Consider the following 72,089-nt stretch of genomic DNA (forward strand, 5'->3'; position numbering starts at 1 on the left):
TATAGATATTCCACTTCTCTTTGATCGTTTTACGCTTTGCACTGGTCTCAAAACCCATCTCAACTGAACCAATTGAATTGAGTCGTCAATTTTCTATTCTCGACCGTGTCCACTTTTCTAGTTTGCCATGTCCACAATTCTCTACTAGAGGAGAGCTGTCACGGCTTTGTTGTCATACCCATCCGTGAGTTCTCGGTTTTCATTGTTTAGTTGCTGGGGCCATTTGTTTTGGACTTTGTTTAATAAGATAATATTGATCTTGATAACAACAAACATTACGTTATTAATTGGATATAATGACAATACTAAGATAATAATGATTACGTGATTCGCCTCCTTAATTGATAGCGTTATGATGGCGTCATTAATTGATAATATTTCGATCATGATAATAATGGATCCATTTTGCGAGATATTATCGTAAGTTAGAATGCAAACATTAAGTTATTAAAGCTGGTTGGCCCCAGAGTTACTTTTATCTAATCTGTATTCTTATTTAATCCGAAGTTGGCATCCAGTTTTAGTCGCTAAAGTCTTCACCTTCGAATCCAATTCGTATTTAACTTCCTTTTATTACTATTATTACTAAACTGTCCTACGTTTAATTTTCAACGGTATAATCCAAGTATCGCTATTCCGTTAGCACGCATCGTCGAATTCAAATTTCGTACTATTACGTGACGCGTTCAGTACAGTTTTCAGCAATCAATTTCGTTCGAAAATTTTTACTGTGCATTTTTCAGCCATTTTTTAACTACAATACGTCCCGTATACGTTAGTTTGACATTATTTCGTTTCCGATAATTCACGACATTTTTTTTTTCGATCCAATTTTTTCAATTATTTCTTTTCGCATCTACACTTCGTTATACATTCCGCTCATTTTTTCTTTCTTCTTTGCCATATGAACTTTGTTCGCATGCCAAAGAGGGGCGTGTTCGACCCCCCACCCTACGTGGGCAAACGCCCATTGGTAGGAGTCTCCACTTTATTCGTTTAATCGACAAGGCTAAAGCCCAATTCGCAATATCATGGATAAATGTACAGGCCCATTAACTCATATGGCTAAGGTTCAACCTTAGCCACATGACTTGCCACTAATGTACGTTGATTTATGTCCAGATTCGTTTCTTATCAAAGAGATAATTATCAGTTGAAAGTTATAGTATATCACAATTACTCAAGCTACAAGATTACTTGAGCTACAAGGACTTTCTACTCTACCTATATAAATACCAAACTATTTTTCATTCAGAACTACGTTCTTGAGACTTGATCCCATCGATAATTTGGGTACGTAGGCAACTGCAAGGTACAGTCTCATCATTCCCCCGATCACCATCATTTTTCCAATTACTTTTCTACGTTCTTCGTCTCTTTTATCAACACTTAGTGTTTTGATCATATTTGGTCGAAACATAATTCTCGACCCCCACCTACGTGGCAAATGTCCATTGGTAGGAGTCTCTATTTTATTCATTTAATCAACAAGGCTAAAGCCCAATTTGCAATACCATAGATCAATGTACAGGCCCATTAACTCATGTGTCTAAGGCTGAACCTTAGCCACATGGCTTGCCACTAATGTACATTGATTTATGTCCAGATTCATTTCTTATCAAAGAGATAATTATCAGTTGAAAGTTATAGTCTATCACAATTACTCAAGCTACAAAATTACTTAAGCTACAAGGACTCTCTACTCTACTTATATAAATACCAAACTATTTTTCATACAGAACTACGTTCTTGAGACTTGATCTCATTGATAATTTGGGTATGTAGGCAACCGCAAAGGTACAAATTCTCATCATTCCCCGATCACCATCATTTTTCTAAATTACTTTTCTACGCTCTTTAGCCTCTTTTTATCAACACTTGATGTTTTGATCATATCCGTCGAAACATAATCGGCGTCTCATGGTTCTTATGCAAAACCGACGATCACGCTCTACAAAAGTTATGACGAATACTTTCGACGAGCCTAAGTTCTCGATGCACTTATCGACGATCATCGCTAATGCGGTTCCAGTCAACTGGCGGTATCGAACTACTCCCTCCTATTCCTTTTCAACATCCGATTGATACTAATTCCCGCTACCGCTCCACCGATCGCCAAATTATTCAAAGACGGTTATCGCCTCGACGATTCTTTCATCATCCGTTATGGATAATGTCCGTCATATGTCTCGAGGCATTCTTGTATTGAAAATATTACACCGGCCTTGTTTCATGTCGTCGGGACGCCTTAAGCTTATTTCAAAGAAGGAATAGTCGGTTTATACTTGTCGAATATCCGCCGCATAGTTGTTTCGCAACGCCTACGGATCGAGTCGCGAGAATAGAAAAGTTACCTTAAGCGTTTAAACATTGTCTCGACACTCATATAATTAAACAGAGACAAACTTTGGTTTCGCTAATGACTGATTTTCTTATTGATGATATTCCTATGTTGAAAGCATTACTCGATGAGGAAAACGTCGATCTCTAATTGTCATTACCTCCCGGGGGCGATGACTTGAAATATTTATCAGATATATCAGCTACTTCCTATATTTACACTGATAGTTCGCATAATAAGTCTGCCTCCGGTCTTGTTTGTGTCATCTTGAAGCTGAATGAAGACATAATTGAGAGGTCTCTACATTGGGGATTTGACGCGTCAAATAATATGGCCGAGTCCGAAACTGTCATTTGTGGTATACGCATAACTCTTCAGCTGGGGGCGACTAAGTTACGATTAATTATTCTAAGCTAGTCGTTAGCCAATTTGAATGATAATATGCGGCTCGCAATGATAGAATGGACGTTTATTTAGACTTCGTTCAACGAATTGCATGTAATTTTACATCTATCATTACTAGTTTACTACAGTATCCGCGTTATGATATAAAACATCTTGATTCTATCGCATACTTATCTGTGGAAAATCAAGTCGTCACTGTTATGACAACACTGGATTAACCACTTATGTTGTAAGATGATTCCAACGAGCTTGGCACTGATAATGTCTCGGTATCTACCAACGACGATCATGCAGCTGACGATGCTCAGGTATTCCTAATGACTAAAAAACTCTATCACAGCAGCAGAAGTCTCAATCCTATCCTTCGTTGTTTGGGCAAAACGAACAATTTACTAGGCCTCGAAGGACTTCATTCAGGACTATGTGAACACCACTCCCGGGGGCGAAGTCTCGCTCACATAGCAATAACCCAATGGTATTGGTGGCCATACATGCCAAAGGATGTTAAGCGTTTGTCCGAGAAGTGTGTGCCTTATCAAACACATGATATATGATATGGGTCAACTTCCCGCGACGAAGCGTTATCCAATCCATAAACCTTGGCCATTTGCGAAATGGGGCCTTGACATTGTTGGTTTATTTCTGACAGCCCCTGACAGTGTTCGTTTCTGGCTCGTCGCAACAAATTATTTTACTAAATGAGCGGACAAAATTAACAAGTTGAACGAAAAACCTGAGTTCTAATGTTATAATTTTGTTTCCATCGCAACGTTACTATCACTCCGACAAAATCTGACGAAATTACCACGTTTAATTTCGCCAGTCTAAGTTGAACGCTTTTACGCTCGCTTAGTCGTTACTATCGCTCCGACAAAATCTGACGAAATTACCACGCGTTTAATTTACATTCGGTCCTAAGTTGAACGCTTTTACGCTCGCTTAGTCGTTACTATCGCTACAACAAAATCTGGCAAAATTATCACGTTTAATTTCGTCAGTCTAAGTTGAACCCTTTTATGCTCGCTTAGTCATTACTATCACTACAACAAAATCTGGCGAAATTACCACGTTTAATTTCATTAGTCTAAGTTGAACGCTTTTACGCTCGTTTAGTCGTTACTATAGCTCCGACAAAATCTGACGAAATTACCACGTTTAATTTCTTCAGTCTAAGTTGAACACTTTTACGCTCGCTTAGTCGTTACTATCACTACAACAAAATCTGGCGAAATTACCACGTTTAATTTTGATGGGTCTAAGAACGCTTTTATTTTCTCGTTTAGTCGTTACTATAGCTCGGGAAAAATCGGCCGAAATTACCACGTTTAATTTCTTCTAAGTTGAACACTTTTACGCCGCTTAGTCGCTTACTATCACTACAACAAAATCCGCGAAATTACCACGTTTAATTTCGTCGAGTCCTAAGTTGAACGCTTTTACGCTTAGTTTAGTCGTTACTATCACTCCGACAAAATCGGCGAAATTACCACGTTTAATTTCACGGTCCTAAGTTGAACGCTTTTACGCTTCGTTTAGTCGTTACTATCGATCCGACAAAATCGGACGAAATTACCACGCTTAATTTTCGGCCTCTAAATGAACGCTTTTACGCCATTAGTCGTTACTATCGCTCGACAAAATCCGGAAAAATTACCACGCTTAATTTCGTCTGTCTGTTGAACGCTTTTTCGCCGCTTAGTCGTTACTATCGCTATAAAAAATCCGGCGAAATTACCACGTTTAATTTCGCCGCCTAAGTTGAACGCTTTTTTTCGCTTAGTCGCATTATCGCTATAACAAAATCCGCGAAATTACCACGCGAATTTCGCCGGGTCTAAGTTGAACGCTTTTACGCCGCTTAGTCGTTACTATCGCTACAATAAAATCGCCGAAATTACCACGCTTAATTTTGGCGGTCTGGTTAAACGCTGTTACGCCGCGCTAGTCAGATCATCGTTACGACAAAATCAATTTAACTTACCACATTTAATTTCATGGATCCTAAATTGAACGATTTTACGCTCGCTTAGTCGGTTACTAGCGCTATGTCAACATCTGATGAAGTTATCCCGTTTCGTTTCGTCAATTCTGCGTCGGAGCATTTTTTCGCTCAATCTAATTTTGCAAGCTTAAAGTTAGTATTGGGGGCATTTCATTCTATTTCGTGTCATCTATATAAATCAACAACATTGTCAGTTTTACACAGGTATGTTATCAGACATCGCAACTATATTCAATTGCCAAAACATATTTTATTTTTATTTTTCATCAAAAGAAGTTTTAGCTCTATGGTATTACATTCACACAATTACCTAATCAATTGTCTTACGATTGTTCGATTAAATCTTCATTTTCTTCTTCGAAATCTGTATTCGCTTCGCTTAGCGCTTTCGGTTAACTATTTTCCGCAGTCATTCTTTTTTCCAAGGAATTATGCCGATCTTTTTACGAAAAAATTTCCGAGCGAAAATTTTCATCAGCGTCATTATTTTTTCTAAGGCATTCTGCCGATCTTTCTACGAGAAATTTTTCGAGCAAACAATTTCAACAGCTTCATGCCGATTTTTCTGAGCGAATCTTTCCGAGCGAATTGAACATTTCCAACAGTTTCATTATTTTTTCTAAGGCATTGGGCCGATTTTTTCGGGGGAATCCTTCCGAGTTAAACTTTCCGACAGCGCTATAAGACATTAAGCTGCTCTTTCTCAACGAAACTTCTTTCATTCTTCTACGACATTAATTGACATCTTGTTACGCAAAACTTTTCTCCGTCGACTCTTTGTGAATATATTTTGCTCGTACTATCGCCGTTTCTCCGTGCGACAAAAGATTCGCATTACGTTAACTTTCCGAGCGGATTGAAAATTATCTTCACCTTATTTATTTTTTTCAAGGCATTGAGATCATGCGGAGCGAAACTTTTATTCGCGGTCTTTTCGTAAATTTCTTTCTCCGTCATACCGCCGTTTCTACCTGCGACGACAAGAATAAACTTTTCGTCAGTTTTTTAGACTTAACCAAAATTTTACGATAACTGATAGAAAAATACTAACATATCTGTTTCCGACACCGCTTTGTCATATTCTCCGCACTTTTCTCCATTTTCTTCGTCTTCTTCGACAGGCCAAATTTAATTTTGATCAAAACCAAACAATTTGAGCTTAAATAGCCTCGCAGATCCAATTTGAAACTGATCGATCCTGAGCTTGATTATGTCGGTCAATCTTTAGCTTCCTATCCAATTCAAAATTACCGCCATCTCGTAATAGAGTGAGATTCCAGTATAGACTTAATTGTACAACCACGCTTTGTTTCATCTGCGTGGTTAAATCGATCACTAAATTCATCTTTTTCGATCTCAACCTTCTTGCATCGTCTTATTCTTCATAAATCCACTTGATTTCAAGTCCTTACTCTTGATTGTAGGAACCAAGTACCATGAGCTAGTGATCCAAATGTATAGTTACACATAACAATATCAATGAAGGGAAAAACGAAGTTAAAAGAAGAGATAAAACCGTAGTCCAGCAGTGATGTCGTCTTCTCCCAATTTGGTTTGCCCAAGCTTCAATTCCGCCGGTGCTAACTCGAGTTTCTGCCTCCCCCAAGATCTGTTTTTCTGCTTTTCTGTCTTAAATTCCAGGATGTCATCCCATTCACTTGTTTCTTTTCTGTACTTCGTGTATTGTTCGGTAACTTTCTCGCAACTTCCTTCCTAATTGGTTTTTTTATTTTTTGTTTCGCTCATGTTTTGTGGTTCAGGATGCGTTTTGGAACTTATTCAAATAAGTTCCTATTCTGTCTATCGAATTCCTATTAGTAGTCCAAGACTCCAAGTCAAACCTTGTTGTGGAGGTGTACTTGTTTTAGACTTTTAGTTGACGTGCATGTGCTCACCGATATTGTTAAGTTCAATTTCAATTCATACTTTCATTCCTTTGTATCTTTGTTGACTTTTCTTTCACCAATTACGTCCAAGTCCTTTTATTACACTATTTGCTATTTGCTTGTTAGCAATAGCAGCTCCCTTATCTAAAGCGGCCATAAATAACAATCAAGTCGACACAAAATACCATCCAATTCTTAAGAGTCCTCGGTTATTTCCAACTCCCATTATTCCCAAGCAAGTACAATTCATTTTAAATTTCTAATACCTCTTAATTTAGTGTACATGCACGGTTCTCTACGCCATTTTTCTTTTCCATTTCTACATATCAATACACTTTCTTTTATCATTATCCTATCGCTGCAATAATTCATCTGATTCACGCATATTTATCGATATTACATTTTTACATATAATTATTCGTTTAAAGTCACACACTTCCTGGTTATTCATCCCGCTTATTCTTTTCTCATTATTTTTCCTCATTGATTTTCTTTTACCTTCTTTGCCATATGAACTTCGTTCACATGCCACAGAGGGGGCGGTGTTTCGACCCCCACCTACATGTCAAATGTCCATTGGTAGGAGTCTCTATTTTATTCATTTAATCGACAGGGCTAAAGCCCAATTTGCAATACCATGGATCAATGAACCTTAGCCACATGGCTGCCACTAATGTACATTGATTTATGTCCAGATTCATTTTTTATCAAAGAGATAATTATTAGTTGAAAGTTATAGTCTATTACAATTACTCAAGCTACAAGATTACTTGAGCTACAAGGACTCTCTACTCTACCTATATAAATACCAAACTATTTTTCATACAGAACTACGTTCTTGAGACTTGATCTCATTGATAATTTGGGTATGTAGGCAACCGCAAGGTACAGTCTCATCATTCCCCCGATCACCATCATTTTTCTAAATTACTTTTCTACGTTCTTCGCCTCTTTTATCAACACTTGATGTTTTGATCATATCTGGTCGAAACATCTAGCAAGTAGTTGATATATCTGATAAATATTTCAAGTCATCGCCCCCGGGAGGTAATGACAATTAGAGATCGACGTTTTCCTCATCGAGTAATGCTTTCGACATAGGAATATCATCAATAAGAAAATCAGTCATTAGCGAAACCAAAGTTTGTCTCTCGTTTAATTGTATGAGTGTCGAGACAATGTTGTAAACGCTTAAGGTAACTTTTCCATTCTCGCGACTCGATCCATAGGCGTTCGAAAAACTTGCGCAATGGATATTCGATAAGTATAAACCGCGTGCCTATTCCTTCTTTGAAATAAGCTTAAGACGCCCCGACAAAGATGAAACAAGGCCGATTGTAATATTTTCAATACAAGAATGCCTCGAGACATATGACGGACATTATCCGCGGATGATGACGAAGAATCGCCGAAAATAACCGTCTTTGAATAATTTGGCGCATCGGTGGAACGGTAGCCGGGTCATATGCAATTGGATGTTAAAAAGGAATAGGAGGAAGTAGTTCAATACCGCCAGGTTGACCTGGAACCGCACATTCGCGATGATCGTCAATAAGTGCATCGAGAACTTAGGCTCGTCGAGTATTCGTCATAACTTTTGTAGAACGTGATCGTCGGTTTTGCATAAGAACCGCAGACGGCGCCAATTATGTTTCGACCAGATATGATCAAAACATCAAATGTTGATAAAAGAGACGAAAAACGTAGAAAAGTAATTTAGAAAAATGATGGTGATCGGGGGTAAGATGAGATTGTACCTTGCGGTTGCCTACGTACCCAAATTATCAATGGGATCAAGTCTCAAGAACGTAGTTCTGTATGAAAAATAGTTTGGTATTTATATAGGTAGAGTAGAGAGTCCTTGTAGCCCAAGTAATCTTGTAGCTTGAGTAATTGTGATAGACTATAACTTTCAACTAATAATTATCTCTTTGATAAAAAAATGAATCTGGACATAAATCAATGTACATTAGTGGCAAAATGTGTTAAGGTTCAAATTTTTGCACACATGAGTTAATGGGCACAATCGTTGATCCATGGTATTGCAAATTGGGCTTTAGCCCTATCGATTAAATGAATAAAATAGAGACTCCTACCAATGGACATTTGCCACGTAGGTGGGGGTCGAAACACCCTCCACTTTCAAAACTCACAAGTTCTTAACAAGAACTTAATTTTCTCTTCATATCTCAATCAATCCCCTAAAATGATAGAGAACTAAGTATATGGTAGGCGTAATTTGAATAGGAGATGATCACTTCTTCGGTTCTTCCAATAAAAATCACTCCTCAAAACAAAACTGAGCATGAACAATTTTACCCCATTAAATTGTGCTTATACCTCATTGTTGCCGGTTCCAAATAACAACAACGTTAACACCCTAATAAATTCGTAGCAACATCGAATGATTAACAACTTCAAACTTCTTTTCATGAGCAATCAAAACTGCAATAGTTGCATGAGTTATCGCTTGAATTATCTAAAATTGCTGAGTCATTTCAAATTATTTTGAATACCCCTGGGTCGAATGGATACCCCTATCATGACATTGCACTGCCACGCCAAAACCAAGCAAATGAAATTGGGTGGCACACTTGTACACTATAAGAAAGTTATGAGGAATGTGGCAAATTGTTTCTTCTGAATTGTGTTGGGCGGACCCGACCCAACTAGGCCCAATTTGGGGTCTGTATTTATGTTGGCATTATGGAAATCATCTGTTTTCCCTGACAAACTTAACGTTTATATGCTTGCTATAGTGGGTAGACCAATGCAAATCATACCTACTCGAGTCGAAGTGGTTTCACACTGGATATAAGGCCACCCTTGCGGGGTATCTAGACAATGGGTGTATTTCAGTTGCGGGGACACTATTGGACTTTCATGTATACGTATCCATGACTCCCAGAATCACCAAGGAAGCGTTAGACTACTTACAGGGTTATCCAGATCTTATCCGTTGGGCCTCTATGGCATTCCGAATAGTTGATGATTTCGGAACTTCTGAGGTAAGGAACCCGTATAATAGATATCCCTAGTTATCAAGTTATGTATAATCTTCTTTTGGTTCACTCCCTAAATCCTAAACAAGTTATGTACCTTCGTTTCTTGAGATAAAGAACTTTCTTGCATCAAAACCAACCGTGACACGTAAGGCAGAGAATATTTGTGCACACTGAGTGGTAGTTCTCCTATAAGTAATGACTTGTTGCATGTGATATAGGATGAGCTAGGAAGAGGGGATGTTCCAAAAGCAATCCAATGTTACATGCATGATACTGGTGTTTCTTTTCAAGTTGCTCGAGAACAGTTGAGGCATTTGGCTAATGAGGCATGGAAGAAGCAGAATAGAGAGCAGTGGGTTGCTAAATCCCCTTTACCAGAATCTTATGTAAATGCGGTAACGGACTTGACTAGGAGAGCAGAAATATTTTACCAATATGAAGATGGGTTTGGCATCCCAGACAATGAGACTGAGAACCGAATTCGATCATTAATGGTCGATCCAATTCCTTTATAGTTTGTAGTTTGTACTAGGTCGTAATCGAACTTCGAACCACAAAAAAGGCAAGGTTGACTCTCCTTTGGTTCAAACTTCAAAGATGCCTCTCCTTTAAGAACTTTTATCGGTGCTCCGTTTGATTATCTGTCTGTGTACTATTCTGTTTGGTAATATCTGTGTAGCATTCGAATGGCCATGAAATTTCTGCTCCTACTACAATTTCGAATGCCTTCACCTCCATAAAAGGGTTTATTGTACTTACGTAAAGCAGAACAGGTGATAAACATGTTGATCATTGTCAAACATCAATTTCATCAATTTCTCCGGTTTCAAGGAGTGATTTTTTGCTCCCAGCTTTGGTTCCTCCAAGCGCTCCAAGGAGATTTTGAGTCCCACACGTCTCATCTTTTCCACAAAAAAAGAAGTTATGCACAAACTAGTTTGTCCCTTATAAAGGAAATAAAAATAAGAAATAAAGAAAATGTAAAGTGAAATAAACCAACAAACGTGTGTATTTCTTTTTCATCTTCTTCCTGCAAAAATGTGTTAATAATAATAATATCATCTTCTTGTTAGTTTGTTCTTAATGCATCCATAGTGTTTTTCATATTTTGATTCCTATTTTTTGTTTTGTTTCCTTTTCTTTTTTTATTTCCTTTTTAATTATTAGTTATGACTTATGAAGGACAAACTAGTGAAATTGAAAATTTTGAGGATTTTGTGCGAGGTGTGTGTGGCTAATAATTCCCTTGGAGCACTTGGAAGAACCAATGTTGGGAGCAAAAAGTCACTCGATTTCAACGACCTGTGTTCCATGATTAATTACCATAAAAAAAGGCTTTGGCTACTGGCCCACCTTTTTGTTTTCGTGTTGGGCATACTCCAAAACACCAATTAGAATAAACAATTATTCTGAAGTTTGTCATTTTTGCTAAAAACATATTTTGTGTTGTGCACCCTCTCAACTACATCAAAGTAATCTGATGCAACCTTCTATTACCCTTCACTCTCGAATACCCTCCACTTTCAAAACTCACAAGTTCTTAACAAGAACTTAATTTTCTCTTCATATCTCAATCAAGCCCCTAAAATGATAGAGAACTAAGTATATGGTAGACGTAATTTGAATAGGAGATGATCACTTCTTCGGTTCTTCCAATAAAAATCACTCCTCAAAACAAAACTGAGCATGAACAATTTTACCCCATTAAATTGTGCTTATACCTCATTGTTGCCGGTTCCAAATAACAACAACGTTAACACCCTAATAAATTCGTAGCAACATCGGATGATTAACAACTTCAAACTTCTTTTCATGAGCAATCAAAACTGCAATAGTTGGATGAGTTATCGCTTGAATTATCTAAAATTGCTGAGTCATTTCAAATTATTTCGAATGGCACCCTTGAGTCGAATGGATACCCCTATCATGACATTGCACTGCCGCGCCAAAACCAAGCAAATGAAAGTGGGTGGCACACTTGTACACTATAAGAAAGTTATGAGGAAAGTGGCAAATTGTTTCTTCTGAATTGTGTTGGGCAGACCCGACCCAACTAGGCCCAATTTGGGGTCTGTATTTATGTTGGCACTACACAAGGTCCCGTACCCCCTCCCCCCGCCCCCACCCCCTACACACCCAATTCACCAAAAATTGAGAAACGTACTAGAATTAACCAGTTTCAACTGTCTTTCTTATCTCTTCGACCCCTCTCTAACCGCATTCACCAAATTATCACCAAATTAGTATATAGAAATCGAAATAGAATAGAATAATTTAGGTTGTGTTTGTTTAGTGACAAATCTCTAGTAGGAAAATATTAGATTTGCCAATATATTCCCACTAGAACTTTGCCAAGCTAATTTGTGTGGGAAATTTTCAATTTACTAGTATTTGTTTGCAAAAATTTATAGTGGGAAAATATGGGATTTGCCAGTGTTGTTTACATGGTTTTTTTCCTATGGCAAATAATATTTCAATTTTTTGAAAATATATTTTTTTGGTTTTCAAACTCAATGGAGTCTAAAAAAAAACTAAAAATTAAATACAAAATAAAAAAAAATTAAAGACAATACAACTCAACATTAATCTCTACTACTAGTGTATCTATAATGATCGTGGCCTCTTAAATTCATCTGGGTCTTTTTCTGACGCATAATACCCTTGATGAATAATAAAAGTAGATGCCTAACTATTTATTAATGAGGACTACTTTGTCTTTTTATGTGTTTATAAATTTTCAGTACCGATATTGTCCTTAAATAAAACAATTGCTTAACACCTTTAAATAGGGCCAATCAGTCTTTTCATGTGGGAGTATATTAGAAAACCAAATCCACGCCATTCTCATTTATATGCATTACTATTAATGTCATTTAATTAGCAATAATTGCATTATTTAATAAGATATTTAATAAGAGGTTCAGAAATGGAAAAGTCTAATTAGAGAATAAGAATAAGAACCGATTCTTTTCCATCTTTGAAGCATAGGAGATTGAATGTCCTTTGGTAATTGCTGGTTCTTCTTCCTCTAAATCACTCGATCTCTTATATGAACCCTCTGAATCTCCATCTCCCAACTTCTTTCTGCCATGGCCATCGAAAAAGAATTTTCAAACGCCTTGCAGCGTTGTTCATAGAACTTGGCAGTTTACTACTAGAGGAGGCATATTTGCTATTTATGGAGTCGAGTGACTCATGTCGCCGAGCATGAACTCAACTCGCACTTCCTTGATCACCACATGCTTTGTCTCCGATACCAAATACAAGAATATTTCGAAGTCGGGGATCCCCAAAGGAAGTCCTGGGACTGCTTCAATCCCTGCATTTTAAGATGAGAAACAAGAGCACTCCTCGCCATATATTCTTGACAATTGGAGATTCCTCCACCTTGAAATGATTTGTTTAATCGAAATTTCTGATGAAAATGGTCGTGGCGGCGGAGGAGATCAAGTGGTGTAAGGCCATTAATATCACGGATGTTGGATCAATAGATGGAACGGGTCATGAGGAGCTCCACCCGGATTAGAGAAATATTCCCCGAAACGCGCCATATGAAGAAGCGTTCGCTTCATTGTTCCTAACATTGATGACATTTTGCATGTTCACAATCTTTCCACGAGCAACTACTTCATGAGCTCAATTTGTCGATCCAACTGCGGAAGCGGATGTTGAAACCAGCCACGATTTGCATATGGAGGAAAGTGTCCCTGTTTGTTAGAAGCAAAAAAGATGAGGGTAAAAGCAACAATCTTTACTAATTGGACATGAGGATTTTGATCTTTTGCACTTTTCAGTGTTTTTAGAAGTTGACTTACTACCGTTTGTTAAGCGTGCTAAAACTTCAATAATTCCTTACTCAAAATCCAAAATTTTTTTTTTTTTTTTCTTTGAGAATGTCGAGTCCTAGTTCGAGTAGGGATTTCGTTCCAACTTCTAAGACAAAGAATTTAACGATCATAACCGAATCTACACTTTGGAGAACTAAGTGAAATGATTTTATAGATAGATTTTTTTTTTTACAAGTTATCTAAAATTTGTAAGTTTGTTTATAGTTAAATGAAAGAGAGAGGATAGGGAAGGATTAATCATACTCATGCAAGGCCTAGCTACAAGTCTTTTAGAAACAGGTCACTACCATCTCAAATCCCTAACATAATATACCTATCTCTAAACATATCATGCTAGCATGTAGAATTGAAATGATATTTCATCTCTGAAATATCATTCCAACTCCTAGTTCTACTTTACAACAATTGATCGGATAATTGTCAATCTGCATCATTTTGGGACGGGATGAAAAATAGAACCTAAGTCTTTTTAAGTAGTGATTTTGGAATCCTAAATTTGTAGCATGATCCTCACATGAGCATCATTAACCTCCCTTGGGAGAGTTTTAGCTCATGATCCTAGGATTGAATTAAACTACAAGAAGATATGTGAAATGAAAAGAAAGAGAATGAAACAAGAAAACTACAACTGTTTACCTAAATGAAGAAGAGTTTATTAAAAACTAGAGAGAGTTCCCCATTAACAAGTTACAAGCTTTTCTTTAAAAACTAAGAACTAAAAAAACAAAATTAAAGACATGGATGTAAATGAAAAGTAAAAGTCAAGGAAGTAAAAGCTTCCAACTCCCAAAATCAGCCCCCCTTTACATAAGAGAGCCTTTTCTCTTCTCCCATTGAAACACTCTCCTCTCATTTATTTTTCACTTATCCACAACTAACTCCCATTTGACACATTTCATTTTTTAGATAATCATCACCTAAATCCAACTAACTCATTAACTTCATGCAAGGTGTCAAAATTGCACCAATTATTTGCACCTTTGTCTTGACTTGCATGATGACTCATCAAATCTTATGGGCCCGCCCTAGTGGGTCCGCGTCTGATGTCGAAAGCATCCGGTCTTTTGGCATTTTTACAACTTCCCGCCTATTTGTAGAGTTCATCGACTTTGATCGTCGGGCAGCTCACTCGTCGCATTCGAGTCCCAGTTAAAGAGATATGAGCCCGAAGTTTGATGCTTACGTGCATGTAATCCCGTTCGATTGGATTATGTACTATTTGAGTCTTTGGGCTTTAGTCCGAATTTGTTTGGCTTCACATGGGCTTGATCGGAAGGCATGTGTATACTCCCTATTCCGTTTTTAAATGCGGCTTTATCATAATGTTTACATTAGTTGCTCCAACCTACAAAAAATATACGAAGATCGCGATTATTTCATGATTATTAAGCACAAAATTGACCCGAAATGTTATGTCTCTGTGTTTTATAATACTGAGTTTGGGTGCTTATCAACTGGGTATATTCGTCAATGGCAACCTCCATCCGGTTTATCTGATAGGGAGTAATGTCTATCAACCTTATTCAATCTTATCTGCTTCTATGGATAAGACCATGATGATTTGGCAACCTGAAAAACCACAAGTATCCGGATGAATGTGGTTTCGTTGGTGAATTGAGCCATTGTGCTTTAGGGTTTTATGGTGGCCATTGGAGCCACGGTGGAGATTCAATTCTAGCTCATGTGTATGGTGGATCTTTCCATCTTTGGAGAAATGTCGAGTAGACTTTGACAATTGGCAACCACAAAAGGTTCCTTGAGTCATTATGGTTTGCAAATGAAAGACGAGATATTACTTGGTCTCAAATTATGTGATTATGTGCTATCGGTCGATCATGACCGGGTAAAATATACTCTATTTATCTTTGCTTTCGGAATCATCAACATGTTATTTGAATAAATGTTTACGTTATTGGTCAATCCTTCATTTGTTCTATAATTGGCTTGGTTGAAAATGGTTCTTGTGGAAAAATGAAAATTTGTTCAATCAAATGAGTTTACTTGTAATAATTTATTGAAGCTATCAAAACATACCGCTTTGAACCGGTTTTGGAATTGTCTAACACCTGGATATTTCTGATATGTATGCTTAAACCGAAGTTCATTAATCATGCTTTATTCCGACATTCTTAACAAATATTATGTTGTAATTTAGACTTCCGAATATTTGCTCCATGGAAAGATGAAGTCCGCTCTAGAGATAAATATTTTTTTCGACTTAAGTGTGCATAAGCCCTTTTGTAAAAAGTTTGAAGGTTTCCATGCAAACTTCGGAAACAAAACAAAATTAAGGTAATCTGAGTTTGGATTGAACATATCTTCCCTTTTTAAAGCTTATATTGGTGTCGAACGCGATAAGATTCTTTAAATTGAATCTTTGGAGCTAAACTTCCATCGATCGGGTTAGGCACATGGCAAAGTGAACACAGTGTCGTTAGTAACGCCGTCCATCCCTTTACCATCAAGGTATCATTTTTTTTTTTATATTTTTGTTGCGCGTGGTCGATGTAACTTAGCTTGAAAAGACTGTTTTTTTCTCTTTCAAAGCGGTGGCTATCGACATATAGGTGCTCAAGCTTATAACAATGAGAAGGAGGTAATGATTTAAACTCTTCACATTACGAATTTTATACTCTCTCAAGTCGATAGGTTTTCCAATATATCTACCTTACTTTCTTACCTATATAAACATATGCTACTCCAAAACAAAAGCCAAGACTTGGTCACATTATATTTGTGATAATTGTAAAGTGGAATTGATGTTCCTTCAGTTCCTTCAGGTCCATAGTTTGCTAGGAAGGGGTATTTTTCGATATAATCTTTTGCTGGTCTTTAATTTCCCCTTTAAATCGAAAGACCTGCCTTTATCTCCTTCATATTATATTAGCAAAAGTCCACATTGTCAAACATTTCTATTGGGTGGCCTGATGTGGTTTTTCTTTGGAATTTCCCCGCTTTTTGTACTCATAGCCAAACTTGCCTTATGAATATGGTTTTGTTTCTGAATTTGGTGTTTTCTTATTATTACAACTATGCAGTCGATACAAACTCTGAAGAAGACATCCCAAGAATACTCAACTACCTGTTTACGAGCAGTAGCACTTATGGCTATGCTGTCTTATCTTGACTTCTTCTCTATTGGTGTTTAGGTAATTGTAAAGATTATAGCACATAGCTTGGTTAATTAATTGTATTATGTGGTAAGGCTAATTTGCCTCTCTTTTGTTTGTTCTTTATTAATATCTCACTATTTTCATTGTCGTATTTCAACGAATATCATTATCTATTGCTGCAAATTTGTTATAGAAACTCTATTCAGCTGCAGCTGATTTTGTTATGGAATTTGCACCTTTACTTACAAACTTTCTTCAGTATCATGACTCAAAGGCAATGTTGCCTATATCCAAGCTTCAAAGTTCAAGTCATCATTTTTTATTCTTTGTCTTATGATGTGTAACATTTTGCAGGTGCTGGAGCATGCTTCTGTTTGTTTGGCTCAAATAACTGAGGCACTTGCATCATCACCTGAGAAATTAGATGAACTCTGCAATCTCGGTCTGGTTGAGCAAGCTGCCTATTTGGTTTACAATCACTAATTCAGGAGGTGGTCAGGCATCTCTCAGCAGCCCTACATACACGGTATATGCAAATTCAAATATTTGTATTAATTACTCAATTAGTAGACATTGTGCGACGCTCTTCGGTCTATAGTTGCCGAAATAGTTAGACGCTTAATTTCATATATATTTTCTAGGTTTTGTCACTCACGTACAACTGTTTAAAGAATAACATACTTATCTTGGGTTCATGACAATATTGGTTGATTTTTCATTTTGCTACTTTTGAATGCACGCATTTTCTTACGTGAAATTTGTCACCGTTGTAGAATCAAGATTCAATTACTTTGTATAAATATCTTTAATGGATGGGTCACAAGTTCTCCTTGAAGTGACATGAACACTTTCAAGGATATATGTATATAACCTACTGACGATTAAGAAGAGAAGTGGTGGTGAAGGGTATATTATCATTGGTTCCCTTAACTCCTTGATTTATTGCTCAAGTTGTGGCTACGATAGAAAATTAGATAAGAGTATGACTATATATCTTCCCAGCTCTATAAATCATATCATTTTCGACCAACTATAGTTGTAACTTATTATTTACGTTGATATCAAAGTTGGTGGAATTGTTTTATCTATAGGTGTCAATGTTTGACATAGCACACCGGTTTTGCATGCCTGGCCCTGTGAGAAGGATAGTATTTCGCAAACCATTGAGAGTAGCAAGGTTATTATTGAATGCTATTTCCGTTATTAGGATTCTATTTCGGTTTTTTGCAAGACTATTATTATTGAATATGACATGGGGAATGTTCTAAACACAAAAGATCCAACTTTACGAGATCTTAACATGCTAAAAGAACTCCCTGGTTTGGCCATTGTTGGTGCACTTAGTAGCGTCAATAATTTTGCTCCACGAGTAGTATGTTCATTAGTTATCATTGTAATTTGGAAATTTGTTGAGGTTTGAACAACATATCAAGAACTTAAAATTTTAAGATTTGGAACCTAATAAAGGAATAAAATCAGTGACGGAGTGCAGCATATGTTCTTTCTTGCTATCTATGTTTAGGTATATATTTCACGTGCCATTTGGTCAATTTTTCTTTAGCTTTTCTTCTCTTTCAATCATGTTTTCGATTCATGCATTTTTTGTCTCGCAGCCACACGAGCGCAACGTGTGCCCATTGTACCTAAGCATGCCTGCCTGTGCATAATGACTTGCCCCCATTGGTTGAACCATTTCCAAATATTTGGAAAGATATCGTTGACGCCCATTCAAAGGTTAAGCTCCTTTCTGTCACTTACATTTATCGTCGCTTAATTACATTACATTTGTAGCTGCTCAAGCTTTATAATATTTCATGCAGATCACTATGTCAAGCCTATAATGCGACGATGCCCCTCTTTTCTATTTATTCAAAAATCAATATCGATGATGTTGTTATCACTGATCCTACAAAAATGTATCCAAAATGTGCTTCTTAGAAATGCTTATGAAAAGTTTTTGACTTCTTATTTGTTACTGATCTTCCTTTCCATATTTCATATACTTATATGACCTTAGATCTTTGATCTTGATAACAAATGAATTGTCTTTTTCTAATTTCTACCGTGCTAGGCTTAAAATTAATAATCAACAGTATTCAGATTCTTACTTTTGCAAGGTTCGTTTTTTTCTTGGGTAATAACCAATAACCAATATAAAGTATGTGTGGATTCTATTGATTAATTTATCCTGAAGTGCATGGTGGCAAATTCCATATCCTATATTTGGTTGTCTATTACTTTTTTTTTTTTTGGGCGAAGTCAACAATTTTAATTTTATAAATAAAAGGGGTGGGGGACTGTGAAGTACCAAGTCTGGGGAATTGACGTGCTTTATACCATAGCACTTTTAAGTGTTCAAAACCTCAAAACATTGCCAAACTAATAGACACTACAACAATGATCTTAGTCAATAAAATTAAAGTAGTTAGTATCAAGTGATTCCCACTTTCTAATGGTCTTCCTTCAACTGAATCAACCGTCATAGTTGGTGCACTACCCCCATACATAGCTACTCCATTTGCTGCCATGTTATTGATGTCGTTTAGCTTTGTCTTCTTCCATCTATTACAACCACTTGCTTATGACACTGATTTCTCTATTTATATTTTCTTTCCTCACCAACTTTGGAACATTTCTCACCAACTTTGGAACGTGTACTGTTCTCTCATCGAGTTAAGGCTACATAGAAATGATTGGATATGATTGGTATAAACATCAATGCTCCATTGGTACTACTGTAGGAATGGTGTCAACGCTTCATTTATAATATAATGCATAATTGTTTACAGGATGAAGAGATGTATTACAGGAATGTTCAAAATGAATGAAGAACCAATTTTAAAATTACACTATCAAATCTTTTATCCTCGCTGTTGGTCCATGCTAAAGTGTGGAGAACTTGACTAAAAGGGTTGATCTGCATAGCTTTGGTGAATGAAAGATCAAAGATGGTTTTGAACACATCAGTTGCTGAAACTTCTAATTCTTATTTCGAACACAAATGGATGGCGAGATGGAGCCGTTCTTTTTCTCTTTTGTTCTCAGTGCATATGAAGATACAAATTATTGTCTTCTACGTTGACATACTTTCTAATTAATCGATGTGACTTTTTATTATTTTTGCCGAGGTGTTCAGACTTCAGAGAAACATAGATGTTATTGAAATATATTCAAATTGAAAAAGCACTGCTATATTCTGTTTTATTGATTGTTTTCTAATACCTTATCCCGATTTCTCACTCCATTTTCTCCAAGTTTAACCAATTTTATTTATCAAGTGCATATTTTAGCACATCTTGGCAAGTGAAGACGTGCATGCACGTACACTTTTGCTAGTAGTAGTAGTGTGTCTTTTGAAACAACCATAAAATAAAGTGAAAGTGCAATATACCTTAACAACCATCGCTATCCAAACACATATAAAATGTCATTGTGCATTAGATAAATTCAATTTTATATTTTTCCATACTCGGATCACGTGCTATGGCTACAGTTACTGAAGTATACAAGATTTTGTTTTTGGGAAAGAGAAAGATAAATTCTCTTACAGAATGATACCCGCAATTCAAGAACTCTGCTATGTTCCATTCACCGTGCACATGTTAATCATAGGTAATAAGGCAAAGTCATGTTCCATGTATCAAAATTGTATTAGCAATAGGGTTAACCAATATTACCCCCCACTAGATGAGCCAATTAGGATTCCCCACTAGATGGGAAATTAGGATTTCCCTCTAAATACACAAAAAAAAAGTCAAATTGGCTTAACCCAATTTTTTTTGTGTGTATTAAGAGGGACCCTAATTTCCCATCTAGTGTGGAGAAATCCTAATTAGCTCATCTAGTTGGGGTAACACTAGTTCACCCTTAGCAATAATAACATTTGTAAATTATCAACCTCAATCAGAAGTCAATCAAATTTTCACTCGAGGTGATGTTTACATCTCAATCATTACAGCTGATTTGCAACTCTACTTAGGGAATATACCAGTAAATCAAAAATAAAAATTACATTGAAAAATAGCGAAGGTTCTCAACTCTAGGAGTCTGGATGATTGTGGTTGCCCTTTCCACCCATGGGTTTCAGCACTAGTTGAAGTGCTACCGCAATATTCATATTATTCTTTTCTTTCTCGCTACTACATATGGTATCAATACCTAATTACTTATGCAGCACTTTCTCCCCAACGCACCTAAATAACTTCCAGTACCGAACTGATCTGTCCATCCCACAGGAAATAAAAGTCGCCTCAGTTGGCGAGTGTTCTAACCACCTTGGCGCACCAATGTGGTTGGATGGGAACCTTGCCACTTTCTCCGAAGTTAGTGCACCCCAAATAACAATCTGCAACTCATTATATCAGCGACACCTAACTAATGGACTGACATAGTACAGTCAGTCAACAACAAAAGCAACTAGAAAATGAACTAACCTCATTGTTTGGTTCGACTATTGACAGCACAAATTCTTCTGTTTTATTAAAAACAGCCTGCAAACAGATATTAATTCGCCAATGACTCTTATGCTGAAAGCCACTAAGACCATTCTACTAGGAATTTCACTAGAACTGCTAAACACAAAAATACAAAGGATGCCCCATGCTTTGACTCGCTATGAAGAAGTTATCACAAGCCATGTACAAACCTGGCAACGTAATTGTGTGTGTGTAACTCCTAGATATTGCTTGACCAGTCTTCCATTACGAACTTCCCAGAGCTTCACTGTGGAATCCTTCCCAGATGATAAAATAAACCTAGTGGTTCAAGACAAGGAAACAGATCAAACCTAGTGACAGCGGCTTAACAAAATGGATGAAATACAGTTACCAAAATTGGATGCTAAAGGTAGTAGTTGTGTTACTGAACCACTAAACCAGCTAAAGTAAGAGGATGATGTTTTGTATATGCACTCAAGGTCAGTAGCGGAGCCAGGATTTTTCTTGAATAGCAGCTTGCCAGTATAGCATAGCTTAGTCGGCAAAGCCAGGACTTGTTTTAATTAAATAAATTTACTAATTCTTATCTTTGTTTATTTTATAACAAAAGTGTGAGTAAATGCCTATTTGTAGCCGGGTGATATCAGTTCTAAACATATCATATCTCATTAAATCATTAAAATCGGACGATTATCACTGACATATTCCAATATACTAAATTTCTCCCACTGACTGAATCATTTATTCAACTAAACTAAAAGGATTGTACAGCAAAAATCAACAAACCCTGAACAATGTGTTGCCAACAGATGGTATCTATTATTTCACAGGCCATTCGACCAAGGAGTAAAGTGAACCAAATAACGTTCACTCACAGTTGTAATCACATAGCAAAGTCCAACAGACAAGTTTTCCAACAAATATTTTCCAGATCTCAACACTTCAGTAGTAACTTGTCAGTTCTTTTTCCAGCTCAGGAATTCTATGTGCGCCAGTTTAATTATTTTTGCCAATCATTATTGATTGTGCGTTTCAACTATCGGCTATCAGTACCGTTAAGCATACTCTTCAAAGGGGACTTGTGATCAGCATATGTCAGTATGCATATATATCGTGCTAGAGAGTGCGGATCATTTTCTGTTTCCTACCTTTCCATTATAGTTATGATTTATGTCAACAGGCATCTAAGCAAAGTCAAGGTGCAGTTCATAGACTCTAGGGCAATTAAGGGCAAATAACATGTCTTTCAAGTCTCAACCAAGTGAAAAGTCGATAATACCTTTGGTCTTTGGTAAAACTTGCACTGGTACCCCAACAATAGAGTGCACACACTGAGCAGTTACTCCATCCCATACTCGAATACGTACATACCACCTATAGATGAATACCTTACCTGTATTCCATATACATGCCAGTTAACTGACTTGATTGGAGCAATGAACCTTGATGCAGTTCCACTTATGCTGACTCTTAAGTCTTAAGTACAAAATTCATGAGATGACGTACCTGATTGATTACACCATTTACTCCTATCTCTGGGTCATTTGCTGTTAGGTAACATTGGAGAGTATTTATATCTTACAAATGTGCTATATGATGATCCGTTCCTGTAAATGTGGAACATCAACATCAGTAATCATGATATATTTAAAATAGGTATCATGCATATGTTTTGTGATGGAACTTGGTTACATATTGGATGCATATTATACAGAAAGTGTATAACTTGGGATTCAAACTCATATGTAATTTACTCGCACAACTCCGTCCATGGACAAATGAGCGAACATCAATGTGCATCAAAGTTACAGAACATAACTATACTCCTTAACTTATACATCTAGAGTCAAATTACTATAGATAATATAACACCACAGAGTAGATAAATAAATCAACAAAACTATTGATTTTGACTTATACATGATGCATTATTATGTCCCATGTTCACTCATTTCTCTCTCTCTGTGTGTCTCTCGCCAATGAAGCAATGATCAACCTTGATCAGTTTCTTCCCTCATGCATGATAGTCCCTCTTACTAACCATTACTAATGAACCAAACACAAAAACTCAAGAAGAATTTCAAAAATCAAATTGAATCAGTCAACCAAACACAAGCAATCCACCATTTCTACTAAAAAATGCATACCTCAAGTGTCGAATTCCAGCAAATCCTCTAAAATCAGCTATATGTAAACTGAAAATAACGAGAGAAAAAAAAACGTAAAGGAGAGATAAAGAACGACCGAGAGAAGTGAGAGAGGAGAGGAGATGAGAGGAGAGCGATTACCTCTTGATTGAGAGCGATCTTGAGAGAGTTGAGAGCGTCTGTGAATGAGAGCGAGAGATGATAGTGGCAAATGGTGCATCTAGTGGGAAAATATGGTTTGCCACCCCCATTTGCTAGTAAACACACACGCCCTTAGGGTTAAACTTGGTTTGTAATAGAGGAGTAGTTCGGGTCAAAATTGATAGGGTTATATACTAAAAGCATTACTTTTGTATTAACTTTAATTCTTTATATTTTAAATGAGAATCATATGGACAAATGTTATGCATATATGTTATTAGTATATTCATGCGTCTAATACTTTATGTTGTAGATGATATAGTGTGTGGTGACACATAGGAGATCATATCATCAGTTCCTTATAAAGTATAAGTAAACGTTCACAACCTAGATAGATTTGGACAAACCATTGGTACGGTTGTAGTATAATCTGGTATTAGTCTATCTTGACTAAAGGATTACACTAGTACACTTTGTGTGTATTGAACAAGACCAAGTGAGATTGTTTCTTTTTATACTGACTATATAAGAGAACAAACACATATGTTATTATGGATAATTGTCCTCTTAATCCGGATATAATAACGGGCACTTACGTGCATTGTACATTGCTTTAAATCATCAATAAGTGAGATTCATTTGTGAATCAACAAACTCGATGGATTGGGTAATGACATTGTATGTAAGGTGTGTTGATTATAGAAAGAATCCGTGACCCGCAGGAAGTCGGGTTGATGATGTTGAGGAGCTCATAAGAATTGTCATGTAAACCCTGCAGGTGGATTTTAATCCGACATGACAATAAGGTTGAGTGGTACTACTCAAGGACATAAGAAGTTGATTAATGTAGTTGTCAGTAACTTGACTTAATCAACGGGCATTCGATATCTTAAACACAGGAAGATCAACAAGCATATAATATAAAGCCTATAAACGTAACACGTAATTTGGGATTAGGGCGATAGTGCAACAATGGCCTTTAGTGGAATAAGTCATTTGTTGACGGACTTGGCCGTGTGTTCTGGGCGTTCTTGGCGAACATGGAAAGCCCAAGCCCGTCAGGAGACCTAACCCTGATTTCTCCTCATGGTCCCTGTTGTAGCCTATAAATAGAAACCCTCTTTCTTTGGCCCTTTTTTACCAAGGTTTTGCTCAAGAAAAGTGAGATCCAAATTCGGTTCCAACTTTGTGAGTGAGAGAGGCCAAGAGAGAAAGAAGAGGCTGGAAGATTGTTGCCCACACAACGTCCACTCTAAGGATAGGAATACAACAGAAGATCAAGAGGTTGCTGATTCGTAGAGCTTGGATTCTCAGAGTTATCGCAGCTGATCTAAAGGTATGATTTCTATCCAAAATCGTGAGAACCCTTTATTCCGCTGCGCATGGGTTTTCACGGTTTGTAATCATTCGTTGCAACCATAAGGGTTCCGACAAAAATAGAGGAAGAGGAACAAACACGTCGGCATCCCTCCGTAGAGGGGATCGTCATGTTCTAAAAATTAAGTTAGGGTCTTCCATTTTATTGTTTTGATTAAGTTGTTTAGGACTTAGGGTATAGTTTTTAAAGATTAGGGTTTATGACTAGTTTAGTTAGGACTCGTGAATTTTAAATGTGGAGAATAAAAGTGGTGGGAGAAGGGCTATAAGAGGTTGCCAACAAGTTAACTTGATGTATTGGGGGGGGGAGTAACACAAAACATGTTTTTTAGGTCAATGACAAACTTGTAAGAAATCTTTTTTGGGGGGTCTGCTCAACACGAAATATAAGGTGCCCGTAGCGAAAGCCTAAAAAAAGAGTTCCATGATTAACCAAGTGGCTGCTGCCATTAGGTATGAGCACATTTAACTCGTGCAAACAGAAAATTCCCTTTCAATTAGAGAATGAGTAAATAATGGAATGGTCATGAGTCAAGACTAATGCATACCATATAAGACCGAAAAAAAGAGATATACATGAAGTGAGGAAATAGTTAGTTGGCAATGTTATGATTACCATTGAACATAGGCAAGAAATATTCGGTTGAAACATGGTGTCCTAATGCAGCCAATGCCTCGTCAAGCTCAATTTGGTGTCCTACTAATTGGTTGAAATATAATGACATCCTTGTCATAGTTGAAGCACTTGTCATAGTTGAGCATTTTCAACTAGTCGATACTTTTGATAGGTTTGGACCTTGCCTAGCCCTTGTACAGTATTTTGAAAGAGCACTGCTACGCAGACCTATTTTTTCGATTTGGGATGCCTAAGATCATACTTCCAGGAACAAGAGATCCACACATAAACTAAGCTCCTCAATGGCTTTGACAAAGACAGCTGACCTTCTAATCTTTGTCGTAGATGTAGAAGCCATATCTTTCATTTTGATACAACTAACTATTTCCTCACAACGTTCTATACCTGCATATTGTTTAGAAATAGTTCACAAGAGTAGTAGACTACAACTTATCTTATGGCATAAGCAAGACCTTCATGCCAATTGTTTGTTTCGCAAATACAAATCCACCACAATAATAAAGCCATTTGACAGATCCCCTCCCCCCCCTAAAAAAAAAAAAAAACGCACACACGCACACCAAATAAGAACATATAAATGTCCAGATGCACGCACGGCGAAAAGTATACTTACGCAGTCACACATTGATTAGAGGGTTATCTGCAGAAAATAGAAAAGATACCCACACAATTTCTGCTGCCAGTTAAAGATCTTGGACCTTACTGGTCTTAATCAGTTGGACACCTACATGTTTATGTATGCGTCTGTCGTTTCCATTTTCAAGTTAAGCAAAAAACGGAAAAATTATCTATTTAAGTACATGCATGACATGGAAAACAATAGTCTTTGATCAGCACAGAATGTTTTTGCTATCACTTTACAAACGGCACATTCAGAGCCAACGTAATTTCTACCAGTACCGGTAATAAGTTGATGCAAGAAATCAATATGAAAAGTAGATAACATCAAAAGGCTTCCCAAAACAAAACATATAATGATCATACGTTCGAGAAAAACCTATATAAGATTCCATCAGTACAATGACTTTAATGAAACAAATGCAAATCAAACACAAAAAGCTTCAAGAAGTGTATTAATTATGTAAAATGGTACAGAGGTACCCTTTCGAGACGAAACTTTTTTCTTTAAAGAAAAACAAAATCAGAAAGAGAATCACTATTTAGCTTCTCGAAAGGGGGGGGGGATTGTCTTTTCAATGTGTAGCTCCTTAACATCTCTGTTTTGCATGTTCGATTTGGACAAAAACAGTGTCATCCTCAAAGTTCCATTCAAGAGATTTGAAAAGCAACTTAACATTCATTAGCCACACAAAGGTAGGCAAAGGAGCATTAAGATCATAATCATCATAGTATCATACCAGGTCATCCTTATGGAACTGAATCGTTGCGTATGTTGTCAATCTTTCCAACAGCCTCTAAAATCGATGAGTAAGTAATAAGATCATAATCAAATCCGTTTGAACTCATCTCTTTCATCAGCCTCACAGCCTCCTCAAACATGCCAGCATGACTAAGACAGCCCAGAACTGTGTTGTAGGATACAGAGTCTGGTTTAATGTTTGCATTTTTCATCTTCATAAACATCTCCATTGCTCGATTGGGACTGCCTGACCTTGCCAACCCATACAAAATGATATTGTGTGAGTTTATATCTGGAACAGAACCCTCTTCTTCCATTGTTTGAAGCAAAGAATGGGCTTCATCTATCATGCCACCTCTAACCATTCCAGACATAAGGGAATTGTAAGCATACACATCAGGACTGCATCCAAGTTTCCTCATTTCATTAAAAAGATCTATAGCATCACCCAGGCGTCCACATTTTCCAAAGTGTTTGATCATTACAGCATATACCCGAGAGCTTGAAGAGCCACAGTTCTCTTTTAATTCCTGAAACAACTCATTTGCGGCTTCGTATCGTTTTGCTTTCCCAAGAGCATCAATAAGACTGCAATAGGCAGATGGACAAGGAGGAAACCCCTTCTCATCCATTTCCTCAAGCAGTAACAAAGCCTTTTCTACTCTATTTGTCTTGCAAAACCCATCAATAAGAATTGAATATGTAAAATCACTAGGCGTGATTCCATTCTCTTTCATCTTCTCAAGCCATGATGCTACTTCAGATACTGGAGCCTTAGACTCAAATAAAGCTTTAATCATAGTGTTGTATGTCACGACATTAGGTGAGCACTGGAAGGATCTCATGTCCTCAAACACCTTCATAGCATCCCCCAAACGACCTGCCCTGCCAAAGACGTTGATTACGTTGTTCATTAGCACCACATCTGGTCTACACCCATCTTCTCGCATACTGAGAAACATACCATATGCCTCTTCAATCCTTCCTGCCGTCCCAAGCCCCCTTATCAACTCTGTGTATGTGAACACAGTTCGGGTGCAATGCTTCTCTTTCATTTCGCGAAACAAACCCAAAGCTTTCTCGTCCTTACCCATCTTGAAATATATGCTTATAAGAGTAGTATAAATCTTTGCCGTTGGCTGCAATCCATTCTCTTTCATTTCATCAAACAATCTTACAGCAGAATCTTCACGACCCAATTTCCCAAACGTTGATATAAGTGCATTATAAGTTACAGTATCAGGCAAACAATTGCCCTCATTACACATTTCAATGTACAGCTCATGGATCTTATTGTGATGACCCTCTTGCATTAACATCAAAATCATACTGTTGTATGCCATTGATGTCGGTCTACACTTGCGAGCTTTAATCTGGTAAAATATTGAAAGTGCCTTGTTCACCATCTTCGCCTTTCCCAAAATCCTAACAATCTCACACAATTCAGCAGGACCTATAATACAACTACTCCTAACCATATCCTGAACCGTCTTCCATAACTCCCCCACCCTTCCACATTCATCCAAACTATGAACCAATGCCATATACGTACTCGAATCATGTTCAAAGTTTTTCCTCTTCCCAGCCCACTTAAAAAGTGTAGTTTAACAGTAATTTCAACATTTATCTTCATAACCTCGCGAACAAGTCTATGATCAAGTTTCAACATTAACACTTCTAACGCCTTCTCGGAGTCTGGTCCCCATTTAAATATCTTCAAAATCCTAATAAACCTTTCATCCAACAAACGTACCGGCCCTCGGTTGTTGTTTGTTCTAGAGTGTTTTGGATTGTGCTGCTGAGGATCGTTCATGGGTGTTGGTAATTGAAACATTTTAACAATTTCATTATCTACACAGTCAAAAAAAAAAAAGTGAAAACTTATCATAACTGTAATGTAATAAATGGAACATTTGAATTGTGTCAATAGTGCTATCTTAATTAATAAGTTATAAATGAAGTTAAAATATATTACCAGTTTGTTTAATTCTCTGATATAGCTGTGGCGTAGTGGAGATGCCTCGCTTTGAAATCATAATTGAAGTTGAAAACATTTTTCCTTGCTTGGGCTGGTTAACAGTGGGCCATCAATAAACTAGAAACCTTTCCTCTTTCTAGAATCTACAGTTTGTACATCCGCTCATTTTGCTACCTTTCTTATGTTTTGTTTTGAATCTCGCCCGCTAGGGCTGGTTATAAGTTGAGTAACTCGCGAGCAATAACATGGCATTTTATATGGTTATTTTAACACTGAAGTAGGATAATTGTTTATGTTAGTGTGTTGGATTATAGGAGCTCAACAAATATGGTTGTAATTATATTGTGTACACGAATTTGAATTTGTAGTCTAGAAAAATAAATATCTAAACTCATTAAGCTACTCGAATATTTGACTAGTCAAGCACGAAATAAAGATTGAACAAAATTTGAACTCGACTCCAGAGAAACATGAGCCAAACTTGAGCACTCTAAAACTCGACTTGAGTAGCTCGATGACCAGCCCTATCGCCCATTCTTCCATGGGGCAGACTCGACATATATACACACAAGTACTATACCTAGGAGTGCAGCTCATCCGTAAACAGATTGACGCGTGTCTCCCATACAAAATTTTCTGGGACCTACGATAATTTGACCTAATGTTTTCACCATTCAGCTGAAAAGAGAGCATGTTGAATCATAGTAAATCGTTGAGTGACAAAATCATATCAATATGCTTGAGTATTTCTAGAATTGTGTACAACTGCCCTAGCAAGAAAGTCTACTCAATCTGTCTTTCCCTTCTGATAAAAGCTTTTCAGCTCAAGATACAGGCAAAGGAATGTATCACATGCATCTTCATCCAAACTCCTTCCTCCTTTCTTTGCAAAACCCAGTAGAGTTTTTAGCCACCCTTCATGGAGAGTAGAAAACTCTGATCTCTGCTCACTTGACCTGAAATTTTTTCCAATGGAATCCTTCATCATTTGACCAGCTTTTGATGCAACTTCAACCAGCTTTTTTGGGATCCCAGCCATGAGCGCCACTTGCAATCCATAGCTCTCTGGGCATGCTCCTGAAGCAAGCCGGTACAGAAAAACAAGTTCCCTGTCTCCGCTGAAGGTACTTTCGTTGGGCTTAAAAGCGCATGCCATGTGTTGCAGTGTAACATTAGGATGAGAAGCAAACTCTTTTGTCAGGGAGTGGTAATGGGTAGCAAACAGTAACCGGCAGTTCACCTTTTCAACCAGATGTCGAAATACCTTGGACAATAATAAACAAATAAACTTTTACAACTTATTCAACTATAGCAGCCTGGTTATGCAGAAAATTGAGCTTAACTATCATTGACTAATGACAAAACATATGCAACTTCCTAACAAATGCTAATCAAGTAATGAGCCGGGAACTGACATAACACTAACATACTGATCCGTAGCTCTTCAAATCTCACAAAAATAATAACAAGAAGTCCAGGTGCAGTTAGTTATCTCTTCAAATTCAAAGGTGTCTCTCACTGAGAGAATCACTTCGTTCAATCATACACTCAGTTTAATCTGAACAGATCTACAGTTCATGATATTTCCACAGTTCATTATTAGCTACGCATCTATACCAAGTCCTGCCACTAAGAGAACATGCAGCACATAAATGATATGATTCCTAAAGTTGGAGAAACCGATAGAGGTGGATATCGTCCATTGGGATGAAAAGTAGAAAAGCATACTAAGACCACAGTAGGTTAAACAAAATACTCACAGCATATGCGATTGCATATCCATCAAATGTGCTTGTTCCACGTCCAAGCTCATCAAGAATAACTAGAGAATCATGAGTTGCATTTTGTAAAACTGATGCTGTTTCTGTGCATTCAATAAGAAATGTACCTGCAAAATAGGGACAGGCAGGTCAACTCAGAAGATCATTTTAGTACATGTGTAACATCCTTGACGATCATCTAGAGAAATATACAATCAAATTTGTTTTCGCGAGGATTTGCCAACAGAAGCTCATGTGTGTGTGTGTGAGTATTGTGGGGAAAAGAGGGGGGTGTTGTAGATCAAGTCATAGAACAAAACGTGACATCTCAATTACATGCCAAGATTTTAGGAATCAGTATCAAAGTTTTTAGTGTAGATACTTTTAGAGGCAAAATTATCAGCAGTGTATGACTCACCCAAGCGAAGAAAATGCAATTTGCCAAAATAGTGATCAAAATATCAAGGACAAAATCCAAATTTAAGGGGTCAATTTTGAAGATATCAGCACTTTGTTCTATGTACTTGACTGCTCCAATGCAGGACACCGAAGCTTATGCATCAACTGAAACTAACTTGATGATCCTAAGTCCAAAGATCATGATCTGATCTCGTTGATGGCATGAGGGATAGTCCCAGAAGGTTTCTGACGATTAATCAAGTGAGACCCAGCACACAGTGGTCAAAAATATAAAAAAGAATAGTGGTCAACCATATGCTAAAAGATTATACATATAAAGGATGTCAAGTACGGATTCATAGATTCCAACATCAAAGGCTTAAGAACTAACAAAATCTAATCCAAGTCCTCTGGGCTGATCTCCTCCTTGATGGCCAGAGGAAAAGTTTCCGTGTATATTTGGACACTCCAAATAGATGAATTCTATCTATAAACAAAGTGAGACAGAATGCATTTTGGCCTTATAAGCATGTCAGGCTAAATGAACACCCATTTATATTGCCCCTTAAGTCTGTCAATCAGTTTAAATGGCATACCTATCCAGAGGCTGATAGGTCATTCAGATTATAGAACGTAGACTCCATTCAGTGCCCACGGTAATTTTGTTAAAAACCAGCCAGCCACACCAAACAATCATAAATATTCAAAAACGGCAAAAAAAGGTATAAAGGGAAAAATCAGCAAACATAAATAAACCATTTATTTCATATACACCTACTTTCTCCAGTCATGATACGATCAGTTGCACCAAGCCGAGTGAAGATAATGTCTACAGGTGACAGCACACATGTCTCACAAGGCACATAGCATCCCAGCTGAAACGCATATAAAGAAAACGAAGATCAATACTATTTACGCTTCTACTGCCCTGAAGCTTAGGCTAGTTAGCAGTTCTAGCATAGATACTTCTGATTCTGTACAAGCATCACAAACCTGGGCTAGAACAACAGCTAGACATGTGGCACGAAGCAGGGTTGATTTCCCACCCATATTTGGTCCAGTCAATAGTAAAGTATGCGGACAATATCCAGAAGTGTCGTCACCAAGATATACATCATTTGGGACAATAGTATCCCAACTTGCTCCAAGTGCCGCATAAGGATGCCATAGCCCTTTCATCTTCAGTACAGGCCCCCCAGTCTCCTGGCATGAAATAGTGGATCTGGAACCAGCAGACAAGAAAGTAGGTCTGCACATAAACCCAGATGAAGAACTTGCGGTAACTGCGAAGGACCGTAACACATCAAGACAGTTGAGGGCATGTATGACGTGAGACCAACGAGTAGCATTTTCAGCAAAGAGCTCAATCAGAACAGATAACATCTGCACATCCGAACTGGCCAAAACATGGTCCTATACCAGGTACAAGTCAATAATGTGCTAAAACGTAGCTATGCAACTTGCATAAAGACTAATTTTAAGGGATAGAACTATGAAAACTAAAGGTCAAAAGTCACAACAATTTGCAAAAGCAAGAATATCTGAAGATAATTAAGCGAAAGCAATGAAGATAATGAAAATTGTTGAAATTTTCATACTAAAAAGATGCTGTTTCACACTTCCAGTTATACAGTATAATCATTCAGAAGAGAATACAAGCAGCTGAGCTTCAAATGTCAAGTGTCTCAATTATGCAAGTGCATGCTATCCTCATGACAAAGATGACAGGCACAAGGGACAGGGAAATGAGGAATTAATTTTTTATCTCAATTCCTAAAGCCTCCACGCATTCCAAGAAAAGGATTACCACCATGCAACAAATTATCCATGAGGGAGATAAAAATCCCAGAAACTAGGTGCTCAGGCTGCCCTTTTGATAAGAGCATGCATTGAGAAAAAATTATGCCATTCATCAGGAAGCCTGTTGCAGGAGAAGCAAATCACTTCCGTGTGCTCCTTCAAGAAACACACTTGTGTCTCCAACGCAAAAGGGACCAAGCTAAAAGAGCCATTTACGTTTGATTTTCACTCAACTATGTGATATGAACACTACACAATGATAAGGAAAGGAGATTTTTCGACTTTTCCCCAACTGCTGAGTGGGATTTTGACATACCAAGAAATATCCACGAGCCACAACATATCCACTAATCCATACACATTCCATACTTCTTAATGTCAGGTATTTCTTACTTAGTAGCTCAGTGTGTTATGTTTGACTCATGTGAAGAGCCTAGAAAATGAGTAGAAGAGTGATGAAGAAAAAAATTGCTCCACCTCCAATCATTTCAGATAGATGAATACCATTCATCTGAAAGAAGTGCTGCTTTTCTTATACTGTATACTTTTGAAAGAATGATATTATCAATTTGGTGTTCCTCTCTTTACAATCTACTCATCATTTCACTTTCGTGTTCTACTTTTACAAAATTACTCTTGATTGTCCAGGAACCTTATTTTTATAAATCAAATGCAGCCTAAGTTCTTAAAACTGGTTTAACACTCTATAGGCAAATGGACCAATAAAGTTCACCAAACTCTCACTGGATCCCATTGCCAACTCTTCATGAAGCAAAGGCTGAGCTAATTGCACAAAAACAAAGGAACTTAGATTATTTCGTTGACCGGCGTTGGGAATTCTCTTGCAATAAGGGGGGCAAATAACAACTTGGGTGTCCGTCACCAAATACATAACTGTCACACCTCCTAATCTTTCTCCTCCCTCTCATTCTCTCTTCTCCATCTTTCCTTTCCGCCCAAGTCGACTATGCAAAACTCCCCAATCCTATCCCTCTCTCATCCCCAAATCATTAGTCTGTGGTGTACAAAAGAACAACCATTACAATTTCCCTCCATCATCTTATTCTTATCCATCTCGCCATTGTTGCACGTGCTCGACCTAGCGTCAGCCGTCAGTCTCCACCACTGTGAGATTTCTAGTTATTGTTCACTTACTCGTCAGAGGCGATTCCACGATGGCATATCAAAATCTCCTAAAATATAATTCAAAACAAAGCCATTTTGGTCAAAAACAATAGCAAAATTTTTGGTAGTCAACTTCCAGTGTTGCAATCCCCACTTGAGTGCCTCTCAAACCGAAAGGAAGCAACAACAAGAATAAAATGCCTTGCGGAAAACCATATAGCAAATGCATTTTCATAAATAACTATTCATAGATTAAGCCACGTTAGTTGACCACCTATATTTGATGAAAATATATGTAAATATGATAAAATACCACAATCTCTTCACACAAAAGCCAACCATTGTGCCAAGTGCCCAAGTGAGCTTCATCATATAATTTTGACACATTTATACCCCCATTCAACTATCTTTTAGGAAATTGAAATTTCAAAGAATCACAATCAGTACTTTTTTTGTTTCAAACAAACGTCTTTACATGTGTCAAAAATTACAGCGCAGCACACTGCATCCAATAAGCTCTAAAGAAAGACACATAATGCACTCACAAAAAGGGTAGGAAACAAACACAGATTCTAGTAGTATACATTTACGAGCCTATGATGCAATAATATGAATGCAATTACACCTATTAAGATTCTGCAAAGTAAGTTGATTCAAAATTATAATATAGAAGAACAACAAAAATCACACAGAAAAGAACATTTTGTGGGGTATGAAAATTGTTATGAATCATACTTGATATTTATGGAAATCACTCTCCACAGTTGCTTCAAATTGAGTAATGAGTTCATCAAGCCTGGTGGTACCACTTCGTAATGGAATGTCCAATATTTTAGATAGCGAAAAGATTTCCTGCTCCTTTTCCTGTAAAAGCATAAGAAGATCTATTCCAACCCGCATTCCTTTGACCAGAGTCCCATATAATTTCACCTATATGGCCACGACAAAGTTAGTACACTGATGGTCAGAAAGAAGGGTGCCATTCATTTAGTGTTATACTAAGTATAAGATGATAAAGCGAAATTTCTAGATGCCAAAAAAGAATTTAATAGTATTGCCCGATGAAAAATTGTATACAAGATATTAAAGAAATTTCGTATTATGTAATTCAAGTATATAAATCCAACAGGTAGATCTGCAACTAACAAACACGGACCTACAGAAAACCAAACAACACAAATTCCCTTCCCAAGCAGGCAAGCACTGTTCCAAAACTCCGTCAAATTAGTCTCAAGTGAAAAAAAAAATGGACTCACAACAAATGGGGCCTACTTGGTTAATGAACAACCTATAGTGCAAGTTTTCTTTGTGGGAAGACAGGTTATACAAAACATGGCTTAATATACAAAGAAACCCCTAAAATGGGTACGGGTACGATGTTTGGAAAAGCAAAAAATGGATATAGGTACAATGTTTGGAAAAGCAGATGGATAGTGAAAAGTTGTCTTCTGTGTATCATATGAAGCACAAACAACAAAACAAGGGAGTGTGACAACCTAAACAGTAGTTAAAAAAGAAGCTAACAGTATAAGCGAGCAAATCTAAGCACTTCGAAAACAAGATTCACACTTACTCGTTGTTTCAATACTTTTTCTCCAACTAACGGCAATAAAAGTGTAGCAGATGATCCAACACTAGCCTTGACCCGTCCAAGCAGCCTCTCAATATCAGGAATTCTGGGCAGATATTGAGCCAAAATGAGTGATATTTCTGGATGTTCTATTAATCCCTTCACCACATTGAGCCGATCATTGATTTCTCCAACATCCTTAAGTGGATGACAAATCCAACTCCTTAAAAGGCGTTTACCAGATGCAGTTAAACAGTTATCAAGATATTTGTATAGGGTACCTGAAAATTAAGGAAACATACCTTGTTAGGAAAAAACCAATATATCCAACTTATTAATTGATAAAGCTCGTGAAACAGTACTTATTACTTGCCTGCTGTACCCCCATCAACACTATTACCAAAAATCTCAAGATTTACAAGTGACTGGCCATCCAACCTAAGACAGCCCCTGTAAACTAGGTAAGGCAATATGTCTCCATTGCATAAAACATCATCCAACTGTTTTAAAATGGAGAGAAATGTCAAAAAAAATTAAAATGGAGAAGATATAAGAAAGAGACAAAGAAATTATCTTACCATCAACCTCGATAAGTGATTAACCAGTCCACCAAGGGCACAGACAGCAAGTTCATGATGCATGCCACCATCTAATGCAACATCCAAAGTATTACATGAACCCTTAAAGTATCTCTTGGACTCAATCAGTTCCTTAACTCCAGAAGCATCCAAAAAATCCATGGCCGATAGCACTGAAGTCAATGTGGTGGGACCTGCAAGATCAACCAAACGTAAGCGCCTAGGTCCTGCTCTCTTACAATTAAGACATTCCCAGGAGTTTGTTCACTCAACCTCAACATAAAAGGAAACATTTAATAAGTCATTGAGCCGGAAAGAAAGAAAGAAATCAATTGTATCAAGAACTTCAGGAAAGCTAGGTGAATCTACTCTTGATATTAGACTATGTATGGATTACTTGATAGAAATCAAAGCTCAAAATCATTAACCTTAGTTTCATACTGTTTAATGTATAAAAAAACCTCACTAAAACAAGAGCACAATATCAAAACTCAGTGGGACCTATACTTATGTGTCGGCGACTAGACATTTTATCAATAAAAAAAGACAGCAAAGAACTCATAACATATTAGAAAAACTAACTGCCTACATATAGGTGTTTCTGAAAGACCCATCTCTGCCATACCAAACATATTCTTCAATGAACTAAAAGAGATGAGATACAATCTGATGCTCTTCTAATCATTTATGCAGAACTTTTCATTAAGAGTTTGATTCAAAGAAATGACAAACATGCCAATGGCTAAGAACTAGAATAGGGAAACAAAAAAGGAATGGGAAACACAACAGGTGCGTGACCAACATATTGGTCATAATTCATGAGATATCCAAAACCACATGAAAGAAGAAAAAACTGCGTCAAATACTTATGTCAAGGACAAACATTAGACCTCTGTTTTCCTATTTAACCCAGGGGTTTTTCATACAGTACTCTCAGCCAAAATGCCCCTCCCCCCATCCCATCATTGCCACAATTATTTCTGGTTAATCCCTCAGCATAGACCCATCAGTACTTCTGTTTCTTGACATATATATAAGATTAGAGCATTAAGCAATATCATAATGATGTTTATGTTAGAAGATTAGAAGCATATACACTACATTGAGTCTGGTATCATAAGTTAAGTTTTTAGACAGCAAAGCTTTAGGATGATTTAGCTTATTCTTGAAAAAAGAAGTAAAAATTGGTTACATATGTTTACTGCTAAAATCGTACAAAATAAAATCACACGTTTCAAAACTAAACTATAAACATTGCACAATATCAACATAAAGAAAACCTGCATCTTGCAAAGATAGGATTGAACAAGATTTCTAATACAGATTCAAAAATTACGAAGAGGGTTCTTGCATTACCTGTTGATGAATACTTCTTGAGTGCTTTATGAGCTTCTCTTGACAATCCTGTAACAGAATAGAAGGAAAACAAAATGCAAGCTATTAACCAGAATTTTAAGGGGAAATTCAAAACAGGAATGTGGTAAAAAAAAGAAACTTACCTCTACTTTTGTATATAACCTCCTTCGGTGAAACCTGAGAACCATAATCCAAAAGGAAATAATAATCGGTATACCAGCAAAAGAATGTCCATTTTCAACCTTGAAAACAAGAGTATGGAAAAGAAAGAGCTCACTTGCATCAACAAAGCACCCAAAGCCGCACAAGAAGCATCATCTTTTACTGAACCAACCCAAAATCGTAGAGCAGCACAATCAACAAAAGCAAATCCATACACAGTAGAACCATTCTCCAATTTACAGTTGCCCTACAAATGAAACACCAATTTAAATACAAACCAACAAACACAAGTGGAGAAAAAGGACAGATAAATATTCATAATAAAAGAAGCAGGAAGTAGGAATCTCAATTTAGATATGTCGGACATGTAATACAAGCAATAAAATCCTTAGCACGTTAATAAATTTAAAACAAAATTAATGAATTAATAACACAAACCTCTTTAATAGAGAGAAGATGAACAGCATCGGGCCCGATATTGCCATCTGTTATCGTTGATGGAGTGATTACATTAACTAATTTCCTTTGAATCACCTGAAAGTTGACACTATGGGTTATACAAACCTGACATAAATTTTTTAGGGATCAGCAAAACAACATTTTATTAATAATTTCATTGTGCAAGACCATCACTGACTGCTGACACTTCTATAAGTCAGCTGGGAATATATTAACCATGTTCTTAGCAATTTCACTATCACAGTAAATCATTCAGGCCTACCCACCTCAGGGCTTGGGTTGTTCTCGCATACTGGTAAACCGTATTAGTTCTTGAAAGTCAGGGTTTTCTCTCCTAGCTAGAGTCAATCAGTTATGGCTGGAGCTTGGAAAGGAGCAACAGACGTTTGAAAACAAGATTATCACAATTATCTCCAACAAAAGTTGGTTTCTGTGATTGAAGATACAACCCACCATTTGAGTGCTATAAGTTTAGTGTGAAACAGATTGGAGGAGGAAATTTAAAAATAATGACAAACAGAGAAGTCAAGAGAATCCCATGATCTCTTCCCCTTCAAGGTACAGGGAACAGAAACACTTGCAAAATTTCCTGGGTTAACTACAAAACTAAACTATGATTCCATCAGAGTACAAGTTCTATTAGGGCCATCTCGAAGTACAAGAAATATTTACCGTAGCTCCACCTCTAGATTTTGCTTGATCAGATGTCTCTATCTGCTCCATTCGTCCTACTTTATATCTTCACAAATAAATAAAATAACAGATCAATCATCAGAAAGTGTAAGTTTTTATGCATGCTACGTTGCTACATTATGATGCACTCTCATACAAAATGTATAGCCTAAATTACCCATTAAAAACATTGCACCAATAAAAGAATTAGTGATTATTGTATGCAACAATAAGTTATTAGATAAAAAACAACTATGTCAAACTATCCTAGTGAGGGTAAAAAATCCATCAAACTGTATTTTGGCTCTGATGGTAATAACAATACGTCGAAGGTCAGTAAGGCAAATCGACGGTAAGAAATCCCCTATTCTTCTCTTGAGGGAGATTGTGTAACTAAGAGTTGAGCTTTCAACAGTTAATTACAAGGGAAAAGAAAAGGAAAAAGAAAAATATGTACAGGTATTCTACTTACCCACGAGCAACTAGCTTCTGAACAGCATCTTCAATTCCACTTTCTGAAATACCAACCTGAAAAGCAGATAATATCAGATAGGAATCAGTTAGTGTGTAGCCATGTAATAGCAAGAAAGACATTTGTAACACATGGATCATGAAGTTTAAGCTTACCTGTCTACATTTGCCCACACCGCTGAATGTCATTTTCCAGTCAAGCTCTTTATGGCCAATCTCTGCATCTATCTCATAGAGCTCATAGAACTTACCCTGTTTCTCAATATACACATAAGTAAGTAACAATCAAAATTGTGGATTGATTAAGAAAATGCAAATTATTGGTAAGAAAATGAAACTTTGAGGCGCAGAATATACTTTGACAAGTTGAGAAAGACATATAAAGCAAGAAACAAAGAGATAGATCAACAATGTTTCTCTCCTGACAAATAAGACTATCAGTCTGTTGCTCTCTTTTTTCTTTGTCCGGTACAAACTTTAAATAGACATCCAATACCTTGAAGGAAAGTTTGTTTTCTTCAAGGATTGTACCTAGACAAACTAAGACTGGATCTCTCCCCCCCTCTTTATGTACGAAAGCTTGGGCCCCATCTTAAGTAGACAGATGGTACTCAAGCTTACGACACTCCAAATTTATTCACTCTTTAAAAATTACCACAGTATATGTAGCCCTTAACAAGAGAAACAATCCAGCATGAGTTTTCCACGGCTTCTATCTTTGCACTTAATAATAATGATAACAATTTTTAAACAGGTGCCAACTAGCAAAGTTGACAAGACCTTTGGGTGATGATACCAGAGGTCTAGAAACCATCCACATCAACGAGTTACTGATCTCATTTAAAACAGGCTTGCCAACCTAAAAAAAATTATAATAACAATAATTTTCAAGTTTTTCTAGAGAATTTAATAGTGATCATAGGTATCATCCCCAAGGTGTTTCAAATGATTTATGATATACAAACTTGACCAAAAACAGCCTTGTGGACCAAGCATTACAAAGTACTCCCAATTTATGTGGAAAATCCAAGCTTACGACAATCCCATTTAGCCTCTACCTCGCACTTTAACATGTATGTCTATCCCTAATACAAGCATGTATTTGGCATGGGCATGAGTCCACCCATAGAAGTAGTAGTAGTACGAATAGGAGTGGTGGTAGTATTAGAAAGGGCACAAATATAGAAAAGCAGTACAAGTTCTCTTGCAGAGGTAACAACAAAATAAGGGGTGAACATAGTTGATATGTTTCTTTAAAGCAGTGACTTCGCAGAGGTAACAACAAACTATGACATGTGTAAGAAGATTTCCTTCAGAGTTCAGACACACACATATATGCACTCTTTTGTTTGTACACGTCATTTTGCTACTTGTTTAGTTGATAACATTTACCCCCGCATCCTTGCATATTGATCATAAGGGATGTGAATTTTGTATATCAATAAAATTTAAACTAAGATTATCAACCATAGGTGAAGCAACATTGGTCGTTCTCAATTATTAAAAAGCATGTCATTTGACTACTAACAATTCAACATCTAGAATATCAACTTCCCTCTCAAAATTGAAGAGTGTACACAAGTAGTTCAATTGTAATGCAATGATACATCCAGAGCAATCAGTATAACACCTTCCAGAAATAATGACAGTAATGCGCTAAGTCTAAAAGAAGTATGAAAACTTAGAGACACGCAGCAATAAAAAAACTGTGAGAACAGGCTAAACGGGAGCAAGTTAAATGGTAAATGAAGCTAACCACTTTGAAGAAGAGCACAACATCCATATACCGACATTTCACACTCCAATACTGTTTCTGAGACGCAGTCAATTTCTGCATCACGTCCGGTGCTATGTAAAGTGTCTTCTTATCATACAAAGGATCTCCAGGCCTCCTTCCATTACCATCTCTAATAGAGCCTGGATTAAGCCATTCGAACTTACTACTAGCTGTTTCCGACACTTTGTTAAACTTGTCCTTATTATCCAAATCTTGAATTAACTTTAGTCTTTTACTAGAATCAATAGAATCATCCTCGTTATTTCTCTTGAAACGTGACACTAGTGGTTTCTTTTGTGTAAGTGGTGTTATAGGTCCTAATATATCACTAAAGTCCGAAACCTCCTCCTCGACATGTCCTAATTTTGACCATCCTTGACCAATGCCAAATGTATCTTCTTCTTGGTTCCTGCTATAACAGAAAGAAATATATTTGTAAAAAATCAACCACGACATTTAAAGTTCAAGTTACTAGTTACCTCTCATTTGGAATTTGTGTGTCAGCAACCTTAGCAAATTTATGCAGTATACTCGAAAACAATGAAGGTCTAGTATTGTTATTATTGTCCCCATTAGTAGTAGAGGGGAGAATCTGACGTGGCAACTTCTCTGGGGGAGTATCAGTTCCTGTAATCTCCATCGACTCCTCATTTGAACAAAACCGCTGAATAATTTCGGTCTTATTTGTGTTGTGGTTTTGAGGGGAACAAGTTTTTTGGAAAAACGAGAGGATTGATTTCTGACGATTCATTTTTTTTTCTTTTTTTGAGAAGGAAAAAAATTAATGAGAGTGGAAATTGATGAGAGAGAAAATGAGAAATATATATTTGTGGGTGGTGACTGTGATATATGTTCGCGCCATTTTATTTTTTACATTTTCGAAATTCGTGCTTTTGGGCCCGGATACTACTTGTTTTTGTTTTTCGGATGGGTTATTCCAGGGCCCATTTTCGGGTGAAAAACTGAAAATCACTCTATTAAGCCATAACGGCATTTTTTTTTAAATCATTCTCAAAAACAATTTTCGGGTGGAAATAATTTGAAAAACCAATTTTAGAGTGAAAATAATCCGCCAAGAACAAATAATCCGGATTTAAAATAAATATTTTCCGATTTTATCTGTTTTGTCGTTTTGGTATTGCTAATACAACAACATAAGATATGATTGTTCATACAACAACATAAAATATGAACTTGTATGAACAGTGATTGTGTTCTTACTTATCATACATTATGTTGAGATATAAACTTATGAACAATAATTATTTATATTATAAATAAGTATGAATAATGATTGTTCATAACTCATGTTAAAGTATAAACAATCATTATTCATACCTATTTTAGATATGAATAATGATTGTTCATACTCCAATAGGTGTTCCTATGTACTATACATTATATTGAGGTATGAACATTGATTGTTCATACTCATGTTGATGTATGAAAAATGAGTGTTTCGTATGAACAATGATTGTTTCATAATACAAACTATAGTTGAAGTACGAGCAATGACTGTTCATACCCTCCCCCTAAATAGGTATGAACAATCATTATAGGTATGAACAATTATTTTATTGTTTGTATAACACGAAGAATGATTATTTACAACTCGTCCTGATGTATGAACAATGATTATTTGAGGTATGAACATTGATTATATATACTTTTTACTGACCACACATTAGTTGTCTTATGGACAATCCCCCTCCCCCCCTCCACAAAATAGGTATGAACAATCATTATAGGTTATTGTTCATACTATATACACCGAGTTGTTTCGGTTGGGGTGGGTCATTTATTATTTCGTGTCAGGGGTATACTTGACATTTCATCTATCCGAGCCGTTTTTAATTGCACGTAAATGGTATACTTGACCTTTCATCTACCCAGTCCTTGTGAGTGATTTAAAAAAAAAAAATGGTTACGAGAGTTACTTTTTCCTCGAATCAGTTTTAGAGAGTCACTCTTTGGTTTTTTTTTTTTTCGGATTTGGAATAGAAAAATCGAGAAAATCGGATACTCTATTTTGGGCAACCAATTTTAACATGTTAAGGACTTTTAATTTGGCTTATTTATTTTAAATGTTAATACCATTCTTTGGCAACCATTTCAAACTTAGTAATATATTAAATCAACAACTAATTTGAACATTTTGATACATCAACTTAATTAACAAAATAGCTCGGTTTCTGACTCGCGCTGAGATTCGATTTCAGGGGTATAAATCAAGGGCCACCATTCCGCCATGTGGATTAGGAATTAATTAGAGTTTTTATTCTGAAATTGGATTAAAACTTCGTTAAGTTCTCCAAAGCTTTAATTGTGAAAATGAACAAAAGAACCCTTCATTCTCCAAAGGTCACAAAAACCCTTCGTTCTCCAAAGCTCGAAGTTCTCAATGAAGGAAGAAAAAAACAACAAAACAACAACAACAACAAAACGCATGATACAATGGTGGCTTCTAAAAGGGTTTGCTTCTGTCATCTCTTCCGCGAGGTTCGTTTTTTTCCCCGCTCGTTTGCCTAATTAAGCTATCCTTATTTTGATATTCACGATTTTGTCAATATGAATGTCCAGATTCTCCAAATACGAAGTTCCTTCAAGTTACCCGGTTAGTTTACTTCCACATTTCCTAATTACATTTTAATATTGTACTACCCTCTTTCAACAAATTGTAAATATGCAAACACAATATATCATTCCTAATGTTATCGTCATTAGTGATGATGAGGAAAGCGTTGCTAATGACTCTGACTACGTACCATCATCGATGGACATGGGGGCATCAAGCGACTCTTGAAGAAAAAAGAGGCTATTAATTTCTTCCTACCTATCAGTTATTTAGTTTCCCTTTGCTTCCTTGACTGCAGAACTACATTTGCAACTTGCTTTATCTTAACATGCTCTGTTGATGTTTGGTACATTATGGAGTGCAGTTTATATATACCATGTTTGAACGAACCTCTGTCTATCTCATTAAGCTTTTTCCAACACCAACATACATTCTAAGAGTCATCAATGTTGTTTTTTTTTTTTTACGGTAAATATCAATGTTGTTTCTTTTGGGAATTATATACATAAATGTTGAGGTATTTCTTTTTATTTTCAATTTCCAGTTAATTGTTTATATCTTCATACTTATTTTTCTCTCATCAATCAATTGATTCAATTCCTCTAAGTTTATGAGTAATGGTCACATAAACAATACATTTTTAAAGACGGAACCATACAATATGATGTTGTTAATATTTGGTATTTATGGATTAAGCCAAATGATTTCATAAGTTTAATACTACTATCTTTTTTTTTTTAAGTTGTGCACTGATTAATAGTCCATAATCTTTGTGGAGCAGCTTCTTGACATGGGCGTAACCGCAATATTTATGCCCATTTAAGGACTATAGTATTTCACTCAAGTCTGTAGCCTTCTACATGTATGAGTTTGTGGATTGAGATATGGCTTTAGAGTTCAATTTTAACCATTATTCAATTCATTATTACATAACTCCGCACGTTAGTTCTCGCAAAGAAGTTTGTGAAAATCAAATTTCCGATCTTTTTATCCTGCTTTGAGGTCGATTTATTACAGATTTACAGGAAGAGAATGACGTTTCGATTCCGTTTTGTAATATTTTCCATTTATTTTCTTTTGTACATCGAATTCAGTTATTTATTTTTCGACTCATATACTTAGTTGTGAAAGCCTCTGAAATGTTGGTTCTCATTTTGTTCTTTTTCCCCTACTTTCGTAATTATATATACAGCTATGAAATTAGTTTTTCATAACTGTTACTTATGTTAGTCCCTGCTATTTTGTTTCCTTGATTGTCGTAAGGGAAGATCAGTTGATGCCTCGATTAATTGATTAATTATCAGTTGTTATCTTCTAACAAAGGAATGTGAGCACTCCTCTGATATTTTTCCTTTGATTTCACAGTTATATAACAAAAAATAAATAAAAAACATGTATTGAAATTGGTTTTCCATAACTGTTACACAAGTTCGTTCATGCTATGCCACATGATTGTCATAAAGGAAGTGATAAGCACCAAAAATTGTGATATAAAACCCCATAGAGACATAACATTTTGGTTAATTATGTGTTTAATAATCATGAAATAATCGTATTTTCATGTTTTTGCAGGTTTAAGCAATCAATGTCAAAATGAGGACAAAGCCAGTATTTAAACATGGAATAGTGTGTCTACGTGAAACTTTCCGATTTAGCTCATGCAAAGCTCAACAAAGGCGCCTAAAGCCCAGGAACTCCAACAAGACGATTCCAAGTCAGAACGGGATTATGAATAAAAAGTATCCAACTTCCGAAGCTCATATCTCTTGAACCTGGACTTCGATTTCGGCAAGTAAGCTGCCCAAACAATCAGTGCGACAAGCTCTATCTCAGGCCAGATTTTGCAGAAATCGATTTGCGGACCCGCCACTAGACACAGCATGTGGACCCACTCTGCAGGGCCCATAAGACATGATGAATCATCAATCATAGAGCAAGTCAAGACAAAAGTAGCAAATTATTGGCACAAATTGACACCATGCATAGTTGCATGTATTAATTACCTTGACTAGACTTTTTGTGCCAAATATTGTTTAATTTTGGCTTTGTTTGATTTGGAGATAAGATGAAATTAAATGTGAGTAATGGTAGGAGGTGATTCACGTGGGAGAATGAGAGAAAGGTCTTGAAATGGGCTGATTTGTATTCACTCTCATCCATTCTCATTCATAGATGCATGTTTTATTTTGTGAGAGAAAAACTTAAGTTCTTGTAATGTTGTTAATGGTGGAAAATCTTTTGCCTTCTATCTCAAAAATTAGGTATTTCATTATTCTTTTTCTATTGTTTTATTAACTTAGCTTAGAAAAATTGCATATCAATTCACTCTAAGGATCATGAGCTAAAACCCTCCCAAGGGGAGGGTTAATGATGTTTATGTGAGGATCATGTTACAAATTTAGGATTCCAATATCACCAATTAGAGGCTTAGAGGTTTGGTTTTTCATCCTACCCCAAAATGGCAGAGATTGACCGAGTTTGGAGTCTAGAACTCCGGAAAAGATCGCGTGCGCAACCCATTGATGCTGGGTACACTCGCGTGCGCGACCCCTGGGGAAAATAGGTTGCGAAACTTGCTCGACCAGTGTAGAATGAAACCAGGAGTTGAAGGGATATTTCAGAGATATCTCCTCATGCTAGTAAGATGTACTTAGAGATGAGTACATCTTGCTAAGGATCGATACTCGAATCAGTTTCGGGTTTGTCTTTGAACGTTAACCTGCAGCTGATTAGAGATGTAGTGATCTTGTTTCCTAAAAGCTATGTAGCTAATCTTTGCATGAGTAGGTTAATCCTCTCCTTATCTTTCTCTCTCTTTTTATTTAAGAAACAAACTTGCAAAGTTTAGATAACTTGTGTAGTAAGTAAGCATTAGGAAAAGGAAATCTTCACCAAAACAAAAATCCTTCTCACTAGTTTCCTTTAACATATTCTAGTTGTGACGTCAGCCTAGTATCTAGGTTGGAACAAAACCCTTACTCTAAATATACAAACGAAAACACATAAGTAAGGTAAATCATTGAGTTTTAGTACGTAAAAGGTTGTGAAATGGAAAAACCATAAAATCATAAAAGTGCTTGATAAGAGCCCAAAAGTGTAGTTTTAACCCCCTAACAATAATACTTTTAGACCAATTATGTGAGTAATAAATAAGAGTTAATATTGATTATGTATTTTTATGTATTTCAGGCATTGGAGTCAATTAAGTACAGAAATGTGTCACTTTTGCGATGTTATGGTGCAAGGGTTGGTTGCTAAGAAGTTCTGTGATTAAAGGCCAAGATTCAAGGAGAAAAAGCCTTTAAAAAGCCCGGTCAAAGCTAAAACTCAAAGTCAACGCGGGTAGAAATAGCGCACAAAAGTCAGCAGAACTTCCGAAGGCCATATCTTTGGACTCAGACCTCGGAATTGGGCCTACCTTATGTCAAAACGACCGGCTCGGATAGAGCTTTCCAATGGTCCAAGCCTTGATCCAATCAGAGGAGCAAAAGTGGATGAAAGGTTAAAGTCAAATCCGGCTGGAAAGGGGTCTGCGGACTGAAGAAATTGGGCTTGGGGCTCGATTTTCCGGCCCAAAACATGGCTCCTCAGCCCATGCACAAAAATGTGGATCTTGTCTCCTCCATTTCAACACATACAAAAACTTTTAAAAAAGTAGAAAATTAGGTAGCCATTAGAGCATAGTTTTAGATATAGATTTAGTATCCATTTAATTAATTAATTAGTTTTTTATCTTGTTTTAAATTCAGTTATTGAATTATTGTTATTGCTATTCATTAGATCAATAAAGTTACTTAGTTCTTCATAATCTAGTTTCATGTTCATTAAATCATTACAGTTTCAATTCATAGATTTAGTTATTTATTATTATTAGTTTCAATTAAATCTTGCATGATTAGAATTCCATTTGAATTGAAATTAGTAAAGTTCGAATCTTTATATTATGTCTTGTTTGAATTCAATTGAAAATGATAGTTTAATGAGTCTAGGCTAAACCTCCATTAGAGGGGTTTGATGAAGCCTTGATGAAAACTTGATTGTGTAGTGTAGAACTAGTTGTAAGAGTCTATTCCACTCTAGAAGATAGTTGATTCGCCATGAGAATGGGTTGAACTTCTTCACATGCTAGTCATTATATGGTAGAGATTGCCATGATTGATTAGGGATTAGAACGACCAATTCTTATCGTAAGAACGTAAGAATTGGATTACAACAATCTATACTAGTTTATTAAGTTGGATTCAAGGTAGATTAAATCCCCCCTAATTCTTTATCTAGATTCAAACCTTAGTATTATTTGTTAAATTATCGTATCTTGTTAGCATAATTTGCATCGTAGTATAATTTCCATCATACTCTCATTAACTTTGGATAATAATAGAAAACTCTAATACTAAAGAACTAGGAGTAGAACGAATCTTTTACTCCAACTCTATTGCGATAGCATCGAGAGTAGAATAACTTTGATAAATTAGCTCACAAAATAGTTTTAGTTTTACTTACATTTGAGTTTAATAGCTTATTCGTAGGTAAAACTATCATTTTACTTTTATCAAATGGCGTCGCTGCAATCTTAGTTCCCGTTAGTATTATTTTCTTTAGTATTGTTAGTCTTCCAAAGTCCCATAACCCACCCACCCTTGTTTGATTCTAACTGTGGTTGTTTGTTTCATAACTGAATTTTTCATCGCAGGAATACATGGAGCGCGACACGCGCCCTACTAAGGCAAAACTCGAGTGCCCCCTGCGCTTAAGCGCCTGGAACTTGAGTTTTACCTGAGCGCGACCCACGCCTTGCCAAGGCAAAACTCGAACTTCGGCTGGAACTTGAAGTTTTACGGAAGCGCGAACTTGCCAAGGCAAAACTCGAAATTTTTACTCGAAGCGACCAGCGCCTTGCCAAAGCAAAACTTCGAAATACCCGTCTTTGAAGCACTGAGCTTGAGTTGGACTTGAACGCGACCCGCACCCTACCTAGGCTGATTCTGAGAGCACCCCCCACGCCCTCTACTCTGAACCGCCCGATTCCACATGTTAGTTCAAATTTCCATTTCTTCAAGTTATTTAGTGTTCTAACTTGTTAAATACACTGAGCTCTGCGTATACAAAACGCTATTCATAAGCGAAGCAAGGAGGTATTCAGGTACTTATTTCTTTCCGCTCCTCGCATCTCCTGTTAGAGGTTTATACTAGCATATCAGGATTGTTTTAAGTATTGTCGAGTTTAGTTAAGATTGGTCTTAGCCTTGCATGAGATTTAGGTCAGGCAAAAGAAAAATGCCTAACGTAATAAACCAGCAACGTCAACAAACACGCCTTTCTAGTATACCACTCACTACACCTCTAGCTAATATATCACACACTCCACCTGAAATAATGGTTGAAGAAAGAGAGTCTCCTCTCTCTGACTTTTACAAAGCCTTGAACGATAGCCCACAATCTTGCATCGTTCTATCAGACCCAGTGGGGGATTTCCGAATCCCCCCAAATATATTTAATTTGTTACCCGTTTTTCATGGGTTAGACCATGAAAAACCTTATCAGCACATGCGTAGGATTGACCAAGTCCTTACTACATTCCACCATCATACGGTTGGTGTTGAACAAATTAAACTGAGGGTGTTTCCTTTCACTTTAGCCGATAAGGTGGCGTTTTGGTTAACTGCCCAAGCGCCTAATTCTGTAGACTCATGGGCCAAACTTGTTCAACTATTTATGGAACATTTTTACCCACCACTAAAGACAGATAAAATGCTTTCCAAGATTCATTTTTTTCGACAGAATCCTCATGAATCATTTTCAGAGGCTTGGAATCGTTTCACCGATCTTTTATAGAGTGTCCACACTATAACCTCACGAAAGACACGTTAGTTCGTTGCCTTTTTTCAAGGATCTGCTACACCACCACAAAGAGGTGCTTGACATAATGAATGGGGTAGTTTCCTCGAGTAAGGAGCCTCGAGGCTTATAAAATTTTAGAAGATCAAACAAAGCGTAATAATAACTGGGGGTAGTGATGATATCTCCCGTTCCACTAGTTCTTCTACAACAGTTAAGGTCGCTGGTATGTTTGAGATGAAACCCGATCCTGAACTTAAAAATTTAATCGAATTCTCACTAAAAGGGTAGATGCTATTTCTGTTCAACAAAATCCTATTCCTGTCATGAATGTCAACTCCAATCCATGTAATTTTTGTTTGAGTCCTGAGCATCCTGATTCCTATTGTCCTCTCGCATATGAACAACAACAATCACAACAAGATAATGTTTGTTCCATTAATAGCGAACCTAACACAGCTTGGCGACAAAACCCCAACTTCGGTTGGCGAAATAATCAACAACCTCCAAGGTTTAATAACTAAAATGTTAGGCCAACAAACAATTACAACCAAGCTCCACCGAGGCAAGGACAAGGACAAGGGAATTATAATAATTATAACAATAATAATTATAATGCTAATAGAGGTATCGTTCCGGTAAATAATAACTATCAAAATCCACCCATTAATAATCAACATGACATAGTTCCTATCACACAACCTATAACTAACTTTCCTCCACAACCGGATCGTTTTGATGCCTTCATGCAAACCCAACAACAGATTTTACAAGCTATCCAATTTTCCTTAGAGCAGCTAGCACAAGAGAAAGTACAACCCAAATGTGTGTTTCTAGGGCAAGTGATACCTAATCCTAAAACAACAAACACAGCCTTTGAGGTAAACGATAATACTAGTACTGAAAATACAAACGTAGGTGAGCTAAATGCCATCACCACTCTCCTTTCTGGCAGAGTGGTTGATAACGCCGTAACTATGCCTATAGTTACCCCACCAGTAGTCCCTACACCGGATATCAAACTAGATACCGAAATGATAACTGGCAATCCTACCCCTATAGAGGTACCAATTAAACCACAACCTAAGAAACAGAAAGCCAAGGTTAAACATCCTGTTGATTCATATGCTAAATATAGAGAGAAACCACCATTTCCTCATAGATTAGTTATGTTAAACAAGGATACAAATTTTGACGAGATTAGGAAAGTTTTTAAAAATCTAACGATAAACTTACCTTTTCTTGAAGCAATTAAAAAGTTACCTCACCATGCTAAGTTTCTCAAAGAGTTGTGCACTACTAGGCATAAGACAAAGATTCCTAAAGACGCTTTTTTAACTGAACAATTTCCAACTTTAACGGAACACAATGGAATCATTAAGTACAAGGACCCTGGTCATCCTACTGTACAATACACCTTAGGGGATACTCACACAACCACTACTTTATTAGACCTGGGGGAGAGTGTTAACTTACTCCCTTATTATTTATATAAACAAATAGGTCTACAGGAGATGCAACCTATAACAATGACGTTGCAATTAGCTGATATGTCTATCAAGTATCCTAAGGGTGTAGTGGAAAACGTGTTGGTTAAGGTTCAAGATTTCTATTATCCTGTGGATTTTGTTATTCTCGATATAGAAGTCGCTAACGACTCTGTTCTGATCATTTTAGGGCGCCCTTTCTTGACAACTGCCAATGTGCTTATAAACTGCCGCGATGGTTTGATGTTCTTGTCCTTTGGCCATCTTTCTGTTGAGGTCAATGCTTTTAAAATGAGGAAATAGTTTCCTGACACGAATATCGATGGAGAGGTTAGCATGATCGAGAGCTTAGCTCATGATTATTTCAAAACCACGTTTTTGGATGATCAGATGCACAAATTCCTTTCCTTTGGAAGTTCCAACTTCGATGAGAACTCCTTGGAAGTCGAGGAAGATTTCCTTCGTCTTTTTTGCAACTCTTCCTTGCCACCTCGCGAGTCCCACCCTGCCAACATTCCTTCATCCCTTGACACAATGACGGAAAATGAATTTTTCACCCTCTATCCCAGTGATTCTTTTGACCCACCTATCGAGGAATGTCTTGCATATCTCAAGGCTTCTAATGATCTAGACCTGAGAGCTCTAGCTGACACTCATTCATTTTCCATCACCAATTTTCCTCACCTTCCACCTTTTCAAAGGAACCTGGGGTTTGCGCTTGACCCTCTTGCTTCTTCTGTGCTTAATGATTTTCTAAATCCTTCTAATACGGAAATAATTCCCAAGGAAAAGGCACTTGACACCTTCATTTTCCGAATTGAGACAGTTCCCACCTACACCATGAATGAGTTTTGTGCTAAACCCACATTCTCATTTCTTCCATTCCTTACGTCTAAAATTCATCCATATCCATCATATCTTCCACAAACATCCATTTTCTCACGATCATTTACTTGGACACCCTCTCATTCAAAGATGAAAAATAAGGTGCATGCGCGATTACGTTCTAGATCTATCAGACTCCGCTTCCATTTCACTAAGTTGTGTCGTAGAAAATCTTGGTGTTCAATTCTGTTTGGGGGTGCATTCCATGTTATTTATTTATGGAAATACCCACAACTCTTTAGGTTGTTAATTTATGGAAAACTGCAGGATATATATATATATATATATATATATATATATATATATATATATATATATATATATATATATATATATATATATATTTATATATATATCCATTATTTGTTAAAGTCTTGAGTATCTGACTATAAACGACTCATTTTGTTGTTTGGTGTACTTCCTTACAATTCCATATATTGGTTAGTGCACCATTCAGGTAACTGGGCCCTCCCTATGAAGTGTGTGGCTGTAAGTATCGGATCCTAAGTCCACGGTTAACATAATTCACGTTTTTCACTTTTGCATGTTTTCTCAGTTTTTGAGTCATGTTTCTCTATAATGTGAATTATGCCTTTATTGTTTTTTGTTTTTATTATATTAAATCTTATTCATAAAAGTAAAAAAAAAAATATCAAAACCATAAAAATAGTAATCTAGAAAGTCTCGAATTTGACTTTAAAAGACCCACGTTTAAAACAAATTTTCTCAACTCTGTTGTTTAAAATTTGTTTGGGGGTGGGGTGTTCGTTTTCCGTCCTTGATTGTTCAACTTTCCATTTTTGTTTCTTATGCCGTGTAATCGTATTTTGATTTGGGGTTGACATTATCTATGAATTTAGATTTTATTCGTTCACATAACTTACGTCACGCATGTATTTTGAGGCATTTTCCATCTTCTTATATGTCACCCACGGTTAAAATAGAGTGTTTTAAGGATCATTGGATTGAAAATTCTCTCCTGATCGTTTCCATATCTCATTCGCAAAAATTGGACCTGTAACGAAGCGGCAATTTTAGTTTGAAGTTGCACGAAAAATTGAATTTCTTTGGAAATCGAATTGGGCTTGGGCCCAAGCCAACAGTACAACCCAAGAACGCATCGCGTTCTTCTTCTTCATCTTCCCACTTCCGCCATTAACAACTTTCAAACCTTAACATAAAAAAAAAACAACAACCATGCCAAAAGTTTAAACCCAACCCAAACCTTCCCTACAACATCCCAACCACCATCTCCATCAATTTAAATCGCCAAAACAGTAAAAATTTTGAAAAAAACTCGAACCACCACGCTACCGCCCAAACTTTGAAACTTTGAGTGAGTTTGATTCTAATTCGATCCCCACATTGCATTTAAACCCTCAAATCGTTTCAAAACTTTAATGGCACAAATACGGAGAATTTTGCTTGAACAAATTTTTACAGCCGACCGCTTCGCGCCGTTTTACGGTGACGAGATGATTAGGAAGGATTGGAGGCATATGTGGTATTCGACGAACGATTTTTATCACGAAGAATTGGTCCGACAGTTTTATAGGACGAGGGAGTTGGATGGGAATTGAATTTTTGTTAAGGTGCCTGGGACTAGGAGAGAAGTATCTAGGAGGTTGCTGGCTGAGTTTTTAGGCATTCCACCTAGAAGCCATCTCGACGCCGCATTGCAGGAATCCCAATTTGGTGGGATCGAGCTTTTGATGAACGTGACGGTTTTGGAGGGGAACTACAATGCGAGCTCGCATTGTGTTTGCCAGTCATCTCTGTGAACCAACTAGCTAGCTGTAGCTCAGTGTATTGGTAGGAATGTCACTGGGAAAGAGAAGGTCAGTGACATCAGTCTGAACTACCTTCACGTTCTATGGATTTTCCAGTGCATAAGTATGAATTCTGTATTCTCGAGTTTTTGATTAATATGATTAGGGGAGTTAGGAAGAGTATTGCACCTTTCCCCATTTTGATAACAAAGATCATGATGAGTTTGAAAGCAACTTCGAAAACTAAGCGTACTATGATTAAGTTGCATACGAATATCATAACATATATGGACTGTGTTCAGAAGGTTTGGAGGTTGCCTAGAGAGAGGGTCGTGGAAGAGGCTAATTCGGATGATGATGAGGAGGATATGGTATGTTTTGATGCCGATGCCTTGGAGAGGTGTACGTCTGATGCAGAACGCATGTCGGTACTTCATCGTGGCATGCGTTCTCTCAATACTATTTGTGTAGATCTCCGGACTCGGCAGGCTACCATACATCATAACTATGAGACTCGTGCCCAGCACGAGGATGAGCGTTGGGAATAGATGAAGATAGAGATGGATGCACAACGAAAGTTCCGAGAAGATATGCTTGAGCGCTTCCCACCCCACGGGGGTTCTTCTACTGAGGAGGCGTCTGTGAGGTACGAACGTCATCGCCGAAGGACGGATGGCTCTGGCCCATCGGGAGCTCAGGAGCCATCTCCTTCTCATGTTCCATCCTCTACCAGTAGCACGTGGTTTAGGGATATTATAAGTTGATGTTGTTTGTTTTATTTGTTTTTATTAGTTCGGATGTTAAGTTTTTTTTGAATTCAGTAGTTAGATTTGTATTCTGTAGTTAATTGTATTTGAATTTGAATTTGAATTTGAATATAATTTGGTTATTTTCAAATTATGCGTTGATTGTTAATCCCACCTTTCCAAATTGTTTAGGGGTGGTATTATTTCTTATAGCATGGTTTTTTATATGATCCAAAATTTATTATATAATTTTGCGATGATTGTTGGGAATATTGCCGATATGGGCATGGTTATTAGTAGATATTGTGGTAGGATGAAATCTCAATGAGTTAGGTAGTTACTATCCTAAATTCAACCTAAAAGATATTGGGTTTGTTTTGGAATAGAGAATATGGGTTGTTTCCATTTTCGATTTTGGAAATATTTTGTTTCCAGCAATTGCCTTAAAACTTTTTGGCAACTTGCCGATTCGTTTTGAAAACTCACAATCTATATAAACTTCATTCATTCTACCCTCACAACCCACACTATATCTCACTTTCATCTCTCACCTTTCACTCCCAAGTTTCCCTATTTTCTTCTTCACTTCAAAGACTTCACCGGTTGACGGAGCGCCTCACGCCTCGGTTGAAGCCACACATTAACGAACCACGGAACTTGAAATTCACCTGAGCGACCCCCATCCCAGCAAAAAGTGAGCGCCTTTGCTAAGTGCCCGAACTTGATCATAGCCCGAAGCGCACCTGCGCCTACGCAGACATAGTTGAGCGCGCGCTCGGACTCGACCAACGTAGCAACGAAAAATTCGATTTTTTTGTGGGTTGTTCCAGGATCGTTTGCAGCTGTTCTAGAGAGTAGTTTTGTGATGACATCACCTATAGTCATACCGTAGCAGTCTTTCGAAGACTTCTTGGGAAGCAAGACTTATGGAGGTTGGTTCTGCGACAAGATCTTGCAGTTAGGATGGAGGCATCTACTGGTAAGTGATGACAACTCGTATTCACCTCAGCTTACTGCTTATTTCTACGACCATGTTAATTTCTATTGTAACCAAGATGGAGAACAAGAATTCTCCATCGTAGTTGATGACACACCACTAGAATTCAATAAGTATTTGGTAGCGTTAGTTTCGGGATTACCAATACCTGATCCTATTCACACGTGGGGATATATGACCGATAATGCATACCTCTATGACTATACATATTTCCATGAGTATTATGGGGGAGGGGTGTTTCGTATAATGGACCAAGGGCGTTATAACATAGCCCTTGGTAGCCTATCCCTGAATATAGGAATCACCATGTTATTCACCATGATGAATATTTTGGGAGAGTGGCAGTTTACTTCTGCAAATAATACCGCTGGTGACATTTTCCTTGCTTTAGCTGAGGGACATCGCCGATATGACATTCCCCGAGTTTTAGTGGCTAGTCTTAAGAGAGCCCAAAGTATGAGGCATAAGTATCTTTTTATGCCTATTTTGGTTTGTCACATCATGCGTGGTTGTTTACCTGTATTCTGTACCCAGTTCACGGATTGGAAAAAGGTTGAAGTCATGAGACCCACCAATTGGGTGGTTCGTTCATTTCGAGTTATGACTTGGCTGGGATGGCAGGTGCAGCCTCATTTGGTTGCCCCTTACATCCCATCAGACATAGTAACACTCGACAGGTTAGCACAAGTTGATGGCACACGGCGGCGGGATTGGCAAGTTATCATTGCATGGCAGGACGCGAAGGAACCTCATCTTTTAGAGAGGAAGATGAGGAGGATGACGCTTAAACGGGAGTTAAGGTAAGTTTTAGTTTCAGTTAGTGTCTGCTTATGTCCCAAACAATTTGATTCTTGTTAACCCCATAACAGGTGGAACTCATATAGAGTTGCGTCTGTTTTTCTTTTTCTATATTAGTATGTTTTAACCTTGTTTTGCAGATGTTTCAGAATTTTACGCATTTCCATGGTATTTCTCTACCCTTTTTATTTAAATACTTTGACAACAAAGCATGCTTCTTGTTTTTTTGGGGGGGGGGGGGCATAGAAACACGTGTAATTAAGGCATTTGTTTGGATATAGATATATACAGTATGCACTTGTTTCTAGTAAAAATTCAAAAATTTCAAAAATATAAATAAAAAGTTATGCTATACACTTAGGAATATTAGTATTGTTTTCTTTCTCTATGCTCTAAATAATCTAGAAGTCTCACGTAGCTTTTGCATTAGAATAATTTTTAGAAACTTAGGTTAATATGTAGGTAATAATCTTTGCATCTATCTATAAATATATTATATGAGTATCTATGATTGTTTGGCAGCAAGTTTATGAAATCTAGGCTAAAGTACTTATTCTACAAATCTTGTGAGAATATAGCCTAAAGCCTTATATGAGTGAAACATTTGAGAAATGACACAAGGGAGAAGTAAAATCCGGATAGAGAAATCACACGTCCACTTGCTTGATCACTATACCATATCCTAAGCGAGAATTTAGGCCCTTTTGGATCGATATAGCCAGAAAATTCAAACCTATGAATTATTTTCCGCTAGTAAGCCCCTCTAAGTCTTTCTTTAGCCTTTCATAAACCGCAAAATTCTTTACCCCCTACAAAACAAAAAAAAAAAAAAAAAATCAGCCTACCCATTATTTGAATGAGTTTGAGAATAGAGATGAAGAATAGAAAAGAGAAAAACCTTTGAAATCAAGAATTTGTTAGTCGCTTCTGATAAGAAAAGAAAGTTTCCATCAAAATAATAAATAAATAAATAAATAAATAAATAAATAAAAGAAAATAAAGAGTTAGAACTCCAAAAAAATAGAATCAAAGGAGTCAAAAGCCAAAGAAAAAGAAAAAGAAAAAAATATGGCTAAGGATGGAAACAAAGTGTAGAAACAAAAGTAAAGAACAAGGTTTTCTCTAGTTACATAATATGAAGACTCTATTATCTCAGACTTGTCCGTTTTGAATATCCATTTCCTTCCTTCTTAAACCATCTCCTAATCCCCGCAACACCTAATAAAGACCTCTAGCTCAATTAGGAATAGGTTAGTGTGATAGTAAGTGGCAGATGTGTTTGATCGATGCTGGCTTTCTTGTGTGTCATTGAGATTGTAAGGTAGAGTGTGCCTACTACACACTGGAGTAGTGAAACTTGAGCGGAAAAATCAGAGTATTTTTGTCTTGACATTTATGTGAGGACCTACTTAAGGACGCTATTCCGAGTTTTCAGAAACGGACCTGATAGTGCATTTCATAGTAGTACTCATTGTATATATGTTTATTCGTAGATGATTGATTATTATGCATATATTAGTTTAGGTTTTGACTTGATTATTTTGTATTCATTGCTAAGTAAGATGTATAGATAGTTGAGACATAAAGCAGGAAACAATGGTTTTATTTCTTAGTCGTTGTAGTATAGATGAAGTTTGTGAGTAACTTCACTGGAAAACTCTCACGAGGCTATAACTCGTCCACTAGGGAATTCCTAGTGGTTTAAGGCCTTGTTGCATATGGTCAATGCAATCGCACTCGGTGAAACGAGAGTAGTTAGAACTCTATTTTTGGTCATTTATTCTAATTTCTCATATTTGCTTGAGGACAAGCAAAATGCTGTTTGGGGATGGTTTGATAAGAGCCCAAAACTATAGTTTTAACCCCCTAACAATAATACTTTTAGACCAATTATGCAAGTAATAAATAAGAGTTAATGCTGATTACGTATTTTTATGTATTTCAGGCATTGGAGTCAATTATGTGCAGAAATGTGTTACTTTTGCGAGGTTATGGTGCAAGGGTTGGTTGCTAAGAAGTTATGTGATTAAAGGCCAAGATTCAAGGAGAAAAAGCTTTTAAAAAGCCCGGTCAAAGCTGAAAAGTCAAGTCAATGAAGGGTAGAAACAATGTATAAAAGTCAGCAGAACTTCTAAATGCCATATCTTTGGACTCAGACCTCGGAATTGGGCCTACCTTATGTCAAAATGACCGGATCGGAAAGAGATTTCGAATGGTGCAAGGCTTAACCCAATCAGAGGAGCAAAAGTGGACAAAAAGTCTAATGAAGTCAAATCCAATTGGAAAGGGGTCTGTGGACTGAAGAAATTGGGCTTTGGGCTCGATTTTCTGGCCCAAAACATGGCTCCTTAGCCCATGCACGAAAATGTGGATCTTGTCTCCTCCATTTCAACCTACAAAAAAACACTCTTAAAAAAGTAGAAAATTAGGTAGCCATTAGAATATAGTTTTAGATCTAGATTTAGTCTCCATTTAATTAATTAGTTTTTTTTTTATCTTGTTTTAAATTTAGTTATTGAATTATTATTATTGTTATTCATTAGATCAATAAAGTTACTTAGTTCTTCATAATCTAGTTTCATGTTCATTAAATCATTGTAGTTTGAATTCATAGATTTAGTTATTTATCATTATTAGTTTCAATTAAATCTTGCATGATTAGAATTCCATTTGAATTGAAATTAGTAAAGTTCGAATCTTTACATTATGTCTTGTTTGAATTCAATTGAAAATGATAGTTTAATGAGTCTAGGCTAAACCTCCATTAGAGGGGTTTGATGAAAACTTGATTGTGTAGTGTAGAACTAGTTGTAAGAGTCTATTCTACTCTAGAAGGTAGTTGATTTGCCATGAGAATGGTTTGAACTTCCTCACATGCTAGTCACTATTTGGTAGAGATTGCCATGATTAATTAGGGATTAGAACGACCAATTCTTATCGTAAGAACGTAAGAATTGGATTACAACAATCTATACTAGTTTATTAAGTTGGATTCAAGGTGGATTCAATCCCTCCTAATTCTTTATCTAGATTCAAACCTTAGTATTATTTGTTAAATTATCATATCTTGTTAGCATAATTTGCATCGTAGTATAATATCTATCATACTCATTAAATTTGGATAGACCGATAATAATAGAAAACGCTAATACTAAAGAACTAGGAGTGGAACGAATCTTCTACTCCAACTTTATTACGATAGCATCGAGAATAGAATAACTTTGATAAATTAGCACACAAAATAGTTTTAGTTTTACTTGCGACTAAGTTTCATCATTTATTCGTAGGTAAAACTATCATTTTACTTTTATCAATGCTAACATCAAATGGCGCCGCTGCCATCCTAAAGACGCAAGGATCATACGTTACAAGCTGGAATTATCTCTAAGGGGACCCCCCCACCACTTCTACCCTTCCATACCTTTTATTTTTCGTTTTTGAGTGCGTTTTCGTTTTTATTTTCTTCGCGTTTCGCTACTGATCCCATACTATTATTTTGTCTCGCATACAGGGTACCTTTGACTTGGGCCTGGAACAACATCTACAAAGTTACCTAAGCTTACTACTAAAAATTTAGGATAGTATTTGCTACTTGGATAGCGTGCGCGGGTCAATTAGTCACGTTCGCGAGTCATACCATTCGTGTGCGCTATCATATTAGTCGCATGCACTAGCCATTTGGATCTGTTGCAGTCCGGATTTCAGTGCAAGAACAACCTAATCTGTGGCACTCCAGTAGTGGTTTGAGTCCAGGGTTTGAGTCCAAGCTCTCTGTTTTGAATTAGTCCAGTAACTTCAGGAGTTTAGGTCGTTCACGGGGTTGAAACAACGGTTTCATTTCTTTGGCGGACTTGCGGGAAGCTTACAGTGTCTATTTTTATAAAAATATAATTTTGCATGATTCACATGTGTTTATCTATTATGTCATAGGTAATGGACTATTATTCATGTGCGTATTATGTCATAGGTAATGGACTATATATATACACACGTTTGAGTGATTATGAGTTGCATATTAATGTATATATACATGCCCGTGATTATGTTTTGCATGGTTATATCTATATATACGTCTAAGTGTAATTTGTGGCATGTTTAGTATATATATATACACGTAAAATATCTTTGCCTAATCACATGCCTAGTTACGTATGAGTAGTTTCAATTTCCCTGTTAGCGTAGATATACGTATACGCAATATATACTTGCGTATTAGCCTCAATATACGTATTACTAATGTGTATTTGCCTGTTTGTATAAAAATATTTATAGATGATACATCTTTGTCTATTAGTATTTATATATGTCTGAGTAGAATATCTCCACATGCTACAGTCTCTAACTACATCTGAGTATATTATCTTTGCATGATTAGATTTTATATGCCTATTTAGTATTTTAATTAACTTAAAAAAAATAACAAATAAAAAATAATAATAATAAGTTCTTTTTTTTTTTGGTAAGTTACAAATATATTAAAAAAGAATGGAAAAGAATTACAAGTTTTCTAGGCAGTGCTAATGCCCATAGTTACTCATGCATGGCGCACATACAAATCGTAAGGCACCTCCCATTTATATATCCATGGGGGTTTGCCATTACAAAATATCATCTCATTGTTAACCAGTCGAGACGCTCTCTTAGCAATGATGTCAGCCGCTTGGTTGGCTTCCCTCCAAGTATGGGTCACTCGCAAGAAGTACATGCACGAGAGCATAGTTTCCATATGTTGAGAAGTTCCCATGGCATAGATGATGAGTTGGCAGCAGTTACCGCTGCTGATGAGTCGGATTCCACCCACAGGTTATTCCATCCCCGGCCCTTGACAAACCTGCCTCCACCCCTTCAACTATGGCTGTACATTCGGCTAGATAACATGTAGTGTTGCCCAATCCTCCACCCAGAACGTATAGGAAGTTGCCATTGTGGTTCGCGAAAAAACCCTTTTTTTTTGACCCCAAAACCCGGGCCGGGGATTGCCTCATGAATCATCCTTTGCACCGTCAGTGTTGAGCTTCACTTGTGCTATGGCTGGTGGTATCCAAATACCATGAATCATCCTTCTCGCAGCAGCAACATTCATATGGATACCCCATTCGTTCAAAATTCCGACATATATAAGACGGCTCCGTGTGTCCTTTTGAGAGGTAAGTTCCTTTATCCTATGCATAAATTTTAAATAACTTAAAAATAAAATAAAATAAAATAAAATAAAAATTACATAAATCTTAAACATATTCAACGGTGTCTACGAAACTTGAAAGATTGAGGTTCCTTAATTAGGACTATGTTTGCACAGAATACCTCCCTCATATCTTTTCTGTGACCTGGCTGTTGGTTTATGCACACGTATCACTAGCTCCACTACTACGTTAGCAGCATCTTAAGCATACGTTGTTCACTTCTAATGCTTAAGAAAATAATAAAATTCAAGTAATAATAAGTTTCTTTTGTGCATCAGATCTAATTTTATGCTTGCATGAGATTAAGGTTTGGTAATAATAAATAGTTCAAACATACTTATCGTCGGAGAAAATACGATAGATAATTGGGCAAGTTCTCACCTCAACAAAGTTCTTCATTTGTTAATAAAAATCATCAAATTCCTTTGTCGCTATTACCTCCAGTCGTTATGGCTGACGAAACTCCACCAGCTTTGAGAAGCCCCTTTTGGACTTCTATACTGCCTTACAGGAAAGACCTTCTTCCTGCATCAAACTCGAAGATATTGACGGTGATTTTCAAATCCCACCCAACGTTTTTGGATTGTTACCTATTTATCATGGTTTAGGTTGGTATGCTGATATAGTAAACTACCTAGTTATTGAGGAAGTCTCTTCATCTTGGTCTCGTGCTAACCGAAAAAAGTTCTTATCCACTATGAAATTTTATTTCTGGGATGATCCCTACCTCTTCAAGTATTGTTCAGACCAACTAATCCACCGTTGCATTCCCGACTGGGAGCACAATGACATGATATCCTTTTGCCATGAATAATCTTGTGGTGGTCATTTCAGTGGTAAAAAAAATGCAGCCAAGGTTCTACAATGTGGTTTTTATTGGCCCACACTATTTAGAGATGCACAAGAGCATTGCAAAGTATGCACCCGCTGCCATCAGTTAGGACGCATTATTCAACGCAATATGATGCCCTTAAATCCAATTCTGAATGTGGAATTTTTTTATATGTGGGGCATTGACTTCATGGGTCCCTTTCCGAATTCTCATAGCTTTCTCTATGTCTTGGTAGCTGTTGACTACGTGTCAAAATGGATTGAGGCAATGACATGTCGTGCTAATGATCATAAGACTGTCATTTTGTTTGTAAAAGAAAATATTTTCTCTCATTTTGGTGTTCCCAAAGCTATCATTAGTGATGGGGGAAAACATTTTTGTAACAAAATTTTTGAGTTGTTAGTAAAGAAATATGGAGTCACCCACAAGGTGACAACTTTGTATCATCCTCAGACCAGTGGCCAAGTGGAAGTCTCTAATAGAGAAATTAAGTCCATTTTAGAGAAAATAGTTAATCCATTTAGGAAAGACTGGTCTCTCCGATTATCTAGATGCCTTGTGGGCATATAAAACGGCCTTTAAGACACATATAGGGATGTCTCCTTACTGCCTCGTTTTTGGAAAACCTTGTCATCTCTCGGTGGAACTTGAGCATCGTGCTCTATGGGCCATCAAAAGCCTCAATTATAATACCAATGTGGCATGCGAGAAGCAAAAATTGCAATTAAATGAGGTTGAAGAAATTCAGAGTGATGCATATGATATCTCGAAGTCATATAAAGCCAACATGAAAAAAGTGCACGACAAGCACATATTGAGAAAAGATTTTAAAATCGGCCAAAAAGTTTTGTTATACAACTCAAAATTACACATTTTTCCAAGAATATTGAAAACACGATGGTTTGGTCCTTTCATTGTCTCTTCTGTCACCCCTTATGGGGTAATCTCTTTGAAAAATTTAAACAATAACAACGAATTTCAAGTAAATGGCCAACGCCTTAAAAAACATTATCATGAGTTACGCTCTCCAGATATCGAAAAGATTCTTCTCCAAGATCCAGTCTACAAAGACTACTAGATTCGCTAGTGTATTTCCTTCCATGTGGGGAAGTACACCATTTTGGTAGCCGGGCCCTCTTTTCTTTTCTTCTCTTAAATCTCTTAGAGTGTGTGGTTGCAAGTGCTCAAACCGTAGTCCACAACAACTCTATTTCAGAACTGAGTATAAATGTCTTCTAATAATCGAGCAAGCGTGCCTTCTGGTAAATAGTGGTACCAAAAATTTCTCCTCCTTCCTTCCACTATACCTAAACATCTATTTTGTAACAAGGCAAATTTTCAGTAAGTAACGGAAATAATCGTTACTCTTTAAGTAACAAATATATCCGTTGCTTATGACTTTAAATATTACTTAAAGTCCATAATTAATATCTAATAATATTTTAAGCTTATGTTAGGACATGCTAACACTTATATTTGTGAGAAATGGAGAAAAATATGCAATGTAATAGAAATAAATAATCAAGTGAGCGGAGCGAACGTTCTGGGCCGAGGGGGGTATGTGGACAAAAAGTCATTTGGTTGGTTTCTCACGTCTGTTTGTCCTCATTCCTCATCTTTTCTCTTCTCTTCGTCCCTTTCCCACTCCCTCTCCACGCCCTCTCAATCTTTCCCTCTCCACTCCTCCTTCTCCATCTCCACTCTCCCTCTCCGCTCACGCCCCCACTGCATAGCAGTATACTAGTAAAAAAACTAAAAACCCACGAGGCCGAACAATATTTCTAATTTTCATGTTTTCCCTTTTATTTTCCGACTAACACTTAATCAATCAACATAGTTTCGCCTCTTTCATAGTTATGGGAACAAGTAAAAAGAAACTCTCTCTAAGAACACTAACTCTTTCTGAAAACATTTTGGGGTTTTCTCATCTTCTCCAATTTTCTATCGTCTAAAACCTCAAGTTAGTGAGGTGGGACTCTCTCGATCTCGATTTCGATTTGGAACATGTTTTTACGTACTGATTTAAATCTAGAACCCATGTGTTTGGTTCACAAATCAGATCTGCATTCTACAAAGAGTTTCTTCTAATCTATAAGTTTTTGTTTTTATTGTATTTTCTTCATTTGTCTGGCAGTTGATTAACAAATGAAATTCTAGGGAATCAGTTTTGGAAATTAGGTGCACTTTTGAAGAAAATGGAAGCATTTTTTGCTGGGCACGCAACCAAGTGAGTAATTTTTCTATCTCTTCTTCGATCTTAATCTTGCTGAGCACGAGAGCCAAATATTTGGTGCACGCTTTGATCTAGTTGATCTTTTGAACCCTTATTTAAACGTTTTAATCGAAAAAAAGTGGGCCTTTTAATCACTAAACACCACAAACAACATTTTGGTTATTTGAACAGCCGAGATATATTATTCTTTCAGTTTCTATTTTTGGGCATTGAAAATGTTATGCCTTTCTACAAATGTAGCATTTTCAGAAATGCTAATGGTGTTTAACTTCTCTAGATTTGTTTGATAAAATGTCGGGCATAGATGTTGTTCGCAGGTATTCAATGATTTTTTGATAATGGACTACTAGACCAATTACATCTTAACTTGTTTTGCTTAAAAGATATATATAGTAGTTTGGACATATATTGTCAGGTGTTTTTTTTTTATGGGATTGAAATATCAAAGCTGTAACATTTAGTATTAGCAAATCTTGTTATACATCTAAAAACGCCTCCTTGCGTCTTGGGGCACTTGAGCCTAACCCATGGGAATAACAAAATTAACTAAGGTTGTTGGCGGCCTGGCGTACCATCTCAACTCTACATCCAACTCAAAAACCATTGAGTGGAGGACTGGAGGCTATGGAGCAGGTTAGGAACTTACATAATGTTAGGCAGGTAACGCAGGGCTTACTATACATCTTAACCTAGGAGCCTTAAGACAACTGGGGAACCATGTACTATGCAGCATCAAGCTAACTTGGATGCCATATGTGTAGCTAGGGGTGTAATACGGGGCGGGGTGGGTCAACTGCAGGTCAAATAGTGATGGGTCGGGTCGGGGAGTGTAGCATACGGTTTATTAACTTCATAATTTTAATGTCTGTGTGCATGAGTAGATGAATCTGATCATGTGTTTTGAGTTGCAAGCACTTAAGCAAACTCTTAAGTGGAACTGTGGAAGACAAACTTGCCATAAGAAATAAAGACTGGCCATGTGTTCTTTGGTATTAATTGAACTTTGGTTCTGTCTATATTTTTTCTGCTCGGGTATTTTAAGGTTCTAATAATTGATGTAGTTCTATACTTGCTTGAACATATCTGAGTTGATGAAACTTTTGGCGAAAACTAAATGGATTACGACTCTTCTATGGTATGACTATGTTTGATCTAATTCCAATCTTTTGAAACTCATATGGCTGTTTTGGCAGCTCTTTTTCTGGTCAATATTTGATGTATTATAGGTAGGCCTTGTAGCTTTGTTAATTTGTCAGAGTCGCTTTGAAATTAAAGCCATTTATGTTACTATTACTAGCTCTTATATCTATTTGAACTTTTGTTTGACAGAGTTTTTGCTTTTTTGCTTGCAAACATGGATTGCATGGTCTCAGGCAGGAAGCATCTCAAGGGGGACACGATGCACAACAAGCAAGACTAGAAGAACAACATCAATTGGAATTTCCAATGTCTTGGGGTGTTCCATCATGGTATGGATGTTCTGACTTAGAAATTCAATTTGTTTGGTTATGGTTTCTGGTGCAGTTCAATTATGGCATGCTAACTAAAAGGCTATGAGAGCACCCATTCCGCAAAGATGCTTGTATTCTCTGACATTTTATGGTTTAGTATATCTGTTAACACTCGGTAGTTGGCACAATGTTTAGAAACCAGATTGAGCACAAAGGGTGTGATACCCTTCTTCCATATCCATAAAACTCACAAAAGAAAAAACGTAAATAATTATCTCTACTTCATTGCTTGTCAGGAAGAAGAGAGTATGTAACTAAAGGATATTAAGGAATGATGGTATGTGTTGGGATTGACATATATAGTTCCCGACTTTGAAATTCCTATTGATTATTATCTTGTTACAGTGTCTTTTTGTTGAAGTACTAAATTCCAAGCGCAATTTGAACAATAACAACAACAACAACAACGCTAGTTGCACTATTTCATGGAGAAGCTTGGTCGTCCTCCTTCAAAGTGGTATGAACTATGAACTTAATTGTTTTATGATCGGTGTTGGTGTTGTGTTGTTAGGTTTAAGTTGTTTTACCCTGTTTCTTATAACATGTGGAGGTTAATTTTCTAGGAATTTTCTATTTGATTCCTGATTATAGCTATAATCTTCTAGAGAGTTACAATTTGCACGAGTAATGTTATCTTTCTTCACTTGAAATATATTCTATGTCATTGAGTTTGTGTTCAATATCTTCAAGTTATTATTATTATTCAATTCAATTGCTTCTCTTTCTATTATGTCTTCTTCTCATTCTTTTATTCATGATAGTCCCATGAATCAAAGCTAAACCTCCATTAGAGAGGGTTTGAATGAATCTTTGATAAAGACTTGATTTGTTAGTATAGAATTGTTGGTTAGAACTTCAAGTTTAGGTTTTTCTTGACTTAGAAATAAGAAAAGTTTAATCTAAACTAGAGAATAGTGACTTTTGCCATGAGAATGGAAAACAAACTTTCTCTCATGCTAATTAGTTATGACTAGAGATACCATAATTGATTAGGGATCATTAAAGGTCTAATCTTTATGTTTGAACCTTGTGTTTGAATATAAAGATTAAGGTTTCACAACAAACTCTATGCTAGCATGTTAAGTATTAATTAAAGTGGATTTTAATCTCTCTCTATTCTTCTCCATATTTTATTCAAGTCATATTCAATTGCTTTAATTAAATTAGTATAACTTAAATTCATATATTTAGTTTCGTAGTATAAATTTATATCTATAAATATTGCTTTCACTAATATTTCCTTGTGTTTGATTAGTTGAATTCGTTTAAGTCTAGATAGTTAAGAGTGGAACGATTCCATACTCTATATATTGCATGAATATATATGTGAGAGTAGGAAATAAATAATTGATAATGTAAGAATAAGTTAGAGAAATCTAGTAGTAATGTTTTTACGTTTATCAGGGATCTTTGGAAAGATACTTTATGTTGTTTTCCAACCAAACAATGAGTACATCTATTTAAATGTGTACCTTTGATGTTTGACAACACCTTTTGCTTGGCAAGAACTTCCATGCATTTCTATCTCATTTGACATAATCTCTTATGCCATAGTTCGGTGGAAGCTTCTTCTTGTTCCGCATTTAACTCTGCTTTACTTGTGTCTTGTAAAATGAACTACACTTCTTCCCTTTGTCTACCACAAAGGAACCTTTGCTTAGTTTTCATACCTCATTACCAAACGAGCTCTGGAAACCATCATCATCTAACTTCCCAGCGGAAATTAGGTTTAGTCGAATGTTAGGGATATGTCTTACATCCTTGAGTGTCAAGGTGTATCCGACACTAGTTTCCACATGAAAAACACCAATGCTTGAAATCTTCGAGACTCCACTATTACCCATCTTCACCTCACAAAAATCACCACATTTGTTGGTAGTGAAAAAACTCCTATGCGGTGTGATGTGATAGGACACTCTGATATCTATCACCCACTATGTATCCCAACATGAGGTACTAACACAACACTCACCACAATCTGACATAATTCTCATTAGATCATCATCTACTACTGTGCTAGTATCTCGGTTTGTGCTTCCATTCCTCTTTACCATATCTTCAAGTACACAGTTATTCTTCTAATCCCTCTCTAGTGTTCTACACTCGTATTCAGTGGCATAATAATAACATTGTCTCTTGAAGTATGTGTATTGTGGTAAGCATTCAAATGAGTTTTGATGAAGTTCACCATATAGATTGTTTGGAAGATGGATTGGTGGTAGCTAGTTGTGAAGAAGAAAAGGTAGTGTTATTAGCTTTAGGACTTGTTTTTTTTTATTGAATGAACAACTTAAAGGAAACAAATTGATTGATGAAAGAAAACTTGAAGGAAAACTTGTTTGATTAAAGATGGAACTGATTAGTCCCTAAATGTGAGTTTTATTACCTTTACAATGCTTCAAATATGCCTTTCTTATGCTGAATGAACATACAACTTATAGCTTTCGCTACCTTTTGCAGGATACATGCAAATTAGGACGTATACTCCTAATACATGCATTTTAGCACAAAAAAGAGTGATATTGATGCTACTTGAGAAGATTCTAGTTTAGGAGAAAAAGTGCCGAAAAGTCAAGGTCAAAAGTCAACGGTCAACAGTTAAGGGACTCAAAACCAAAAGACGGAAGATCGTGTCCTTAATCCACAAGACCAAAGATTATGTCCTCAACTCAAAAATTGGCATCATTAGCAAGCTTGTTCAAGAAGATACCAAAACCCTAATGAGGTGTCTTATTTCTAAAGGATGAGGGCAAAGTTGTAATATGTAATTGGTATAGTATATAAGCCAAAGTGAGAGGAGAGAGAACTACCCTAGAATTGATCTTTGGTCATTAGGAGTAGTTTAACATGTTTTAATTAATAGTTTAATTGTTACTTACATTGTTTTCTATTTTTATGTTCTTAAAGCTTTAGTTAATGAATCAATTTCTTATTTGTCTTCAACACAAAGTTTTCAATCTTGTTTTCACTATTCTCATCTCATCACTTCTTCCTAATATTGCATTCAACCCAACACAAGTTCACTCATTTGACAAGTTCAAATGAGTGTTACTTGATGACTAAGCAATCTTAGCATCTCCTTCAATACATGTTTTCACCATTAAACAATTTTAGTTTCTAGTTTTCAAGATTCCTTTCAAACAACAATAGTTTTACTTTGACAAAAAGCAACCCCAAGTTGATTAGATGGCTTGAGAGTGATAATTTCTATCATCATCCCATCCCCTTTTTCATAGATTTAAGATGAACAACACAACCCTTACTCAATCTACTTTCTCTAAATGTCAGGAACACAAACTTGAAAGAAATAATTTTGATTGAATGATTGAAACATAAACTTGAAAGAAACAACTTTGATTGAAAGATTGAAACATAAACTTGAAAGAAACAACTTTGATTGAAAGATTGAAACATAAACTTGAATGTAAATGACTTGAAAAATAAATCCTACACTATTCCTACATGACACTAGAATAAGTCTAGGTGCATTGTCTCATCCTACTTTTTGGTTCTTATACCCTTACTTTTACAAAAGTCTAATTTGCCCTCTCCCTCTACAGTCAAGACACCTCACCATGGTCGCTTTATGATTTTCCTTTTTCTTTTTCTTTTGCTTTTGCATATCTTCTTGATCAAGCTAGGTTTTAAGTAAGTCTTCTTTTGAATCAAGGCCATCTATCTTTAGTCTTCTAAGTTAGGGACGTGACTTTTAGTTATCTGGTTTTAAGTGCTTGACCTTTGACCTTTAACTTTGACTTTTTTAGCACTTTTTCATAGCAGCTTCGAGTCTTCATAATAAGCGTAATAAGACTCATTTTGGTGCTAAGATGTAGCTTTTATGATAAGTGGTCTGAATTGCTCTATAACCTGAAAAAGACAATAAAAACTATAAGTTGTCTTTTCATTATGCGTAAGAAAGAATGTAATGCTGTAATGTAAGGGTAATAAAACGCACATTTGAGAGCTAATCACCACCCCCAAATAGCATTTTTCTTGTCATCAAGCAAGGATGAGAGAAAAAATTAAGATTACAAATGATTGATTTATTATTATTATACTAATCTCATTTCGCGGAGTGCGATTGCATTGACCATATGCAACAAGGCCTTCAACTAATAAGAATTCCCTAGTGGACGAGCTTTAAACCTCGTGAGAGTTTTCCAGAGAAGGTACTCACAAACCTCTTCTATCTAGTACAAAGAGTTTTGTCTCCTTATTTATTCTCAAAACTCTATACATCTCATTAGCGGGGAATAAAGACAAACTCCTTTGAACTTAGAATAACATATGTACAATAATTTAATCATCTAAAGATAAATGCGGAAACATGAGCAATGAAATGTAAAAGTAGAGTCGTTTCCTAAACTTTTGGAGAGCGTCCTTAAGGTGGGTTCTCACAGGGATGTGTTAAAATATTAATACAAACTCTATGATAGATTCACTCAAGTTTTGTTCTCTAAAATGCAGTGGACATTTATATTCCTCACACACACGAATGACGTCCAAAGGAAACCGGGGTCGATTGATCACACTTGCCACTTACTATCACATCATCTTATTCCCAATTGAGCTAGAGGTATTTTATTAGGAGTTACGGGGCTAGGGTGATGGTTTAGAAAGAAAAGGGAAGGGAAAAACAAAAATATGATAAGTTGAGAAATTGGGTTTTCAAGATACTCATAATAAGAGAAGAACATCGTTTTGTTCTTTGCTTTCGAATTGTGATTCATTCTTTAGCCCTTTGGCTTTGTGACTCCATATGATTTTGAAATTTTGGGAGTTCTAACTTTTCTTTTGTTTCTTTTTGCTTTTGTTTCTGATATTGTATCCTTTTTATTTTGAACTTTAAGGAGATTCGATTTCTGACTCCTTTGATTTTTTTTTGGAGTTTTGGTTTTTGATGGTTTTTTTATTTTTTTCCGAATCGAAGCAACTAACTGATCTATTTTTGTACAAGGTCTTATCTTTTCTTAGAAACCAATGATTATTTTTGGTGTTGATGTTACTCACCCCAGTCTAGGGGCAGATTCTTGCCCTTCTATTGCGGCAGCTATAAGTTGCTCTTTTCTTCATGTCCTTGCTGATGTGTTACCTACATCCTTCCATATTTAAAATGTATCTATTGCAATTGCAGGTGGTTGATCCATGGACTGGCCAGAGATATCCAAATACAAAGGTCTGGTCTTAGCGCAACACTAACGCCAAGAATTGATCCAAGAACTTTACTTATTAATTGGTTGAAGTTGGGAACCAATTCAGACCAAAAGATTGATATTACAGATTCTTGCTCTCAAATGATGCTCCAGCTTCATGATGTTTATGACCCAAACAATGTGAGGGGTATATGTATATGTGCAGATGTGCTTAATTAGTTAGCTACTAATTATTTTTCTAATTGTACTGTTCATCAGATAAATATCAAGATCAAGATTATTTCTGGAACACCATGTGGAGCAGTTGTTGTGGAAGCTAAGCGTGCTCAATCTAACTAGGTTGTGTTGGACAGGTAAGAGAAATATATCCAAAAGCATATTTTCAACTTGAATGCATGCAATTTTGGTCCTAATAATTCAAAACTTGGTAGTTCTTACTGAAGCTTTACTTTTACGTTATATACTTCCCCTAATCCCATTTCTTTATACTCAACTTGAAGATCCTCAGAAGGGTACTTCTCATGCAGGGATGATTCATTGAGTAAGCAATTGTTTTTCTGTTGAAGCGCTTAAGTACAAGCTTTTTTGTTTAACATTTGAGCTTACCCATGTATTGCATAGGACTAGCTACAAAGCGAAGTGGTTTATAATACAGCCCGCAAACTTGGAAATAGGTTTCATATCTAAACTATGTTTTTTGCTTTATTCCAGATGACACCCGAGTTACTATAGTTACTAATTCTTATTGTTGGGGATGTGGCACTACCTTATTTATCTCTGGTGTGGTGTTAAACTGGCAGAGCCAACTTACGAGGTATTGTGAAGGGAATAGCTAACATGCCAGTTGATAAAAATTTCATTATACATAGTAGCTAGAGCCTACAATGGTCTCACCTAGAAAATACTTAGGTAGCCTGGGATTCATTTGCCTTGTCCATTTTTAAAAATTAACATGTTTCTCGAAAGCACTAATATATTAGAATATTTGGTGCTAGAACTACAAAATTGCCAGAATACTTGGTGGCCTTTGCATGCCTAAATACTAATTTACGTAGATTTTCAAGACGATATATCAACATAATGAATGATGTATGAGTACTTGTCTTTTAGACAATAATTTCTGATGTACGCTGAATTTTGAGATACCGTTCTTAGTTTTCAGTCACATTACAGGAGTTGTCTTCAGTTAAGTTATGCTCCTTGGGCTATTAAAAGCAATAAAACGAGCAGGAAACACTAAACACTGAAATGGCTAGTGAAGTGCAAGATTTTGAAGC

At 36.6% G+C, this 72,089-nt stretch overlaps 3 protein-coding genes, 1 long non-coding RNA gene and 1 pseudogene across 5 annotated transcripts; 2 read left to right on the forward strand and 3 right to left on the reverse strand.

Annotated features, from left to right (window-relative positions):
• Nucleotides 1–9,424: 9,424 nt before the first annotated feature.
• On the forward strand, nucleotides 9,425–10,279 carry LOC147511019 (myrcene synthase, chloroplastic-like). Its single transcript, XM_086599357.1, has 2 exons — nucleotides 9,425–9,642; nucleotides 9,858–10,279. The coding sequence occupies exons 1-2, from the start codon at nucleotides 9,532–9,534 to the stop codon at nucleotides 10,152–10,154; spliced, it is 408 nt and encodes a 135-aa protein (XP_086455483.1). The 5' UTR covers nucleotides 9,425–9,531; the 3' UTR covers nucleotides 10,155–10,279.
• A 6,240-nt stretch (nucleotides 10,280–16,519) lies between these two features.
• On the forward strand, nucleotides 16,520–18,638 carry LOC147511020 (uncharacterized). The gene is made up of 4 exons (XR_015216909.1): nucleotides 16,520–16,636; nucleotides 16,955–17,126; nucleotides 18,214–18,334; nucleotides 18,421–18,638. It is a non-coding gene; the product is annotated as an uncharacterized LOC147511020 (long non-coding RNA).
• Nucleotides 18,639–20,482: 1,844 nt separating this feature from the next.
• On the reverse strand, nucleotides 20,483–25,453 carry LOC147511021 (cleavage stimulation factor subunit 50-like; annotated as a pseudogene). Its single transcript, XR_015216027.1, has 6 exons — nucleotides 25,318–25,453; nucleotides 22,543–22,643; nucleotides 22,316–22,429; nucleotides 21,246–21,354; nucleotides 21,034–21,090; nucleotides 20,483–20,945 (listed from the first exon to the last, which is right to left on the reverse strand). The product of XR_015216027.1 is annotated as a cleavage stimulation factor subunit 50-like (transcript).
• Nucleotides 25,454–26,292: 839 nt separating this feature from the next.
• Nucleotides 26,293–28,899, reverse strand: LOC147511022 (pentatricopeptide repeat-containing protein At3g16010-like). The gene is given in 3 exon segments (XM_086602870.1): nucleotides 26,293–28,298; nucleotides 28,301–28,549; nucleotides 28,674–28,899. Coding segments are annotated over 3 exon segments (1,920 nt in total). The 5' UTR covers nucleotides 28,753–28,899; the 3' UTR covers nucleotides 26,293–26,706.
• Nucleotides 28,900–29,076: 177 nt separating this feature from the next.
• On the reverse strand, nucleotides 29,077–41,640 carry MSH7 (MUTS homolog 7). The gene is made up of 17 exons (XM_086602869.1): nucleotides 41,285–41,640; nucleotides 40,785–41,214; nucleotides 39,185–39,280; nucleotides 39,030–39,085; nucleotides 38,558–38,624; nucleotides 37,865–37,960; nucleotides 37,542–37,673; nucleotides 37,408–37,441; nucleotides 37,265–37,312; nucleotides 35,909–36,102; nucleotides 35,704–35,830; nucleotides 35,334–35,611; nucleotides 34,496–34,690; nucleotides 31,829–32,248; nucleotides 31,614–31,710; nucleotides 30,437–30,564; nucleotides 29,077–29,940 (listed from the first exon to the last, which is right to left on the reverse strand). Exons 1-17 carry the CDS (start codon nucleotides 41,554–41,556, stop codon nucleotides 29,464–29,466), a joined length of 3,147 nt encoding a protein of 1,048 aa, XP_086458995.1. The 5' UTR covers nucleotides 41,557–41,640; the 3' UTR covers nucleotides 29,077–29,463.
• Nucleotides 41,641–72,089: the final 30,449 nt, after the last annotated feature.

The sequence above is a fragment of the Coptis chinensis genome, chromosome 3, assembly GCF_015680905.1.
Source record: "Coptis chinensis isolate HL-2020 chromosome 3, ASM1568090v1, whole genome shotgun sequence".
Classification (NCBI taxonomy): Eukaryota; Viridiplantae; Streptophyta; class Magnoliopsida; order Ranunculales; family Ranunculaceae; genus Coptis; species Coptis chinensis.

Bases quoted from the DNA above. Each gene is read 5' to 3' on its own strand.
- MSH7 (XM_086602869.1), bottom strand. From the start codon at position 41,556: ATGAATCGTCAGAAATCAATCCTCTCGTTTTTCCAAAAAACTTGTTCC. The intron at 34,691-35,333 runs GTAAGTGTGAAT...GTGGCCATATAG, and splicing joins AAAAAGTATTGAAACAACGA to GTGAAATTATATGGGACTCT. The intron at 29,941-30,436 runs GTGAGTATTTTG...TTATTGTCCAAG, and splicing joins GATATGCAATCGCATATGCT to GTATTTCGACATCTGGTTGA.
- LOC147511019 (XM_086599357.1), top strand. From the start codon at position 9,532: ATGACTCCCAGAATCACCAAGGAAGCGTTAGACTACTTACAGGGTTAT. The intron at 9,643-9,857 runs GTAAGGAACCCG...CATGTGATATAG, and splicing joins ATGATTTCGGAACTTCTGAG to GATGAGCTAGGAAGAGGGGA.